This window comes from Oryzias latipes, chromosome 3, assembly GCF_053564925.1.
Source record: "Oryzias latipes strain Hd-rR chromosome 3, Olatipes_Hd-rR_3.1".
NCBI lineage: Eukaryota > Metazoa > Chordata > Actinopteri > Beloniformes > Adrianichthyidae > Oryzias > Oryzias latipes.
Genome location: NC_136239.1, coordinates 4,868,678 through 4,939,594, shown reverse-complemented (window position 1 = coordinate 4,939,594; position 70,917 = coordinate 4,868,678). Strand labels below are relative to the sequence as shown.

At 44.7% G+C, this 70,917-nt stretch overlaps 3 protein-coding genes and 1 long non-coding RNA gene across 11 annotated transcripts; 2 read left to right on the top strand and 2 right to left on the bottom strand.

Moving 5' to 3' along the window:
• The first annotated feature begins 6,277 nt into the window (after positions 1–6,277).
• On the top strand, positions 6,278–8,254 carry LOC101162806 (beta-1,3-galactosyltransferase 1-like). Its single transcript, XM_023950679.2, has 2 exons — positions 6,278–6,432; positions 6,844–8,254. The coding sequence occupies exon 2, from the start codon at positions 6,851–6,853 to the stop codon at positions 8,111–8,113; it is 1,263 nt and encodes a 420-aa protein (XP_023806447.2). The 5' UTR covers positions 6,278–6,432; positions 6,844–6,850; the 3' UTR covers positions 8,114–8,254.
• A 3,819-nt stretch (positions 8,255–12,073) lies between these two features.
• Positions 12,074–37,084, bottom strand: LOC101162571 (USP6 N-terminal-like protein). 4 transcript variants are annotated; one of them, XM_004084594.4, is made up of 14 exons: positions 36,800–37,084; positions 31,358–31,431; positions 28,258–28,343; positions 28,134–28,173; positions 27,978–28,058; positions 22,417–22,524; positions 20,327–20,436; positions 18,315–18,363; positions 16,383–16,503; positions 16,206–16,300; positions 16,050–16,115; positions 14,370–14,469; positions 14,095–14,247; positions 12,074–14,010 (listed from the first exon to the last, which is right to left on the bottom strand). In XM_004084594.4, exons 2-14 carry the CDS (start codon positions 31,421–31,423, stop codon positions 13,469–13,471), a joined length of 1,617 nt encoding a protein of 538 aa, XP_004084642.1. In that variant the 5' UTR covers positions 31,424–31,431; positions 36,800–37,084; the 3' UTR covers positions 12,074–13,468. The 4 variants fall into 4 exon arrangements, with proteins under 4 accessions (XP_004084642.1, XP_011491173.1, XP_011491174.1 ...); XM_011492871.4 differs by lacking the exon at positions 36,800–37,084 and adding an exon at positions 36,031–36,708; XM_011492872.4 differs by lacking the exon at positions 16,050–16,115 and having other exon boundaries at positions 16,170–16,300.
• An 823-nt stretch (positions 37,085–37,907) lies between these two features.
• Positions 37,908–62,796, bottom strand: si:ch211-71n6.4 (para-nitrobenzyl esterase). 5 transcript variants are annotated; one of them, XM_023950628.2, is made up of 11 exons: positions 62,661–62,753; positions 61,650–61,685; positions 59,614–59,884; positions 55,765–56,185; positions 52,367–52,474; positions 50,029–50,225; positions 47,273–47,472; positions 47,144–47,202; positions 42,862–43,029; positions 40,967–41,194; positions 37,908–39,594 (listed from the first exon to the last, which is right to left on the bottom strand). In XM_023950628.2, exons 2-11 carry the CDS (start codon positions 61,661–61,663, stop codon positions 39,452–39,454), a joined length of 1,809 nt encoding a protein of 602 aa, XP_023806396.1. In that variant the 5' UTR covers positions 61,664–61,685; positions 62,661–62,753; the 3' UTR covers positions 37,908–39,451. The 5 variants fall into 5 exon arrangements, with proteins under 5 accessions (XP_023806396.1, XP_078801085.1, XP_078801088.1 ...); XM_078944959.1 differs by lacking the exon at positions 62,661–62,753 and adding an exon at positions 61,837–62,011; XM_078944962.1 differs by lacking the exon at positions 62,661–62,753 and adding an exon at positions 61,765–61,840.
• A 5,418-nt stretch (positions 62,797–68,214) lies between these two features.
• LOC144991136 (uncharacterized) lies at positions 68,215–68,830 on the top strand. Its single transcript, XR_013655056.1, has 3 exons — positions 68,215–68,343; positions 68,473–68,559; positions 68,701–68,830. It is a non-coding gene; the product is annotated as an uncharacterized LOC144991136 (long non-coding RNA).
• Positions 68,831–70,917: the final 2,087 nt, after the last annotated feature.

The following is a 70,917-nucleotide window of genomic DNA, read 5'->3' as shown; positions in this document are numbered from 1 at the left end:
TGATGAATAATAATCAAGAATAGAGAAGAGACGGGTAGAAGTAGATGAGAAAAGAAGACAGAACCCCAGTGCACTATAGCTACCCCAGCTTCAAACTTCTAGCAGCCTACTAAAAACAAATAGTTATTGTTATTACATTTTATTTCAACACATTAACATTAAGTTAAATAATCTCTAAATACTAAATAGTCTTTTTTTTTTTTTTTTTAACTTGTCCTGTCCAACAGCTGGGCAGACAGATGAGAGCTGAGGGCCTCTTGTGTTGGACATATTTTACTTTAACAAGAGGGGTTATTAATCTTCAGACAAACCAAAGGTATGTCTGAATAAACCCCTTTTGTAGTTGAGGCCAAACTTTATTAATTTCAATCATGTCTGAAAATCTTTGGTGTTGGACCGGACGGAAAATGAAAGAAGGGAAGAAGAGAGAGGGACGTTAGAGAGAGGGGGGGGTAGGAGGGTGATAATAGGAGGGGAAGGGGGATAAGACCATGAAGCAGCATAAAGCAACAAGTTTACTGGTTGTTAATCATTATGGTAAGGTTCAAATGTAGAAAAAAAAAAAAAAAGGGGCGGAGCCTGTCCACACACACACTCAAATGTTATAAACACACCTGCTAGCTGCAAAAATGTCCACCTGTCGACATGTACACAAAACAGATAGTGTTCACACGCATACTTATGCCTTAAAACCAAAGGCATAAGTATGACTAGTAAAATACTAAATAGTCTGACAATAAGCCTGTCCACAGAGGAATGTTTTCAGTCTAACTTTGAATGTAGAAACTGAGTCGGCCTCTCTTACATGAGCTGGGAGTTTATTCCATAAAACAGGGGCTTGGTGGCTAAACGCTCTACCTCCAACCGTACTTTTACTAATTCTAGGAACCACAAGCAGTCCTGCATTTTGCGAGCGAAGTGTTCTCATTGGATGGTAAGGGACTATGAGGTCCTTAATATAGGACGGGGCCATTCCATGTAAGGCCTTATAGGTTAACAGGAGGATCTTGAACTTGATTCTAGAATCAAGAGAGGACTGTCCATTCACATTAACAAACTGGTACCTATCGGTTAAATAGGATTCAAACCACTGGAGAGCAGATCCTCAGATCCCTATGTCATGCTCTAATCTTTGGAGTAAACTACTGTGGTCAATGGTGTCAAAGGCTGCACTGAGGTCTAACAGGACCAGAATAGAAAGTAGTCCCTTTTCTGAGGCCAATAAGAAGTCATTAGAGACTCTAACTAGGGCAGTTTTCGTGCTGTGGTGAGGTCTAAACCCTGACTGAAAGTCTTCAAAGTGGCTGTTGTCCTGTAGGTGGCAGTAAAGCTGCTTAACTACAACTCTTTCTAGGATTTTAGAAATAAAGGGGAGGTTTGATATTGGTCTATAGATGGCCAAGTTAGTAGGATCTAAACTGGGCTTTTTCAGAAGAGGTTTAACAACTGAGTATTTAAAAGACTGTGGCACATAACCCGTTTCTAGAGAGGTATTTATTATAGTTAATACGGATTAATTAATTAGGGGGAAGGTTTCTTTAAAAAGTCTAGTGGGAATTGGGTCTAATAGACAATTTGAGGATTTGGAGGATGTAATAACTGATGCTATTTCCCCTTCCTAACAGGAAGAACAATCCTGGACCTCCAAGCGGGGTTGAGGAGGGAGAGACACTCCTTCCAATGTGTGGAGGTTACAGGTACCCGTTGGTACTACAACTCATCAAATGTTCTTTGTTTCTAAGTTTATAATGTTTTTTTCTTCGGTTTTGTTCTTTAGTGGGGTTCACAGATATTGTTGACAAAATAAATGAGTGGACTGGGTAACTATAGAATAGTTTCAATAAATGTGAACGGCCATGGCAACCCTGTAAAAAGAAGCAGAGTGCTAACAAAACTGAAAAAGGACAAAGCATAGGTGATCTTAATTTCATATACCTAACTACACATTTAGATAACCAACAAACAACAACATTGTGGAAAATGAATATTGGCATCCTTAATAATGAAAAAGTTGTGCAAGAAATAAAAAAAGAAATTAAGGAGTGTATTTTGATCAATAAGGATGACCAAATAGAATCAACAATAATATGGGATACCGTCAAAGCTGTGATGAGGGGGAACATTATATCTAGGATGTCCTTTTTGAATAGAAATTAAAAAGGTTAACACAAACTAAATTAGAACAAAAACTGAGCCTCAAGAATAAACAACATTCAGACAGAAGTGGAGAGCTGACAAAAAACAAAAAGCAACTATGAGACTTAATAGTAGAAGAGATTGAAAAGAAATTAAGGTTCACAAAGCAAACCTTTTATGAATCGGGCTCCAAGGCAACCAAAATTCTAGCAAAGTGCCTAAGATCACAGAAGATGAGGAATTTAATTCACAAAATCAGAGACCCATACACCAATGTCATACATTATAAACCAGATTACTATAAAACTCTGTAAAGCCAGTCTGAACCAGTAAATGAAAAAGAAATCACAGACTTTCTGGCCAACTTAGATCTACCATCTATTGGAACCATTCAATATAAAGCTATAACCTCACCTATTACCAGATTGTCAGAAGAGAACTATCGACCAAGAGGTAAGGGACCCTGCCTTACAGGAAGGGCACTTGGTCTTGGTCAGGACCCATGGTGCACTGGGACATCAAAGATTCAAGACCTGTGGTGTGCAGAAGTGCACAAGGTCCTGAGAGCAGCCAAGTTTGAGCGATCACTCTGCACCTACAGAGGGGAGTACTAAGGCCGAACAGGTCCATCGCTCCGTTCTAAAAATGGTGGTTTGAAGAGAACAAACTGGCCTCCATTCCTGCCCTTGTAACACCTGCTCAGAGGATGAATTTGCTGAAGGGGACTTGTTTGACTTCAACCTGGCCCCCTGACACCACCTTAAGGTTGAGCAATGTGCCTTGATCTGGCACACTGAAGTTAGTCCACACACTGAGTTGAGTGTCTCTGATTCTGCCCTTAGTGTGCCAGCCGTTAATGCTGAGTCCTTGGCTGCTGGTCAAAATGACCCCACCCTTACATCGACGTGTTATATTGACATGTTTAAATATTCAGTTGTTAAACCTCCTCTGAAAAAGCCCAGTTTAGATCTTAGCAACCTGGCCAACTATAGACCAATATCAAAGCTCCCCTTTAGTTAACCCTTGTGCTGTCTTAGAAGACCCCACCCTTACATTGACGTGTTCTCCCTACCATGACAAAGGTGGATAAAGGTGGAAAGATTTCATGTAATCCATGGACACCAGTGAAGATCACAAATCATTGAAGAAAAAAGGTTCAGCGCACTGTCTAGTGGGTCTAGATGACCCAACTCCCAATGTTAAAGTGCCTAGGATAGCACAAGGGTTAAAAAATCTTAGAAAGAGTTGTAGTCAAGCAGCTTTACTGCCACCTACAGGACAACAGCCACATTGAAGACTTTCAATCAGGGTTTAGACCTTTTTCATTGTATATGTTGACGTTGTTACAGTTACCAAGAAATAAAGGGACATAAAACAGAAATGTCTCAGCGTTTGAGCATAAAGCATATTCTTTGTTTTCTCGTGATAACGAGATAGTGGATCTCTTTCTGAAGAGAAAACGGTTAAAAAAAAAAAGTAGGGCAGGCCGTTTCCAGCCTCCGCACCAATCTGAACATGTTGAATGTTGTTTAGTCCAAACCAAAATTCAAATGAAAAAGCACAATTGAAATCTCCTAGAAATGTGAATGTCTACATTTCCTGATCACGTGATCATTTAATAGCTCACCCTCTAAAAACTTCTGTACGTGTTCAGCGTTTAAACTCTGTGTCCTTTCTTTTATCCCTTGTGCTATCCTAGGCACTTTAACCTTTGTGCTATCTTAGATGACCCCACCCTTACATTGACGTGTTCTCCCTACCATGACAAAGGTGGATAAAGGTGGAAAGATTTCATGTAATCCATGGACACCAGTGAAGATCACAAATCATTGAAGAAAAAAGGTTCAGAGCACTGTCTAGTGGGTCTAGATGGTCTAGATTTTAAAACGGCAGTCAAATCTTTTGTACAGCACGCTTTTATGGCTTTATGGTCGTTTTGTCAGCCCAAGGTTTACTTAACCCGCAGTCACTTTATGGTCAGGAGAAAGAAATGTCAGGCTCAAATCAAACACTCATTTACTACAAAAACAGCTATTGAGACACATTAAACACAGTAACATAATCTTTCTGTGTGGCTGTATAAACATAAAGTGTTATGTTATTTCCTTTATTATAACCTGTGATGAAGTGATACTGTGCTGCAAGATAATGAAAATACAAATAAATATAACAAATGAGCTCTATTCTTTGAAGACTTAGCAGATGTACTTTATGAAAAAAAGGACTTGATCTCAGAAAATATGACTTTATTGACTTTCTTTTATTACTATTGGGAAAAAATTCATGTTTACAAAGGTAATTCCGTGAGATGGTCTTAAAAGACTTATGAATAAGAAAAGGTTCATAGTGCTGAGGACCCACATTCCTTTCCAGATTTGTTTCCAGAGACACCTTAAACATGTAAAAAGATAGCTTTCTCCACTCATCCGAACTGAGAGAGGCCAGTTGAGATGGCTCAAGCATTCTCCTGGACGCCTCCTGGGGTTGGTGTTCTGGAAATGTCCCCACTGGAGAAGACCGTTGACGTGCTGGAGGAACTACGTGTCTCAGCTCGTCTGGGAGCACCTTCAGGTCCCACCAGAAGATGCTGATGGAGGTCAGCAGCTTAGGATGCTGCCCCTGAGACCCAGCCCCCAATAGGCAGAAGACGATGGACAGATGAATGTATGCATGAACAGATGGATAGATGAACGAATAAACAAACGACAAAGGCACGGATGGTTGAATAGATGAGCGAACTATTAAATGAATGAATGAACAAACAAACAAAGACATGGACAGATGGTCAGACGAATGAACTAATGGATTCATAAATGAAGCGATGGATGGATGAAAAAGTTTCAATTTTTTCTCCAGGAGAAACAACAGGCTTCCACATGGTGGAGAAAATGCTGAAAACGTTTTCTTGACAAACATGCAGACTTTTCTCCATCTGTTATGTTCCACAGCTGTTAGTGTTCTACAGACGGGTTTTCAGAGACTCCTGAGCCCGTCCTGAGCCCGTCCCGTTCCCGTCATGAGTGCGTCCGGAGCCCGTCCTGTGCCCGTCCTGAGCCCGTCCCGTTCCCGTCATGAGCGCGTCCGGAGCCCGTCCTGAGCCCGTCCCGTTCCCGTCATGAGTGCGTCCGGAGCCCGTTCTGTGCCTGTCCTGAGCCCGTCCTGTGCTTGTCCTGAGCCCGTCCTGTGCCCGTCCTGAGCCTGTCCTGAGCCCGTCCTGAGTCCGTTCTTTGCCTGTCCTGAGCCCGTCCTGAGCGCATCCGGAGCGCATGCAGAAGCCATGAACGAAAGCAGAGGGAGAGTGTTCAGGTTTTCTCTCTTACGCAAAGACTTTGTGGACTTTGAGATTTTCAGACGGGGAGCTGGACTTTGGCAGCTTTTGAGCCCCTGATAATCCTTTTTTCCACGTACCTGTAATTTTATATTATAATCTCTATCAGAACCTAAAAAATGTAACCTCCAAGTGAAATTCAGAAAGAACAAATGCAGCGTACATGAAAAAACTGGTTTTAAGGTAATGAACGTCCCTTTAAATTAGAAGCTGAGCATGTTTATTACGAATGCACATTAGTTTACGATAACTTAGAGTCAGGCGTCTAGTGAAGTGGGGAAAACAGCACGAACCGTTCCTTTCGAGGACACAAAATGTTTCTGTCCTTTTAACCCTTGTGCTATCTTAGATGACCCCCCCCTTAAATTGACTTGTTCTCCCTACCATGACAAAGGTGGATAAAGGTGGAAAGATTTCATGTAATCCATGGACACCAGTGAAGATCACAAATCATTGAAGAAAAAAGGTTCGGAGCACTGTCTAGTGGGTCTAGATGACCCAACTCCCAATGTTAAGGTGCCTAGGATAGCACAAGGGTCAAGAAGAAGCTTTGTGTCAAATTCAGCGTCACGCTGGGCTTTGACAATAGTGCTTCATCAAAAGGAGAGGTCTAGATGACCCAACTCCTAATGCCTAGGATAGCACAAGGGGTTACCATACATCCGGTTCCATCCCCATGACAACAGCCCCCCCCCCCCCCCCCCCCCCCCCTTAAGAATACTTTGAGGAGAAGTGAGCAAAGAAGGGAGTGGTTTTCCTGCCATCAGCCACCCACACCTGATCAGTGGGAGGGATCCACTTTGTTTGTTGCTGCGGACGGACAGGTGATTCCCCCCCCTGACTGCAGGCGAGCTGCTGGATCCTTCAATGGACTCGGACTTCTCATCTGCGACAAATGAAGAAAAGGAAAAGTTGACATTAGCAAATCAGAAGACGCTGAAGAGGACTTCTGTAAAGGCTGGACAAAGGTACGTCTCACAGGACAAGAAAAAAGCATTCCCTGACAGAGGTCAGAGTTCAGCAGAATTCCCTTTAGTTGGGATTAACACTTCTCTAAAATTCAATAGCTTAGTTTTGTAAAAGATTGAATTAAAATCCTTCATTTGTTTAACCCTTGTGCTATCTTAGATGACCCCACACTTTCATTGAGGTGTTCTCCCTACCATGACAAAGGTGGATAAAGGTGGAAAGATTTCATGTAATCCATGGACACCAGTGAAGATCACAAATCATTGAAGAAAAAAGGTTCAGAGCTCTGTCTAGTGGGTCTAGATGACCCAACTCCCAATGTTAAAGTGCCTAGGATAGCACAAGGGATAATGTGACTAAAGTGATAATTAGTTAAAAGAATTAATTTATTGTTAATTAATGTCTTCCAGTTAGGAAATGCTGAATGGTAACAGAGTTCCATACAGCAGAAGATGCCGGTGCTTCCTGTGGCGCCACTACTTCCTCGGCGTCCTTCTGACTGCAGCTGTGTTTTTCATCTGCAACACAAGCATGAAGACCGTGATGCCGGATATGATCACCAAACTGTGGGTGACAAACCTTTCAAAGAAGCTCATTACTTCGACTGGAAAACTGGATTTAGTCTCCGATGGAACAAGGCGGTCTTCAGCAGAGAGGACAGCTGTTTCTTTCCGTCAGTTCGATGGCTTGATGTCGTTGATGCCATCAGCGCCGCCGACAACAGGAAGGACACAGGAGCCTCAAACAAAACTCCACGCACAGCCTCATGGTCTGACCCATGTTCCCTACAAATCGCCTGGACCTTACTTGGTGGAGTATCCCTCTGAGTACCACTTTGTGATAAATGAGCCACAAAAGTGTGAAAAGGAAGAGCCGTTTGTGGTGCTGGTCGTTCCGGTGGCTCCTCACAACAGGGCTCATCGGGACGTCATCCGCAGCACCTGGGGCAGCCAGAGCCAGGTTCTCGGCAGGAAAGTGCTGCTCTTTTTCCTGGTGGGGCTGAAAGATGGAGAAGCTGCACCACAGCTCCAACAGCAGCTGCAGCGTGAGAGCCGACGGCACCAAGACCTGATCCAGAGCGACTTTGTGGACTGCTACAAGAACCTGACCATCAAGACCATGGTGATGCTTGAGTGGCTGGACTCATACTGCTCCAGTGCCTCTTATGCCATGAAGATTGACTCAGATATGTTCCTCAATGTGGGCAATCTCATCATTATGCTCCTGAAGGCTCCAAAAAGTAACTACATGACCGGTCTAGTGGCATATGGGGGCTCAGTTCTTAGAAATCCTTCATCCAAGTGGTACCTACCTGAGAAGCTGTACCCCCGACAGCAGTATCCCCCCTATGCTCTGGGTCTGGGTTACATCTTGTCTTTGGACCTCCCTAAGAAGCTCATCATGGCCTCCAGGCATGTCAAAGCCATTTACATTGAGGATGTGTATTTGGGGCTGTGCATGGAACACCTGCACCTCCACCCCACGCCGCCCCCCAACAGGGACCAATTCCAGCTCTACCCTTTGACGTACAGCCGCTGCGCTTACTCTCAGATTATTGCCACAGCAACTGCGCCAGAAAAGGACCGTCTAAAACTCTGGAGGGATTTTATAGCACCAGGTCCAGATTGTTTAAAAAAAGCATCCACGCAAAGAAGCCTCACAGGAGTCAAGAACAGCTGATGTCCAAAAACATAACTGCTACTCGAGGAAGAACTGAAGGAGGCTTGGAAGGTGAAGGTGACTGTGGTGCCGGTGGGGATTGACCACACTAGGATAAGTGTGAAATGTAACTAACTATCTTTTCCTCAAACAGACTCAGAATGGTAAGGACTAACTTATATTGTAGTCTGTAACCGGGGTGGGGGGTAAGGGTAACATCGATTTGCTTTCGAAAACAAGTTTTTAGAGTGCACGTATAAATGCAGGATGTAATATAAAAGGTGGGCTTTCATAGTCCTTGTATTTGGTGACCTTGAATGTTATTTATTTACAATAATAGTAGTCTAAAGGTCAAAATCAGAACTATCCACGTTTCTAAATTTGGAACAATCCCACCCACCCCCTCCTGAAATGAACTAATTTTTATTTGGCTCATTTCTGATGGACGAAATCTTTGACTGTGGTGACTGAAGCAGCCAGAGGGGGCAGTAGTACAGCAGCAGCAATGTGTGGTGTCTCAGCATTTTATGTGCTGCTTAACCCTTGTGCTATCCTAGGCACTTTAACGTTGGGAGTTGGGTCATCTAGACCCACTAGACAGTGCTCTGAACCTTTTTTCTTCAATGATTTGTGATCTTCACTGGTGTCCATGGATTACATGAAATCTTTCCACCTTTATCCACCTTTGTCATGGTAGGGAGAACACGTCAATGGAAGGGTGGGGTCAATTTGACCCTATAAGATAGCACAAGGGTTAACACATATGAAAAACAGATGAGCGGCGAAAGAAGAAAAGGCATGAAGTCCAGATTCAACTTCCTAACTTTATTTTTGCCTTTTCACAAAGTCATAGTTGGTTGGTTGTTCTTACTGAACTTCACAGCTTCTCAGAAAGCAGAACACTTCATGTTTTTGTCTTACACTCGACGTGAGTCCGTTGTGTTTTTGTTTACATGTCCTTGCAGAGACGACACGGCTGTAATGATTTCAGCTGATGCTGTTTAGTATTGCATAGGTGCAGTCTCACTGTCCCTGTCTGAGCCATCGTGTTCTGTGAAGCTAACTAACGACAGCCAGCTAAGGTCGGTACGTTATGGCTGCATTTGTCAGTAAACTTCCCTGAAGGAGGGAGAGACCAGGGATGTGCCCAGGATTTCAGAGGAGGAGGGGCTCAAAGTTGGAACAGGGAAGAAAAACTTTTTTTTACCTTTAAACTGTACAAAAATTCTGTTACATTTTGAAATAAAGTACTAATAGATAAATACTCAGCTACTATAGGCAAAGTGATACAATTGTCATATTTGTTATGTTCTTTAATTTAAACAAATTATAGTCAACATGAGTTTCACTTCATCACAGACTTGGAAGACAAGACAAACACTGGAGGCTGTTTATGTCGGCACAATGTGCTGCAGGCAGAATCAACATGAATCAAGTTTAATCCAGATGGTAAAAGTTTAAACACAGACATCGTACAACTTTTACCCCTAGAATGCCGACATTATTAACAATATTTCATGTTTTCATTCTGTTACTGTGAGGATTTTGGGGTTCAGTTCAGTTCTTCAGTGGTTTTTCTGGTCATGTTCTGTCCTCTATCAGCCACTCAGGTTCATGTTAATCATCCACCGCTGTCTTCTTTTCTGTTCATTGTCTTCATTCTTTATTTTGAGGCAAAAAGGGCTCAAACACCCCTAGGACCCCATCTGCCTGAGTGAGGCATCAACCAAAAGGTGTCATGCTGGAGAAAATGAGGAAGATGATAAGAATGAACGCTGCTGTCGCGATAAAGATGGATCGTCTTCCTTGAAACTGTTTAAAACTGTTTTATGTATATTTATAATAACAAGAAATGAATCATATAAGAACTGTAAAGTTTTTTTGAGGGAAAACAAAGAGTACAGAGGAAAATCAGACTTTTAAAACAATAAATTTTTCAGTGAAGTTCTTCAATGGGAGAACAAATACAAAGAAGTGCTTTTTTATTTGTCTTTTCGTGGCATTAGCTGCACACATTCACCTCCCCCAGTGGTCAGCTAAAACACTTTCCCTTGCAAACACACAGAACAAAGAAAAGCTCAAAGTTGGCACACAGTCTCCTTCAAACACCAGCACACCTAGAACGTACATCCGCACCTGTAAGCCACTTACGGACTCTCCTGTTGACTTTACAAATCTGCATGTCTTTGTCCCGTATCCTTTACATTTACATTTACGTTTGCGTCAGCCACAAGAACAATGATGCAGTGTTGGTCTCATAATTTAACCTCATTTTAGTTCACTGAGGGTCTGTTGTTTACTGATGCCACTGCAGGTTTTACTTCATCTTCAAGAAACATGAGAAATGTCATTTTGGAGATGCGCGTCCTGATAATGTCACGTCTGGCTTTATAGTTCTTGGAGAAAAAAACAGGTCATAACCTTCAGGAAACTTCATTTAAAAGACTCAGAGTCTGAAGCTTCTAAAAAGTTTACCTGCCATCTTTTTAACCTGGCTTTTAGCTCATTTTTACTACTTTTGTTATTTATTTATTTTTTATCTTGTTTGATGAATTTACACCAGATTACTAATAATTCCTTTTAATATTCCTTATTTCAATGTGTAATTGTTCATTGCTTTTATCAGTATGTTTACTTTTTCAGTCTCATTTTTATTTCTGGTGCTTCCTCATCTGGATCGTCTCCCTCTGGCTCGGCTGCTGTTCAGCCACTGCAGCTCCCAGTAACACTTTTTTACTGTGACGTGTTTTTCAGTGAGTTTATTCTTATATGACTTATATCTTTGTTCAGTTTCTCTTGTTCTCTGTTTTAAGAATTTTTCATAGAGGTTATTTTTCTTTTTACAGCATTTTGTAGACTGATGGTTAACCAAGGGCATTTGGCAAATTTGTTCTTGAATTTATAAATTGGACAGTTCTTATTGTAAAGTGAGCTAAATCTTTCTAAAAAACATTTAAAAGCGATGTCCACATCTTTCTCTCTGTACAAAGAGTTCCAACTTTGTCTGGATAAGTCGTTATTTAGGGAATTCATAGTTTTTTAATTTCTTAACCTATTGTAGACTGGTTCTTATGTAATTTTCTTTGTCTTCACATTGATGCAAAAACTGGTAAATGATCAGTTATGTCACATGTCATTAGTCCACTCATATGAGTGTATTCTATATTATTTGTAAATATGTTATCAATAAGAGTAGCACTTTGAGTAGTGATTCTGCTGGGTCTTGTTATGGTTGGATATAAACTCATAGCAAACATTCTGCTGATAAAGACGTCGCTTTATGTCGCTGAGGTTTATCAGATTGATATTGAAATCTCCACAGATGTGATATTTTGTTATTTAGAGAGGTAAACATCTTTTCTATCCAGTCACTGAACACCTGTAAGCTTGACCCTGATGACCTATAAACACAGCTTATAATGACATTTTTCCCTAAATCGTTACATGTTTTAATGGTAAGACATTGCAGCATTCCATCCACTGCAACAGGCAATTTATCAATTACTGTAAGCATAGCTTTTTTTCAGATACATTGCAACTCCTCCACCTTTTTTGTTTACTCTGTTCACATAGATAAACCTTGTGCTATTCTAGGCACTTTAACGTTGGGAGTTGGGTCATCTAGACCCACTAGACAGTGCTCTGAACCTTTTTTCTTCAATGATTTGTGATCTTCACTGGTGTTCATGGATTACATGAAATCTTTCCACCTTTATCCACCTTTGTCATGGTAGGGAGAACACGTCAATGTGAGGGTGGGGTCATCTAAGATAGGACAAGGGCTAAGCTCATAGTTTTCTATTTCAAAGTCAGTGTCCTTGAAACCGAGTTTCAGATATGGTTATGATATCAAAGGAATGCCCCATATTCTGCAGTGTGTGTGTGTGTGTGTGTGTAAAACACCATGTATGGATACATTATTGTTGGAGAATTGTGTCAGATTGGGATTGTTTCAACACATCATCAAACAAAAAAGTGGACTCCTTTTATCTGAAGGCTTTATTCAAACTCTTACACTATCCAAAGCACTTAAACATGTTTTTTTCACATCAGATAATTGAGAAAATGGCTTTAAATAGGAACACAAAGGCAGACTTCTCCTTGCTTAAAAAAGTTTTCTACTTAAATCTACTTTTAAAACGAACTTCCACATGTTGGTGTTCTACTACGTCCAAGGTCGGATCTGAAGAGATTGTACATTCAAACTCCACACACAGCGGGCCACGTGAACTGAACTCACACATTTACATCCCAGATGGAAAACGGTCCATCTTTGAAGGATCGAGCACCGGCTTGACGTTAAACCGAGCTGACGGGGGTTGAAAATGAACCTGCTTCCTCCCGCTCAGTGTGGCACAGAAAAACTTGCTTTGGAGTGCGGCGGAGAGAAACCTCTGAACGTCCATGAAGGAGGACGGACGGGTGGCCTGAAACACAAGCTGAAGAAGGATGTGGCAGTTCACATGTGCAGCTTGCAGAAACCCTCCTTTAGCTGCTGTTTGAGAGCAGACGTGTCATAGACGTGTGCACGGATCGGCACTGATTCCGCCACAGTCTAAGCTCAAACGGTCGTCTCTGCTCTGCTGCTCTGATCAGGAACGGTCTCTGAAGCCGCAGGCAGAGAACGGGAGGTTTGCTTTTCCTCATGATAATCCCTTCAAACCAAACCTTAACACCGCCCACTTGGCAGCCGAATTCAGCACGAAGTCTAAAGTGCTGCTACATCGGTGAAAAAGCAGAGGTTTCCGTCAAAGACAGCAGCAGCGAGTCGATGGAAAAAGTCCAGAGAGACTGAAGAAGCGTCAGGAAACCAAGCCAGTGGAACGAATGAGCATGGAGCGGATCCTGAGCACGACTTCAGGAAAAGGAGTGAGAGGAGCTGCTGAGAGGTGCAAGACACGAAAGGGAACAACCCAGCAGCAGAACCACAGACATGGCTCTGTACATTCAGCATTCAGAGGTTTTAGCGCAGCTTTTTCATGGAAAGGTGTGTGAGGGAAACCAGTGATTGTAAATGAGAACACAACCCCCCCCGGCATCTCAAACAGGGTATACCCATAGACTTCTTTAGAGGAACAAACAGCTGGCAGGACCCTCTAGTTCTAGTTTTCTGTAGCCTGCTTTCAAGTGGTAGGGGGTGTGGCCTTCCAACAAGATCACTTGTGATGGGTGAGAGTGGTTGCTATAGAAATGATGACTCTTAACAACTTGGACAGAGGGGATTGGGCGGAGCCAAAAGGGCAGAGGGGGCATTTGGAGAAACCAAAGGGCAGAGGGGGAGTGGGGGAACCAAAGGGCAGAGGTCGCCTAAATGACTAAAAACTTAAGAAAACTAATTTGTCCTGACATGGTCGCTGCTCTTTTTAGTCATGACCTTCAAATCCCGATGGGATGATCTGCAGTCCTGTTCTGCAGAACTTCAGAGACCAGCACCGAGGCCTGTTCTGCTGCTGCCGGGCCCGAATCCGAAATCACTGACTGTAGCTGGGCTGAGGGTGCAGAGGCGGAGCGTGGGACTGTGCAGGACGGAGCAGGGGGGGCTTCAGTTCTGTCTGGATCTTCCTGCTCCGGCAGTGATGATGGATGACCTGATGGGGGCGCTGCTGGACTTCCCGGGGGCTGGTAAGGCGGGGGTCCCATCATTGGGGACCCGTCAGGAGTCAGTGGGACTTGGCTGTGGATGATGACCAGGTCTGGAGAGGGCAGCGGCTCCTCCACGGCGTCCAGGGCTTTGGGGTCCTTGGAAGGACTCTGGTCTGAGGAAATTGAGTCTGTCGAGTGGGAAATGATGTGAAGGCTCAGGCCGACTCTGGGGGGGGCGCTGGCTGAGGACGGCGTCCCCCTGGAGGGTTGGACTGGACTCCGCAGCAGGAGGGGCTCCTGACCGAGCGGTTTTGGAGGTAGTTCCTCCAGCTTGCCTAAAAAAAAGGAGCAAGACAGAGGAGATGCAGGAGTCCTGAAAGCCCCCGTGAACATTTAGACTGCAGACCTCAGCTCTGCACCTGGGGGGGGGAGGTCCAGCTTCATCTTTCTCAACTCCGACATGGAAGCCTGCAGCTGCTCCACCATCACATCATCACTGAGGAGCAAAGTGCGAGAAATCCGCTCCTGCAGGAAGTCCCTCAGCTCCTCCAGGGACATTTTCAGGAGAAGCTCTGCAGACACAACATGTACGTGCACGCACACACACACACCCACACACACACACACGCACACACAGCGTTCAGCTGCCTCCGGTAAACTGTGGGCCCTGTGGGGACTGAGGGGAAAGTCTTACGCTTATGTGTCTTCAGGATGGTGTACGCCATGGCGGTGAGGAGCCGATCCCCCTCCAGGATGAAGATATCCCACAAGCGCAGCGTCAGAGGGAACGGCGTCTGCACAGCCACAAAACACCCGGAGTTCAGACGCAGCAGAGGTTCAAACATTTATTCCACAAGCAGAAGGTGTTTGTAGGAACGCCGTCCCAGATCTGGAAAGGCTTTTCAAAATGTTCGAATGGAAGCGGCCAACATTTGGTCGGAACATGCAGCAGCGCCAAGGCGTGAAGTTCTCTGTTCCCAGAGCTCAGCGGGCCTTCCCAAGAAGTGCTGACAGCAGTCTGACGCTGCCAGACCGCCACCACAAGCCTGTGGGTTCAGGAAGGGGGGCGGATAACCGCTTCCCAACACACAACTCCCGTTTCAGCACAAAATGAACTGTTTTTGTTTCACTGCCAGAGGTGCAGGCCAAGGAGAACAAAGTTCCTGTAGGTGGCGCTCTTCACATTTACACTGGTGCTCAGTTTGACTCATTTCTGGACTTAATGGACATGTTTCTCTGTTAAAACAGAATCCCAAAGGTATTAAAAGGCTTTTCCCTAAAGTTTTTTACTTTCAAAATCTAAAATAAGGAAGTCTTTTCTTAAAAATTATTTATAAAAATCTATTTCTAAATTCCTAGGAAGTCATGTTGCTTCATGCAGATCCTTCAGCTATCATTTAATATAGGAAAGAGAGAGGAAGTGGAATCAGAGAGCAGGCCGATGCTCAGGCAGGATCGCTTGACTTGGTACTTCTTTCCGTGTGGGGCCGTGACACAGCCGGCGCTGCCATGTGGCGCTTTGTAACCCAGCTGGAGGCGAGCTCGCTGCAAAAGCCCAGGCCTGTCAGCCAAGCATGCAGCCACATGTGTGAGAGCTGCAGCCCCAAAAGCCCATCTGACCCATCCACAGTGACTACATGTGAGAACTGGATCCCGGCGTTCCAAACAGGAAGTGCCCGCTGGCTCCAGGAAGCCAAAATCCCACAGACGTCTATAGAGACACAAACGGCGGTTACTCAGTCATTCTATTGGATCAGAATAACCGTTCTGGACCTGACACCTTTTTATTTTTAACATCTTCTGGATGATCAGAAGTTTTTTTTTAAATATTTTTTCTGTACTTATTCTAATTATAAACTGACCAATCGGATTCCTCATTAAAAGTATGTGGTCTCACGTCAAATGTGGCCGGCTTTCAAGTGGTAGTAGGGCTGTGGCCTCCTAAAAAGCTCACTCCTGATTGGTGAGAGTGGTTACCATAGAAACATTGACTCAGGCTGACTTGAACCCATAAACTGCTTACTGACGACTTCTGGCCTCAAGATGCGTTTCGCATAAAATATGGCGACTGATTTGGTTGGAGCCAGAAGTAAACCGTTTTCTATGGGTGACGTCACTCAGACTGTCCTCATAGACAGTCAATGGTTGCCTCGCACTACTCCTCCATGCATAAAAGATGCCTGTTGCTATAGTGACGAGTCAGGTGACGTCAAAACTGACAATAATCCCTTAAACCTTGAGCAGTTTGTTTCAGAGGATCCAGTCTAACGTCCAGCGTTACTTCTGTCAGGAAGCAGGAGGATGCAAGAAGATGGATGCATGTGTTGAGATTCAGCAAGACGGGGTCAACACCAACACCCTCCACCCTCCTCACCCTGTCAATGAAGCACTGCAGGAACCACTTGGTGCTGTAAATCCCTGCAGACATGTGCTCTCTGTCCTGCAGAGGAAGAGACCGGCATCAGCAAACGCACACACATGCACAAACGCTCACCAGCAGCAGCTCTCTCTCGTGCATCTCAGATCTCACCAGATGCTTCTTCAGCTTGGGCAGGAGTTTGGAAAGGATCTGATCGTGATGCGCCTGGAATCGATGGAGTTTGGGAAAACCGGGAACAAAAAAGCCTACAGAAAGGACGGAGAGGAAGTGTCCAATTATGGGAGAAGCCACTTCCTGCAGAGGTGGAGTTCCCTGAACTGCTCTCACCGTGCATGGCGTGTTTGTGGTCGCTCAGCAGCTGCGACAGCGCCCAGAAGGCGTCCTCCTCGTTCATGAACATGAGCAGCAGGGCGGCGATCTGACTCATGCCCTGGCAGTAACTCACCTCCTGCAGGAGACGCAAAAAGACGTTGAGTGTCCCTCCCTGAAGTGAAACTTTCAGGGAAGAACCGCAAAGACTTCCAGTGTGTGACACAAAGGATAACACAAAGGTAACACAAAGGAAAGTGTGAAACTTTCCCCAAAGCAGACGCCACAATACGTCTGTGGAGATCAGGACAGCTTCAGTGTCCTCCTAGTATCTCCAGCTACGTCCCCCCCCACACACCTCTCGGCTGCAGAACACAGAGCCCCCCCTGCATGAACGATGGGGGGTCCGATCGGTATGAACAGACTTTTCCCTCATTTTGGTGTTTAGGGACTCGTAGAACTGTTCTGTCCGTCAAATGTGGTTCTCCTGAACATCTGAGGGTTCCTCCTCTGGGAGAACTTCACCTTCTGACCTTCCTCTGACCTCTCTGTCTTCATCGTCTGGACAGATGAAGCTGCTGTACACCTTTGTTCATCAGCTCTGTTGCAGACGTGCACGTTCATGTGCACGGCTGTCAGGGTGTGAAGCCACAGGACTCTTCCTCAGTGCTGGACGGTCCTCTTCCTCACACCAGCTCAAAGTGTCCTCTTCTGATGCATTTACAGAGTTTCCGGTTGTTTTAGGCGCTTTTGTTTTCTTGCCTCTTCCTCTTCTGTTCTGGCTCCTTTTTTTTTGCAGTTCTCATCAGATCTTGGCGCTCCTGGACAGCTGCTGCCAACCCCCCACCCCCACCCCCCGACTCACCTCAACATGCACTATGCTAGGGGTGTGCATCAGCAAAAGTCTGGCGATACGATAATTATCGCGATATTGTACAACAACACTTCTTTTTTAAAAGAGTATGACTTACAAAAACTCTACCTGAATTTCAAAACGTCTTTCATTGTAATAAAATGGTAAAATTCTGTTTATTAATGATAATAATGTTAAGCACTGCAACTATATTTCACATAGAAGTTGTTTTTAGCCAAACAAATTCACAGTGCTTTTATTTTGGTAAGTTAAAATATAGAAAGGGAACAGTCAACATTGTCTGATTTCCACAACCAAAAATTTTTCAGTCTAAAAAAATAGAATGAATGAGCCTTAACCAATGATGTTCTAAAAGTATGATTGAGTAAATAAAGTGCAGTTTCTTTTCTGTATTGCTTAATGTAGCTTCTCCAGTATTTTTAAACAGTTCAGGAGTCTGAATGCTGTTTCAAAAATAAAGGAAAAAAACACTAATTCTTTCCAGAAACAATACAGTGATGATGATGAGGCAGCATGACAGGATGAAGGAGACGCTTTAATGCTTTGTTTCCATGACGGTCTGCTCTGCAGCTGCAGCTCCACTTTCTCCCACCTGGAAGTAAACACGGATTTCATCGCTCATCGCCACGGCGTTGGCCTTTTTTCAGAGCGTTGGACACGTCACTCTGATCCATCAGAACTAGAATCTATTGCTGGGAGGTTCTGGCAGCAACATGGCACAGAGTTTAGGTTTGGTTCCCATCCCAAGTAAAAACTAAGTAGTTCATGTCTCATAACAAAACAAGCTGCTTCTCCTGTTGTTGTTTCATGTGAGTAGAGCTGCTCAGAGGCTCTCTGTGCTCTGCTGCCAACTAGCGGTTGGAGGTTGAAGTGGAAAACAAGAGTCAGACACTGAAGGACGCTCAGAAATAAATAAATATCCTCCTGACAGCATTTTGAATCGATATAAGTATCTCCAAATGAACTATAGTTACATAATGCAGAAATGAATTTTTCCGCACCGCCCTACACGACGCGATCAAGGTGAAAGGTCATTCTGGACCCCTCCATGTGAGAAGGAGGAAGCAGCCACTTACCGTGTTGTAGACTGAATATGCAGAGAGGATGTGGAACAGAGACTGCTGCCTGAGGAGGAAGAGGAGAGGAAGAGGAGGAGATCATTAAACAAATTCTAGCAGACACTGAGAAGACCACTGCATGCTATCAGCTCCATCTTTTTATAAAACATGTCCTGAGTCGTCTAAACAGAAACGTTATTTAAAGTGAAAATAGGAAGTTCTGTTCTTCTAGTCGTTTAGCTGAGTTTTCTTCTTTGAATCCTTATGACTTTTCAGGTTGAGTACACGACTTACAGTAAGTTCAGGATATTTTTATTTCCATGAGTTTGGTCTGAATTATTGAAACGAATAAAAGTCGGGCTGCACCGTGGCTCAATGGTTAGCGGTCTTGCCTCACAGGAAAAAGGTCCCGGTTCAAGTTCACGAGGGGCCAGGTTAGTGGCAGCCCCCCCGAAAAGGGTCAAAATGGGTTTAGATGATGTATGGATACATTAAAGTTGCCTTTGATGTCACTAATGATGAATGAGAAAAAAACATTATTTTTATTACTGTGATATTTATTAACACAAAATTGAAGATAATAATAAAAAATAACAAACATTAACCATGTCAACAGCAGCGGGTAATTCCAGCATTTGCTGCAACGACAGCTTCTCAGCGATCTCTCGTGCTCCTCATCAGCCTCATGATGAGGTTCTGAGGCGTATACATGCAGTTCTGCCGGGTCACTTGGGGGTCCGATCATCCAGTCTCTGCTTCAGCTGGTCCCAGACTATAGGGTTCAGGTCAAGGGTCATTGCTGGCCAGACCACCAAGCCACTCCCACTACCTGAAGTCCAGCTGTGACAATTCTGGTACCGTGTGGTGGAGCACTATCATCCATGAAGAGAAAGTTTGGGGTGTTCTGGTGGACTTGGGGGATGATGATGGTTCTACTGTGTCTCTACTGTGAGACGTTGCAGTGACTGGACCATCAACTATAACCCCGATGAGGGTTTTGCTCCGACTGGAGATGCCTGTTCAGACTGTTGCTCCTCCTCCTCCGCCAAAGTGAACCCTGGGAACCATGTTGACCTCGGCGTGTTGCTCACCTTGCCTTCTTGACGACCATCATTTCTGTGAGAGGCGACCTGACACTCATCAGTGAACGGGACAGTAGACCCTTGCTGCATCGTCCAGGTCACATGGTCTGTACTGCAAACGTTCACGGCGGTGTCTTGGTGTCAGTAGAGTCACCTGAAACGGTCGTCAGTCATTCTAGTCGGTTGTGAATGGTTTGTCTGGACTCCCTAGTACCCCTCACATCTGGTAACAGGGCCTGCAGCTGTGTGGCGTTTGCTAAACCCTGTCTGAGGTCAGAGGTCGTTAGGTTCTGGTCATGGTTGTGGTCTGTCACTGGCGGGGCTCCACTCCTGGGTCTGTCACAAACTCTGCCAGTAGTTCTGAGTCTTGATGCAAATCTGCTGATGACACTTGTAGACAGGTTCACCGTCAACACCTGCCTGTCCACTAACAACCTGAAGGCGCTATGGTCGGGTGGTGCTGCTCGTCGAGTGTTCACGGCTGTATGAATGATGAACTTGGAATAACTTGGTGGTAAAATCTGCTTTTTACACCCACAGAATGATGACATTAATGCCACACTGAAAATGTTTTTTTGTGGTCCCTTTAAGTTTCCTGTAAATTGAAGCTTTTTCATGCTTTTAAAGTCACAAAACGCGTCATGAAACACAAATGAGTTCTTCCTTCACACGACAGACACATTAGTCTTCATCTTTTTATCTTGACATGAATGATGCACCATTAAAATGTAAAAACAAAAAACATCTGAAGAACATAAAAATCCTTCACACACACAACAAGAAGAGAAAGAAAGTCTCAGTTTGTTACTTTCAGCCTCGTTTGAACTTAGACAGAAGATGAAATGAATTAAACATTTTTATGTTTCCCAGAGAAACACTTTGAACTGAAGACAGAAAAGCCCATCATCCTCATTTCAGCACTGGTCAAGAAAAAGATCTGAAACTTACTTGACTCCAAACCGATCCATGAACATGATGTGGTTCCGAAAGGTTCTGTTGATGTCCAGGTCAATCTGTTTGATCTCCTGTGAGAACAGCCGAGCCTGTTCCTTCATTTTCTGCAGGGAAAAGATGGAAAGTCCCGGAGGAAGAAGAGCCTAAGCTTCAGCAGAATTCTCAAAGAGTTACATCAGCTTCCCGGCTGAAGGGCTGCTGCTGTTTCAAAAGACTCACTCACTTCAATGAGATTCAACAGATTCCTATTTCAGTCCAGTGGTCCCTAATCCCTGTGGGCCATTTGGTACCGGGCCGCAGACAGAAAAAAAAATGCATATACTAACTTCTATTATTTCTGTTTTGTTCATTTTGTGATACTAACGGAAGTTTTATTTTGAAAAACCACCAGATTCTGTCTGTGTTGACACGTCACGTGACTTTGAGCAGATGCTCGGGCCGCAAAGTTGGAACCTTAATGCTTCAAAGCTAACAGAAACAAACCATAAAACGTATTCGGAAAGTTTCTTTGGGGAGAACAGAGTCAGTGAGGAAACCGAAGAAGAAGTTTGACTTCAGAGAAAAATAAAGCTGCTATTTACAGACAGAACCAGGAGTTTTCCTCCAAATATGGATTTATTGAGACAGCTGTTCAACGTACCAGAAGCTTTTGAACGTTTCACAGATAATAAAGATGCAGACACAATGGATTCCTATTCATTATTATATTTAGAAAATACCAGTTTTACGACAGTTGTGTCATTTTATTTTACTTTATTTATCCATCACACCTTAAAAGTTGGACACGGCTAAAGTTAGCGTCTGGTTGTTAGCATCCATTTTGTTTTCATCTCCATCACAAAGTCTAAGTTTAAACCAGCTGCAAACATTTGACAGAGGATGAAGATTCAGTCAAATAACGTTGCCGACCTGCTGAAAATGTTTCTGATCTGAGGAAACTTGAAAAAGGAGATAATGGGTGGAATTAGGACGGCAGCTGTTAAGAAACTTAAGCACAGAAAATGTTCCTCTGTGTTAAAATAAATACACAATAAAATCAGGATTTATGTAAAAACAAAACATGAAAAATCTTTTTGCTTTGAAAGATGATCTGAGACTGGGTTGAATGTTATGATGGTATTCTATCGAAAAAAACTGTAATCTTGTATTTATTCAATTATTTATAAATCAAAAACAAATTCTACTAATCAATAATTTACCTTCAACAAATCCTCATCTGCAAAAAACCCAAAAAAACTACTAATGTTCTCAGCTTTTTTTGACCTAATTTCTCGTAGTAGGTTTTGAACATGAAAAGCAGGTTTTTCAGAAATCAAAAGCTAAAACTTATTATAAGCAAACGTAGGAAAATATTGCCTGACATGAAATGTTGGAGACGACTGATCTAGACGACATGTGAGAGAGTAAAAGCAAAAACAGCTGAAGGGTTGAAGACCAGAGAGGAGGAAACAGAAGAACGTGGGCAGAAGACGAGGGGGATCCTCCCTTCTCACAGAGGATCCTGTCTGGCTGGATCGAGGCTTTTGGGATCCAGTACAGCCCATGAGTACGTGCTGGGGGAGATCTACAATTTTACAATTTTCTTTTTCTTGGGGCGCCCTAAATTATTTTTTACTGGTATATCAGAGAAACAACTTTTTTTTTCTGATGTTTTTTTGCCTTATTAGGATGAATTTATAGACGATCAGTTTATTTTGGACTTTTGTTTTTTATGGTAGACTGGTTCTATGGGGGAGGGAGGATTATTTGTAAGTGTAAAAAAACGGATTAATTGGTTAAAATGGTTCCATATGATCAAAAGTTGGAAAAGCATTAAGTCATTCATAATTATTCATTCATCTTTTTGGACACTGAATGTACCCTGAAGTTTCTTGTTGTTGACAAAGAGTGTTTGTGAACTCGGCTAACCCTAACAATCATCTCCTGGTAACTTTGGAGGTGGGACAAACACCCGTGTCCATGGTTACGAGAAAGATTCAACTACATTTGTTAAAGTATGTATATAAATGTGAGAAAGTTCTGATCCAAAAAGCTTCCAAAGTAAACCAGAGACTGTGAGGATCTTCACGGTTCCACATCCCCACCTCATATTTGCCCTCGTTCTCCCTCTTGGTACGCTCCACATCCAGCATCAGGACCCAGGCGCGGCCGCGGAGCTGCAGTGGGATGCCTTTATAGACCCGGGACACCATCTGACCGCAGAGCAGACAAACACAGAAGAAGCAGCATCCATGACCGCACAGCCTCAGAGGAGAACTACCTTCAGCGAGGGAACTTTGAGGCGTAACGCCGAGCACACCAGAGTTTACTTTAAGACGCCACGACAGTCTGGAGGAGAAAACACAAGACCTACATAGAAAAGTATTCTGATGGACAGTCAGTACCTTCAGTGCTCTGTGTGTATGTGTGTTAATATGTGTGTATGCTTAAGTGTGTCTGTGTGTGTCTATGTTTTCCGGCTCAGGGTCAACAACAACAGACGCACACCGGTCATGCTTGGAAGTCTTAAAATGTCCTCAAATTTAACTTAACCTTAAAATTACTGCAAAAAAGGAGAACCGACCACAACCCTGAAAAACACCGGGGGACAAGTGACCACAGAAACATCTAAAGAGGGCTCAAAGACTTGATGCTTATGGAGTTTTTAACGACCTGGATCAGGGGGGTATTCCAGAAAGCAGGTTATGCTAGTTACCACGGTAAGTTTGAGGCTAAGGAAGTGGATAACCTCAGCTTTCGGTTCCAGAAATGGAGGTATGTTTCAGGGTATGTCAAGTTGCCGTAGCAACTCATGCTCTGAACATAACCTGGTCTGCAGCAGGTTTAGTTGAAGGTTACTTTGTTTACAGAGAGGTGAACCAGCATGACGTGTCCATTTGAAGATGATTTAGTGGATGAAGAAGCTCAGATAATACTTTTTCCACAGTGAGATGGTGATAGACCACATATGGATGTTTGAAAGATAAACTTTTTTACTTTGATCTAACTTAATTATTTGCTTCAGTTAAGATAAATCATTTTTTTGTTAAGTCAATCTAAAAATAACACGTAGTTTTCCGACAGTTATTTTCCTTTCATTCAAATTGATTTAATTAAGTAGGTGTAACTTTGGTGCTGCTGTTAGATCGGCACCACAAGGGATTGTGGGATACCATTCCCTTTGCCTGTCTGGACGGATTTGGGTTTAAGTGTGGGTTTTTGACCAAATGTGTTTAGTTGTTTAGCTGTTTTACTGTGTTTTGCTGAGTTATTTTGTCCTACTATGCTTATGTCTCTGCACCATGAGTGAGAGTAAAGGAAAGGATGATGAGTTTATATAGCACCCCTACCACCAATGACTGTAATGACAATGACGGAAAATTCTTTAATGAATTTATGCACGACGTGCATATTTTTTCCGTCCTTTTTATTGTAATAAAAATGAGCATATCTGCCGGCTCAAACTTAGACATATGAGAGATCAAGAAGTATAATTAATTAAGATGGAAAAAATATTAATTGAATTGGAGTAATATGACATTTATTTAGATAAATACATAAATTTGAGTTGTATAAACAATTATTGAGTTTTATAGACGTAAGGAATTAGGTTGATTAAATTTAACTCAATTGTTTGTTACCAATAGAAGTAATTCATTTAAGTTGGCAAAATTGGATAAGTTGTATATATATATATATATATATATATATATATATATATATATATATATATATGCATCACAAGAAAATGGAAATAAGATCAGAAACTCGTGCGTTTACTTAATGACGGCGTATGAAGATTATACGTCCATCAATATTACTCCAATTCAATTAAAGTTTTCCATCTTAATTTATTGTAATTCTTGAACTCTCATATGTCTAAATTTGAGCTTGCAGTTATTCACATTTTTATAACAATAAAATGAATGAAACAAAACAGATTTGAATCATGTAACAATATACCATGTCTATGAATCTCTCTTTACACCACTAAACAGAAGGGGGGCTATATATACTCATCATCCTCTTCCTCTCACTCATGGTGCAGATAGAATTAATTATAACAGTACAAATAACTCGGCAAAACACAGTAAAACAGTTAAACAACTAAACACATTTGATCAAAAACTCACACTTAAACCCAGATCCGTCCAGACAGGCAAAGGGAATGGTCTCCCAGAATCCCTTGCTGTGCCGATCTAACAGCAGCACCAACGTTACAACTACTTCATTGAATGAATTTTAATGAAAGTAAAATAACTGTCTGATAAGTACTTGTTATTTTTAAGCTGACTTAACTAACAAGAATTGATTTATCTTAACTGAAGCAAATAATTAAGTTAGATCAAAGTAAAAAAGTTTATCTTTCCAACATCCATATGTGGTCTTATCCTCCTCTCATGGTGGAAAAAGTATTATCTGAGCTTTTTCATCCACTAAATCATCTTCAAATGGACACGCCATGCTGCTTCACCTCTCTGAAAACAAACTAACCTTCAACTAAACCTGCTCCAGACCAGGTTATGTTCAGAGCATGAGTTACTATGGTAACTTGACATACCCTGAAACATACCTCCATTTTTGCAACTGAAAGCTGAGGTTATCAACTTCCTTAGCCTCAAACTTACCGTGGTAACTAGCATAACCTGCTTTCTGGAATACCCCCCAGCTGTGAAGGTCTGTTAGATGCTGCAGCTTCACAGAGCGCTCTCTCTGAAACAAGATCAATATGAAGATGGATTTACCCACTGGGGAGCGTTCCAACACTCACTGAACAAGTCCACAGAGCAACCAGCAGGCTGCACCTGCAGCGTTAGTAGGGCAGACAGATTACATTTATAGAGCAGTGTGTGGCTACTCTAGAGCCAAAGATATAAACGCTATTCACGCGTTGTCAGGGGCGTCCAGTTTCACTGGTGAGTCAATGTTCAGATGCCATCTGAGGTCCTGCAGCGTCATTTGTTTTTATTTTTTTTAACTTGATCTGTCCAACAGCTGAGCAAACAGATTAAAGCTGAAGGCCTTTTGTGTTGGACAGGTTTTATTATCACAAAAAGAGGTTATAGAACTTCAAGAAACCAGAGTGTATATTTGAATAAACCCCTTGTTGTTTTTTATTATTTTTTATTTATTTGTTACATTTAGTGTGTGTGGGGAGGGAGAGGGGAAGAATGTAAGATGGGGAGGGGTGGAAGAGAGTGAAAGAAAGAGAGGTGAGAAAGTGGGGTATACACCCTAATATGCAATGAATAAGTTATTCTTTTAAGCTATTAGACCAGATCTGCTGGAAACACAAATATTACATCAAAGGTGAAATTCTGACACGGAGATGAGCGGAAAATACCGCCCACCCACCCAGCCAGGCGCAGAGAAGGCCCCCCTACAGGGGCCCCCTGCCGAGAGACATAGGCGAACTCGGCGTCCCGGCCCTCAGACCACAGGACAGAAGTGCTTAACCGTACCAGGCGGCAGCCATGGGGGCCACCAGGCGCCGGCCACCGAGAAAAGGGCCAAGGACGAGGACAGGGCCCAGAGAACCCATGAGCCGGCTACCACCCGACCAGCGCTCCGTCTCCGCAAGCCAGCCCCGGCACCCCACTCTGTGATGGCGATGGAGAGCCCCAGAGGATCCCAGCGAGCCAGCCCCCAGGTCCGTCCCACCCATGCACTCTCGCACACATATTCGCAATCTTTCGTTTGCCCCCCACCCCCCGTCGCGACGCAGTAACCCCCTCCAGCCGACCGACCCCCCAGCGCTGCACGCCCGACCACCACTGCAGCCGACAGGATACCCACAAGCCCAGCTGCCCTGAGAGAGCCAGGCGGGTGAAGACCGGCCGCCCCTCCCCGACCCCACCTATGTATGGTGGTGTGGGTGAACTGTGTGTGTGCTGCAGGTAAAATAGGAGGTCTCCAGTGTGGGGGGCCCCACCACTGCCAAGCAGTAGAGCCCCCCCGCTCCGTGTCCCTCTGTGTGCGGTGTGTATTTGCTGTGTGTGTGCTGCTAACATGCAGTGTGTCTGTCCAAAGTGGAAGTTAAAATTGTGGGGCGGACCAGTGAAAGATGAGCACGGATGTTTCACCGTGCCCCCTCCACCAGACCATCCCCACAAGGCCATAGATGAATCATGGTGTCTAATATGCTAGTAAAAGTGGGATGGAGGGTGGGTGCCAACCCAACCCCAGAGAGAGATGCCCCCAGTGAGCCCCGCCAGCATAACCCACCTATCCAGTTCCCGGAGCCCTACGTGTCTGTGAGCAACATTTATTTGGGTGGCAGCGTGGAGGAGCAGGCGGATGGGCACAACCGGGGGAAGAAGGCTCCCCGGAGCGACCGGCCCCCCAGACAGCCGTGGTAGGCGCCCCCCCTCCCAGGGCGGCCAGGCAGTCAGGAGGCGGAAAGCCAGCCGCAGATAGAGGCCAGAGCATCGCCAGCACTGAGAGACAGTCAGCAAGGAAGGGGCCTGGTGCCAAAACGGAGGGGCAGGAGGTCCAGCCCCACCATTCATGCCTTGGAGAACCTGCGGCGTCATTTGAGCGTCAGGCACGGTGCGTCGGTCCAGCAGCTATTGTGATTTGGTGAAAACCAAATGCACGGCGCCAACCAATCAGGGACTCAGCTCTGGACATGTGACGTGTTCAATGACACAACCAGCAGGTGGAGTCCAACCAACATGGGGAGAATCTGATTGCTCTCCTCCTGACATTTCTTTCTATTTTCATCGAGACAATAATAAAAAGATCTTCTAACGCTGGACAGCAGGTCATTAAACTGGGTCACAGACAGACAGAAGTACCGCTGAACAGCTCCTGCAGGAGATGGTGACCCTCATCGTACCGGGAGAGTCTCTGAATGATCTCATGAACCCAGACACGGAGACGTCATGACTGATGCTTTTGTGGAGCTCTTCAAAATAAACCTGATATCTCAGCATCATCACGTCTTCCATTCGTTGTGAATGAGATAAACGCAGAAGCTGCTCCATGTAGCCATCCGGCTCAAAATGTTTGGCGGTGGCATCTAGGGCATCAAGTTTGTGACCACATTTTTGGACAGGCGCGAGCAGCAGTTTTGTGATGCTCACCTTCTTCTCTGAGGTGAAATGGGTCATGTGACCCCGCTGATGGGTCATGTGACTCCACTGATGGGTCATGTGACCCCGCTGATGGGTCATGTGACACCGCTGATGGGTCATGTGACCCCGCTGATGGGTCATGTGACCCCGCTGATGGGTCATGTGACCCCGCTGATGGGTCATGTGACCCCGCTGATGGGTCATGTGACTCCGCTGATGGGTCATGTGACTCCACTGATGGGTCATGTGACCCCGCTGATGGGTCATGTGACACCGCTGATGGGTCATGTGACCCCGCTGATGGGTCATGTGACCCCGCTGATGGGTTATGTGACCCCGCTGATGGGTCATGTGACCCCGCTGATGGGTTATGTGACCCCGCTGATGGGTCATGTGACTCCGCTGATGGGTCATGTGACCCCGCTGATGGGTCATGTGACACCGCTGATGGGTCATGTGACCCCGCTGATGGGTTATGTGACCCCGCTGATGGGTTATGTGACCCCGCTGATGGGTCATGTGACCCCGCTGTGGCTCTTTACCTTCTCTAGAAAGCATGAACAACTCCACACATCTGAGCTGCTCCTCACCTTTTTGCTGTTCTTGTATTTGTCCCATTTCCTCACCATCTTCAGCCACTTCTCAGCTCTCTCCACCTCCAGCTGCTTCACCTGTGGAGGGGAATACGGCTGATCGTGAAAAAAGGCGGAGCTTGACAGCTTCACCTGTCGGATCTCCCTGCTGACCTTCTCCTCGTGTGCAGCTGGAGCCGGCAGCTCTTTGGCACTGGAAAAGACAAACAGACCACGACTCGATCAGCAAGTGCTGCGGTCCACAAGCAGGCCTCTGCAGAGACGCACGGTCACTCACTGCATGAAACCGAAGCGGTCGATGGCTTTGTACAGGCTGAAGTCAGCATCCTCCCAGGGGTTGATCTCCACGCCGCCCTGCCGGCCCTGCATGGCCACAAAACATGGCAATTCCTGCAACTTCTGTAGGCAGTAGCAACTTCAGCTGCTGCACATGCATCTGGATGCTGCAGAGAAGCATCCTTCCGCTTGTTTCTCTGCAGCTCACATGACTATGGAGGAAACCACGATTCAGCACAGAAGAAGAACACGCAGTGACGGAGGTCTTAGCTCGCCGCCTCACTCTCCTCAGTGGAATCGTAACCGAGCTGAAGGAACCTCAACAGGAGGTGCAGAGCTCTGAAGCTCAAAAATGCTGTGGGGTCATCTACAGCCAAACCAGCAGCAGGAGGGAGGAGCTAACACCATGCCTCAAACAGGGTTCTATTTTTGTCCTTTTTCCAGCAGCACGTTCTGCATCCAGATTGGCTGGAGGCCCTATCAATCAACCTCCTGTGTGCCGTGTCTCCTCTACAGAATGCGTTCCGTTTGCCAAATCCACGTCAATCACGATCAGATCTTTGTTTTCATTCTAAAATTCTGCCACTCTTTTTCTGTGACGGTTTGAACTTTGAGAGTTTAAACGAGAGAGAAAAGTGTGAAAATGTTCCTGTCTGTCTGAGAAAAGGGTAGAGTAAGGAGTTGTTGCCGTAAAACACCTTTCCTCCTATTTTGCGGGTTCCTAGAACGTTTTCCCTGCGATACACGACGGAACACTGTCATATGCACAGCCTGAAGGCCTGAATGAGCGATGTCACAGCGAGAGTTTTGTCTCTCCTAATTTAAGATGAGATGAGAAAACAACCTTGCTCTTCTGTTTTCTCCCTGCCTCTATCTCTCTACTGTACCCGATTCCTAAATAGGCTGTTAGAGGAGGTCCAGCAGAAACTAAAACTCCAACCTAAAAGGAAACTGTCAGTTTGGAGGGTCACATGTTCTTCCCTGACCATCAGAGAACCTCTGTTCCATACTTGACCCACCATAAAACTCAGTGTTTCTGGACTTTTCCAAGACCAAAACCCTTAATGCGACTAGTGTTCAGAGAATTTCAGGAGTAGAGAATTAAAAAAAAAAAAAAAATACAGCAAATAAGATGACGTTCCCAGTGGTCGTTTTCTAGGACATAGTTTCTGTAGAGTTACAGGACAGGACTGGCGCGGAAGTTAGCCTAGCCAATTTCCCAGCATGCCTTTGTTTACACTCTCTCCCACTAGCGACAAGCGCCTCACAAGCTCGTAGGGTAGCAGAAAATGGCGATCAATCTTGGAGCTGTCTGTCCGCACAGCTTAGAGCCAGATTCCAGCTCAGACGAGGAAATGAAAATGTTATTGCATCTGTTCGTCTGCAATTGGACGCTTCAGGAATGGAGGGGAGAACGCGAGATTTGGTACCGCCCACAGCAGTACCTGCATGAGAAGTCTGAACTTTATCTAAGCTACGCTCACACCCCAGGCTGAAACGACCCAATTCTGATTTTTTTGCCCCTATGCGACCTGTATCTGATCTTTTCATGACAGTCTGAAAGACACAGATCCGATCTTTTCAAATGTGACCCAGGCCACTTGGGTATGTGGTCCTGAATCCACTACACATCTGATCTTTTCAAATGCGACCGCCGTCTGACCGGTGAGGCCACATGAATCTGACCCGTACGTCATCGATACGCTACAAACGTCATCATTCTGCGTTGAAGTAGGCGGGAACAAGAACATAAACATCAACCATGGCGGACGATGCTGCTGAGACCAGTCAGTGGAAGGGAAGCAAGATCACTGATTGGATTCATATCTGGGGTGACAGCTCTATTCAGGACAAACTCAAGCGCTCTTATTGCAACCTAGCAATCTTTGAAAACATTTCCAGAGAAATGGCAAAGCGTGGTGTTGAACCTTTCCAGGGATGACATTTTTCCCTTTCCGACCGTGGTCAGAAGCGCGGGGGACCCAAGGCGGATCGTCCTCCCTGTTCTGACCCTTAGCCTCTCCAGGATGCTCCAGCACATACACATCCCCATTCCACTACAGTGGGTACAGCCGATCCCACCTCTAATGCCTTCTTAAAATGAGAAGATTGTAATTGTGCTGGCTCCTTCGTGAAAATGAATTGCAAAAGAGCCCCGCTGTTGACAACACTGATGTTGACATCCATTGCTAACGTTAGCTACTTCAGCAAACAACGAGTGACGTCGTTCACCGTTGAGTACTCTTCTGCGCATGCGGGTCAATTCTGGGTCGTTTCACAGTCACACTGGAGATCAAAAAAGTTCAGATTTACTTGGAAATGTGAACGGCCTTGCAAAAAAATTAGATTTTTTCAAAAAAAATCGGAATTGAGCATTAAGCCCTGCAGTGTGAACGTAGCCAAATAACCTCCTTTCATCTGATCCAACGACATTTGAATAAGGACATACTCAGAAAAACAGTTTTAACCTTCAATGTTTTTATACACGTCCTCCATCATGAGAAAAACACCATTTTCATTTTTCATTGGAGTGGGTCTTTAAGTATTCAACCACAACTGAAGTTCCATTGACCAGTGACCTCAGGAAGAGGCCATTCAGAATTCTTCTAGGGATTTCAATCTATCAGCATCCCTGGAAAGCTACTTGGGAAAAAATGTTAGAATTAGACGTTCCTTGGTCCTTTCATTTGTTAAACCTGAGGTGATGAACCAGCTTCCCAGATTTAACTTTCCATCAGTTTAAACCTCACATTTGACAAACAAAACCCTCAAAACTCAGATTCAGCAGTTTATTTTCAAAGCTCTGGCAGTCCCACACACACAGCCTCCTACACACAGGTTCAGGCAACCACACAAACACAGAAAACACACAAACAAATTTGAACACACATGGAGAACATACACACACACACACACACACACACACAAACACACACATAAATACATGCCCAGACAGATGCTCACAAACAAAAACCTGTGTTTGAGTGAAACTGAACACAAAAGAAACCCCTAATGAACCCAAACATTAACATTGAAGTGGTGTGTGTGTGTGTGTGTGTGGGTGTGTGTGTGTCCGTGTGTGTGCGTGCGCTCGGACTCACCGTCGAATACTTCAGGAGGATTCCGGCCCGTTCCTCTGCGATGAGCGTCTCGATGTCTTTCTTCATGTCAGAATCTGCAGAAGGAGAGAAGTGTTTTTGCTTGGAGAGAAGTGAGGATGACTCAGGGAAAACAGGCTGAGCTGAAGCACGTGGGCGACGAAGAGCAGGCTGTAACGGCCTCATCACCAACAGCAACAGTCAGAAGCTACATCACACTGTAGCAGAGCGTTCCTCGGTTCCTGCAGGAACCAGCTTCAGTATTTCTGCTCTCTGATCCTGCAGAGCATCATGGTGTTTCCCATGATGCTTTGCAGTTTATTAAGGATTCCAAGCGTTGACAAAGTAATTCTTTAGCGAGACAATCGGAATGATGCTTATTGGAACGTTGTAACACCGGAAATATGCAGTCTGGACACATCGTCAGAGAAGAGTCCCTGATCTTCACCTCACCTGGAAGGTGGCAGGACCCCCACTTGAGTCAAAAGTGTCCTCACTCTGGATCCACAGCCACCTGGAAGTTCTTTTGGCAATCTCACTGACATTTTTGTGGCCCGTCTTTTCAACAACTGGCATGCTGTCCTGGGCAGGCCAGATGGGCCTTTACGTCCTGCCTCTGGTCCCTCTCTGATCAAGCCAAGTAGTCCTGAGGCAGAAACCTGTTCTGCCGCGTTCAGCTCCTGGTCCCAGTGCCAGGAGATCTTTGCATATCTGTGGCACTAAGGTGAGCTCTACAACCAAACCAGAGGTTGGTCAGAGACCTGAAGCTCCAGGTAGACCAATCAACATGTGTGTCCTCTGAAAACCTGGAGGGAGAAGATGTCTCTGACATGAACTCAGTCTCACTGTAACTTCATCCCAACGCAAACACAACAATAATCCCTCCTGTTTGCAGCAACCATCAAGAACCAGATTGGTAATCTGGAGATACCAAAGAACATACAGTGTTAGGAATATTTCCATGCAGGACAAACTGAACAAAGCAGAAGGTCAGATCCGAGGTCCCCCGGTCTCACGGCGAGGCCTCGTTCCACCTTTCCAGTCCTCGCCTGTGGAACAGCCTGCCGGAGGGCCTCAGGGCCGCAGAGACCGTGGAGGTTTTCAAGAAGAGGCTCAAGACCCACTTTTTAATCTGGTTTAATCATGAGGTTTGTTAATGTTGAAATTGACCTTTTCTTTTCATTTAAATTCATTCTTCTGATTTATATTTCCTTCATTAAAAACATTTAACTGTTAATTTATATGATTCTTTCAATATACTAAACATTTAAGCATTATTATTAAATGTACATTATTTAAGTTGATGTTTAATGCTTTCTTTTTCTGACTCCAGTGCGTCCTCACGGGGATCCACTGTTCCGGGTCACTATCAGCCCCGCCTGAAGGGGGGGCTGTTGCGGTGGTGCTCGTTCACATTGCGGCTCTGTGGTCTAATAGCTGTAGAGTGGACCCTGTGTTGAGTGGACGACCCCGTGGTCGGGCTGGGATCCCCATAAAACCGCCTCGGCACAGCAGCACCGAGCCAGACCGTCCGTTTAAGACGCATGTTTTAGTTCAGTTCTGTAATAAAGGTTCTACCAGGGAAGTGGGTGGGGGGAGGGAGGAACCAGGGGAGGGAGGGGTGTTCATTTTGTGTAAATGTCTTGTTTTCTTTGTGTACTTCTTTCTAAAGACTCGCCTCGTCTTTCACATGAATACAAAGCGCTATACTCTACTATAGTACTACTATACTAATAAAGGTTTTTGCTTGTGCCGTCTGCATCAACTAATGGAATTATATATTTTTCTAAAATCCATCTTCTAAGCATCACAGTCATGGGGCTGCTGGGGCCTATCCCAGCGATGGGCGGGTGAAGGCGGCGTTCTCCAGACCATCGCAGAGACGACCAAAAACCAGCGCACACATTCACAGCTAAGGGAATATTCAGTGAACCCGTGAAGAGTGATGTTGGACTGGAGAAAAGCCACACATCCTCAGGGACAACAGGCAATCTCCAGCCAGGAATTGAACCAGGGCCTTCTCACTGTGAGGGGACAGTGCTGACCACTACACCATTGTGCAGCCCTTTCTCTATGATAATTTAGTCCCATGCATTTTCCTGTTGAGCTGTTTTCATCCCTTCTTGGAGTTCTGACTTCTCCCCCCACCGGATTGCTGACATGACGGAAACGGTTTGACCTCGGTCACCCGGACCCCTCACTTCAGGGAAAACCCAGCTTTCATGGATCCTCGGAAGCCCGGTGGAGGCCCCCACCACGTTCAGGAGCTTTGAGTGCGAGCTGTCAGGAGAGGCAGGAGGCAGCGGCTGCTTGTGGTCGGTCCTGGCGGCGCTCCCAGGATGAAGCGCTGAGGCCCAAAGGGGGAAAAGAGAACCGCCGCTGCTCGTTCCCGCCAGACGGACCCGAGGAAGTTCCGCCGATGAACAAACAGTTTCATCCACACAAACTGTGTGAGCAGCAGTTCAAAAGCGGTTCATGGGAACCTGGACTGTTGAAAATGGAGGATCAAAGAAAACTTTCCACAAATTTCTTTGGATTTATGCATCTTCTGGAGAAACGGGTTCCAAAGAGTTTTCCAGAACATTTCTGTTGGGCTTGCAGAATGTCGTTTCATCAACGTGTGGTTCTGGACACCAGTCCTCCTCGTGCGCAGATGAAAAACACACCAGGTTTGGGCCGGCGCTGTCTGCGTTCCACGCCGTCCATGAGGCTCCGTGACGATGCGCTCCATGAAGAGCATCCGCTGCCAAAATCCACGGAAACACTAAAGTTCCCAGAGCAGCAAAGAATCAGGAATACGTTCCTGCTGCTGAGCATCCCACGCAAACGATGGACCACACAAGCTTGAAGGTCGTCGTCTATTTCAGGAAAACGTTGGTTGAGCTCCTGATTCCGTGTAGAAGATTCCGGATGTCACCTCACGTTAACCCCCTTTCCTTTTTAGATGACATATTCCCAAAAAACGGAAAAGAAACAGACGGAATATTGTGGAATAAGATCATATTCACACACACAACTGCAGCAACACGATGGTTCACGCTTCTACAATCATCAGAGGTAGAGCGGTCGACCTCTGATCAGAAGATCGCAGGTTCGGTTCTCACCCTGCCCCCCACCATGTATTGAAGTGTCCTTGGACAAGACACCGAGCCCCACGTCACGGCGGAGCCGCCATCCGTGTGAGAATCGGTGAATGGGACCGTGACTCTAAAGTGCTAAAGTGCGTTATTTAAGTAGACGCTATTTATCTGAGTTTCTTGTCCACTTAAATAGAAAAACTATTTAAATTCTGAAAGAAAATGACAAATGTTCTGACTCTGGACTGAAACGTGTCCACAGTCGTCATTCTTTAAAAGATTTAATGAGTAATGCTCAAAGTCAAGCAAATGAACTTTTACAGTTTTTTAACTCCAGAGTCCTGAAGTTTTCATGCAGATCTTTGAGAAAACAAATTTAGAAAACTTAGTTTTTTTCTGTTCCGCACGGCATTATTCTCCAGTAAAAGTGCGACATCAGCGCGGACGCACGAACCGCCAGCCAAACCGCGGCGGCTGCACACTGAGCAGGCGCGCGGCGTGGCACCCATCAGCCGAGGAGGTCCCGGTTCTTAAAGGTGTAGAAGCTCCGTCCTGACAAAACAAACTGCACACACATTTAATGACTATTAAATGTGTGTAAATGTAATTGGTAGGTGGCTAAATCCATTAGGGGATGAAGTACAATACCACCCAAAGACATAACCGCACAAACACACAAACACACACATACACCAACACACACACTCACATCTCAGTTGCAACCAAAATAGCAGCTAAAGATAGCGTTTAGCAGCTAGCCCTGCCAGATCCGATGTCAGACCGTGTAGAAGGTTCACAAAACTATAAAGATCAGAGACACGAGTCTGTCTGTTATTTTTTCACTTCACTTCACTACAAACATTCAGCTCATAGTTAAATTTCTGAGTATTGTTGTGAATCAGGAGCAGTATTAAAAGGAAGAAGTTCTAGTCATCCGTGTACGTCTTTGTTTTCCTCGTGTTAGCTGGATTCTGGATCTAAACGGGACGGCTGGGTGGCTCCAATTTCTCTGCCATTTTTGTTGCACCAATAATGTTAGGTTGGGGGTGTGAGGGCTTTAAACTAGTGGGAGAGAGTGTAAACAGGTGGATGATGGGAATTCAGGGCAGGCTTACTCTGCGCCAACAGTCCCGCCCACAACTCAAAGGTACATTTCTTATGAACTCCTGCCGCTCTCCAGAAACGCTGTCCTGGAAAACGACACGTGTTTAGATTTGGACTAAACACGAGATCATCTTAATAATGATCTGAAAACAGATCAAAGATGATCGGAGCAGGACTTTAAGGTTAAGCGGTCAACAGACACATTCAACTCAAACAAAAGTGAAATCATTGGTTTTTCCCCCAAATACATTTCTGTTAAAGTTACATTTTGGATTAAGACAAAAGTAAAAAAAAAAAAAAACTATTAAAACTATAACATGTAGGTGAGATCCAGGAGGGGCTGGTACATCAACACAGTTCTTTTCTTCTTACATTTTCTGTTGCTGGGGTCACTCGTGAGTTTTTTCCATGAAGAAAGTGGATCTTGGCTAAAAAAAACACGTCTGAAAGTCGCGTTCACACAGAACATCCCTCACTTCAGAGGGTACCACCTACCTTAGCGGTTCAGAGATGGACTCCACCGTCAGGAATCAGGCAGCAGATTACAATCCTGAGGCTGTAATCTGGTCGAGTATTGGATTACTTTAAATACCAGCAACGTGTGATAAAGACGGGTCACTCAGCGGCGGCTGAGATAACATCAATATGACGAAGAAGCTTCACCTCAGTGAGCAGACTGAAGACATTTAAGGGCGAAATGTGATTGTTCTGCCTCCATCCCAGCATCCCTCTGTGCCTCCATCTATTAATCCCTCCATCTCTTTATGCCTGCATCTATTCATCCCTCCATCTCTTCATCCCTCCATCTCTTCATGCCTCCATCACTTCATCCCTCCATCTATTTATCCCTCCATCTCTTCATCCCTCCATCTCTTCATGCCTCCATCACTTCATCCCTCCATCTATTTATCCCTCCATCTCTTCATGCCTCCATCACTTCATCCCTCCATCTATTTATCCCTCCATCTCTTCATGCCTCCATCACTTCATTCCTGCATCTATTTATCCCTCCATCTCTTCATGCCTCCATCTATTTATCCCTCCATCTATTTAACCCTCCATCTCTTCATCCCTGAATCTCTTCATGCCTCCATCTCTTCATCCCTCCATCCCTCAGGGATGAAGGTCCATCTGTGGTTTCTGGGATGCAGGACCCTAAACAGCCTGCGAGGACTGAAACAGTTTTCCAAGATCACGCGAGACCGTTTAACTCCAACAAAAAACAACAAAGAGACACAGAGAGAGCGCGCGCGTGCGTTTTTACCTTGTTTTTTCTGTGCTTTTCTGCGCAGCCGCAGCTCCGCACGGCATTATTCTCCAGTAAAAGTGCAGACCAGCAGTCCCACGGAGCGACATCAGCGCGGACGCACGAACCGTCAGAACCGGGACCCGAACCGCGGCGGCTGCACACTGAGCAGGCGCGCGGCGTGGCCTCCCGTCAGCCGAGGAGTTCCCGGTTCTTAAAGGTGTAGAAGCTCCGTCCTTAGCGGCGGTCCCGACTCCACGGGAGGATGGAGATTCCTGCGCTCTGCCGCCACCTGCTGGACAGACACGGCGCTGCAGTGAGGCTGTTAATAAAACGCAATGGCAAGCCAGCAGGGACAAAAAGGGCGAGGAGCGATTCACTTCGGCATCTACATTTCCTTCTACGCAAAAACATATCAAAGATCACAATGACTTGAGAAAATAAATCGATGAGGTCAAAGAGACCCCCCCCCCCCCCCCCATCAGGCTTTGCTTGCTTTAGACACGTAGGGATCTTTGGTGGAGGCAACCACCAATTTTAATTGCAACTCTTTTAATACACACACACATAAACACACAACAGGGGGATGGTCACGTTGTTCTCTGTCACTTGCCTCCACGCTGGGTGGGACGGGTCGGCGTCTGCTGCCGGGGTGTTGGTGGTGTCCTGGGGGTGCCTGCGTCCCTGACCTTGAGGCTCTTTTCCAGGCAGGGAGGGAGTCTACAACACCTGAGTGGGGTGGACCGTATCCCCCGGGAAGCGGGTGCGCGGGGGGGTGGTTGTTCCCGAGTCTTTGTCTAATGGGGGGGGGGCTCTTGGATGCCTGGATCAGGGGTGTGGGTGCCGGGCCTCCTGCCTTTGCCGGAGCATACAGAGTGATGAAGATACACCATATTCACATTCACACAGATTTTAAGTTTCTTGCCGCCCCCACTGCAAAGGTTTGGTGGTTGATCAATCACCTCACAGTTCAGGTAAAACATCCTTCCAAGCAGCTGCTGTGACACAACTGTGAAGCCTCACGAGTGTCAGAGAACTGAATTCTGAGGCTGTTCAACTATGAGAACAGACCTGCAGGGACCGAACATACGCAGGTCATTGAAAACAAAAAAAGAAGAATCCAACATTATTACGTTTACAAAACTGTTTATTTCAACGTGAAACTTTTAAACAAAAAGAGAAACGAGCAAAGCTTCTCTGAGTGGTTTAAAGACGTGGGGCACATCTCTGATGGCGAGTTCAGCTGCAGGGACGCTGGTGGAACAGCAACTGTGCAGACGTGCAGCACCCACGTTTGGCACAAGAAACCAGTGCAGGGGACATCCCATAATAATACCAAGAGACGGTCATTCATTTGGTCCCGACACCTGAACTTCTTCTTTTTGTCTTCAGTTTGTTTCAAATCCTCATGAAAATACAAAAGGAGCCAAAGTGGCTTTTTGCCCAGAAGACTCTTCAGAGGTCAGACTCATGACTGTATAGGAGAACTAGACTGACTGACCCCGCCCCCTTGGTGTTCCAAACAGGAAGTGGCATTAATCCTGAAGACTTCCCTGGGGAAAGAAACAGTCATTCTCCAGGTCAGAATAACCTTTCTGGATCAGATGCCTTTTATGAGCATCTTCTTGATCATCAGAATGTTTTCATGATATGTTTTCTTTTCAGTGTTCTTCCGCTGACTCGCATTTCAATGTTCGCGGTTTCGTGTATTCGCAGATTTGTTTTCAGTCATGTGACTCCTCTGGTTCATCACAAAAGCTCAGACAACTCAAGATGCTTGTTTGAGACTTTTGCGCCCGAGGGAGGGGGAGCGGAGTTGAAGAGCACGCCGGTCCGTCGGCTTCCCCGCCGCGCCGCATGCTTAGGAATTTTTTAACGCGAGCGACAGCTGGTTCCAGCGGTTCCTGAATCGGGATGACCCTGCATGGAGGAAGGGCATCAGCTGACTCAGAAGCGGCCGGAGGATATCCTGAAACGCTGAGGAAGATCATGGTGGAGAATAATCATCATCAGCATGAATGAATGATGGATGCAGGAACATGCTGCTGTGGGACTGAGGCGCCGTGCCCGACGCTCACATCGCATTACTCCTGGTTTTAAGGCACAGAGAGACAGAGCGCCACTCCTAATGCGTGTTGGAAACTACGCTAGTCTATTACTGGGAATTTGACCCGAACAAGAGAAATGTTGTCGTTCAAGTTATTTAAGTCACAAACTAACCAATCAGATAAAGGTAGCTGGTCTCACATCGAATCTTTGATGCGTTTGATTGAAAGATTCTCCCATACCCGCTCTCAGCGGAAGGGGTGTGGCCTTCTAACATGCTTTCTACTGATTGGGGAGAGTGGTTTCCATAGAAATGTAGGTCTAAGACCAACACAGGCCAGTCGAGTCTCACTGAGGACATCTGGTTCAAACACGGCGGCGTCCGGATTGCAGCAAAATGGCGACGGACTCATTTGGTTGGAACCGGAAGTAAACAGTTTACTATGAGCGACATCAAACTCACACAGTCCAGTTCTATTATACAGTCAATGATCAGAGATAAAGGCAGTGGAAAGGCTGAACTTCCTGTCAGCTCAGACAGAAGCTCTCGCCTTTAACCTGGACGGTCTTCTGATTTGGTTCCTCTTGGCCTGAACCCGCGCAGACGGGCAGTGCTGGGCGGGTTCAGTTCATCCAGGCGTAGTCGAACAGGCCGCTGCTCCTCCACAGGTCACAGCGGGCCTGCGAGTAGTTCTGGACCAGCTCCAGGCTGTCAGACAGCAGGGCGGTGGATTCTGGGTAAACCGACCAGTCCGACGCCATCCGACCTGGAAGAGCGAGAAACACGTTGAGTCAGGAGACTGACATCCGGCTCCAGACCTTCTCCTTCTGTCCTGGATTTCATGATCGGGTCTCCAAGCTCCACTCCCGTGTTTAAAACTGATGCGTGCAAATGCCGCTAAGCGAAGTTTAGGGGCTCTAAGTACAAAACGCACAGCATTTGACTGCAAACTCAACGTTACACCAGTTCAACTTTAAGCAGGACTTGGATTTGGCAGTGACGTATGGGTGGCGTCCTGGACCCCATGTGGTAAAGCGCGTTCAGCAAAAGTAACATTTTGGATTTCCTTGGCAAATGAGTTGGGTTTTTTTTGGAACTCCACTCCTAATATGTTCATATCGTATGTGATATTGTTTTGTTCAGTTTGAGCCAACAATTCATGTATTCATTTTTATAATACTACGGTAATGTGAAAAACAGGGAAACGCCACTTTTGTGAGCTCGCCACGCTGCTGCTCAAATCCACAAACCTTAAAACCAGCTTTTTTTCCAAAGAGATGCTCGGGGAGTTAGGAGGCGATAGATCCAGATCCACGGGGGGAGTTTAAACCTGTACACGGTCCTAAAGGTAATTCAAGATGTCGGACCCTTCCCGAGGGCAAAGGTCAATGAAACTTCAGTAGTGGTTGTAGACTTCACCTGGTGGCGTGTGTAATTTTTTTGTAAAAATGGCTCAAACAAGTGTTTTTACCGCATGGTGTGAAAATGTGAAAATCACCCAATTTCCTATCACCTAGAAGCGGTAGATCGTGTGGTCATCCCATAATAATTCCCTTTGATTATCCCCAACACGCATGTTTTGGTTTTGTTGGTGGATTTAGACATTTTGTTTGAGCCCCATAAGAGATTTTGGCCTCATTCTTTTCTTGGTGGTTTCTGCTGCTGTGATGTCATCATTATTCTGTGTGTGTGTGTGTGTGGGGGGGGGGGACACTAACTATGCCAAAAAAAATATTTTTTTCTGAATACTAGGTGCGAGAAAATTTCAAACTTTCTTGCAAACTAACAGTAAGGAGGAGGAATCATGAATCTTGTCTTTACAGACCGGAGCGGCTACAGGAAACAAATATTGATGGTTTGACCATAAATGAAAAAACTCCATTGGTGTCTAGTTCAAGGTTCAAACTCCTGGAGGTCCGGCGTCCTGCTGGTTTTCCAGAGACCCTGTTTCACATGCTGCTGATTACCTGGATCAGGTGCGTTTAGCCAATAAGAGGTTTCAATGGCGATGGGTTGGATAACATGTAGGACACCGGCGCCTGAGGCCTGGATTCTGACACCCCTGGGCTACTTCCAGTTCCAGCGATATTCAACGTGACTGAATAGTTTTTTCTAGATGGTAAACTAGTGTTCTTTACCCGTTTTGATGAAGCTGACAAGGTGACGCCTGAGCAGATCCTGGAAGCTCCTGTCCCTATCAGACAGAGGCTTCCCCTGGAGGTCCTCCAGGCCCCCAAAGAACGCCACCACGTCCAGGCAGTGGAAGGCGAAGCGACTGGGGAACGGCACCAGGCTCCTGGACCCGTTCATGGGTCCGGACGGCGTGTAGGTCACCACATATCGGTACACAGGACTGCTGAGGGCAGCTGGGATAGAAAAAAAAAAACAGATTACGTCCAGACTTCTGTTTTACAGAAACCCAAGACACAAGAACGTCCACAATTCAATGTAAACGTATGAAGGGAATTCAGACCAGCAGCATCATCAGGTTCTCAAGTTGGTTCAAATCTCCATACATACTTTAAACCAGTCATTGTTAACCATGGGGCCGTGGCGCATCTTGGTCCGTGAGCGTCAAATAGTGGGCCGCAAAAAAAAATCTGTTGTAAATGTGTGGACCTCGACGGCCGTGGGACCTGAATGCAGCCTCCCACCACTAGGTGGCAGTGATGCGTCAGTCAGGTGTTGTAGCATGAACCAATATGCAGTGCAGCCGATCCATCTGTGTCTGAATTCCCACCTCAACCCATACCTGCGGCACCATGTATTGCCCTGGATTTTATGAATCTACTGTCTTCTGAAGATAAAAATGTTGGTTTGCTAAAAAATAGATTTAAATACATTTTCTTTGCAAAAATTGTTCAAACGCAATGCATTGTGGTCTAAATTCGCCGATCAAGTGAGCGTCGATGAACACTGGTTTTTCGCTGAGACTTCTGGGAGACTCAGGGCACTCACTCGATTTTGGAATTGTAGATTCGGACGGAACTACAAAATGCATCTAAGTGAACAGTCTCAAAACCTTCCCCACTTGTTCTGTAGAAGGCTTTTTTAATGCCCTGTAATAAGTTTGACTTCTTAGTCCCTAGCCGTGTAGCGGGGAGGGGGGGCGGCGCGCCACGTCTTTCTGCTGCAGTTTCCCGGGCAAACGCTAGGAGATGGGATTAACGGTAAGACGTACTAAAATGTCTTTCTGTTAATAACGTTAAGAGTGAGCCTTTCCTCCAGTCCACCCAGACTGGATCTGATCTGGTCTAACAGGCCCACGAGTCTCATTAAGAGCTGAACATGAAACGGGATTTGTAGTATGTTTAAAAAAGCCGATGGTTGTTGTTCATTTGTGACAGATATGGAGAGTTAACAAAAATTAAGATGACTAGTTTGTTTAGTTCATCAGCTGGTTACACGATATAATTTTAATTAGCACTTCATTTAAATGTCTTTACAGTTTATTTAATTTGAAACGTGCTTGTTTTATCACGTTTTTATTTATCAAAATGCCTAATGAATAGTTTTGAAATTGTAATTTGTCGACGACCCTGCTTTAGGCCTCGGTGAGTTTTCTGTCTTTTCTCATCCATGCAACTGTTTTTTGTCCACCTGTTTGCAGCGTCCCTGTGGCGTGGGTCACATAAAGCTGCAGGATCGTGCACAAACTTTCAGAGAGAGTCTGTGAACCAAAACCTCCAAAATCCAAACACGAGTGAAGGACCAGCTTAGCCAAAAAAAACACGCGGTTCTTTAGTTTCTGAGGTTTGTGGAACATCTACACGACGCACAGAGGATTCTGTGCTTTTGTTTCAAAGGATCGACACACAAATGTGCAGATCAACCGGATCACATTAAAAAACTCGGAGAGAACGCTCAAAAACAGCAGCATTCTTACAGAAGCTGCAGTCTAACAAAACGTCTCTGCATGTTTAACAGCAACAAAAACGTTGTGATGTGCCGCGTTTGTGTTGCGCCCGTCTCCCCGCAGGGCCCCCCCACGTTCAGCTGCCGGGACCGGTTTCGGTTCAGGCTTGCCGTTTACCTACTGCTCTCCAGGCCAGGTCGTTGTTGGGACAGGTGACCCTGATGTCAGACACCATGGTGGTGTACGCCCTCTCGGGGCAGCGGTCCTGGGTGGGGCAGGGGGCCGAGGACGGGTACAGTTCCAGAGCCTTTTTGGGAAGATCCGGACCAAAGGACTGAAGTTTCTCTGAGGGCAGCAGAGACAAAACTGAGACAGCAGCTTTAGCCCTCATCAGCAGACGGAAACAGGATAGGAACTCTCAGTTTCCATGGAAACGGACAAGAACTGGAAACTGTCTGATCAATACCTTGGACCTACCTTTGGGCTGCAAAACTGTGACACTGTCTGGGAACACTGCCCCAGAGCTCCCCTTTAATGGAGGGATATTTCTGCCACTACGTTGCACACAAAACTTTCTAATTTGCAAATGAAAATATTAAATATTTGTTTTTAAATCATTTATTTTGCTTTAAAACCTTTTTTTTCCTTCAAAAACTCTTTTTGTGTTTGCATGACATGTTTTCGCATGCGTTGTGTTCCATCTCATTTTTCTCCTATCTTTGATTTTGTTAGGATAAGTTTCAGTTTGACGTGACAAAGCTGCCATCAAACAGCTGCTGATTGGTCCAGATTCTAACCAATCAGGTGTCTCTGTCTCATAGGCTGCATTTACACTGCAGGTCTTGATGCCCAAATCCGATTTTCTGACTATATCCGATTTTTTTGATGACCCGCTTACATCATCTTTTTAAAGTGACCCGCATCTGATTTTTCCATTTACACAATGCAAAACTGAAACTATCAAACGTAGACGTTCTGAGGACTACGTAACGTAGCAGCATTTCCGCCTTCCGCGGACCTGAGCACTGACCGCACGGATTTAAAAAATTATGAGCGAGCAGGCCCTCAATAATAATCACAACAGTAATAAAAGCACATTTAGAAGATGTGTGTTGGTCCAAACGCCAAACGTTTAGCATGGCAACCCCCCCCCCCCTTTTTGTTGTGTTTCTTTTGTGTGACTGCGGTTGTCATGGAGGCAACGCTGCGACGGAAGGAGGCGTGGCCTTGGGCGCTCCTGGATGAGGCAGGAGAGGGGATGCGCGGGAGAGGAAAAAGGAGGGCTGCTCGGCCGGCTTATGTGCTCTCTCTGAGTTTTGAACGAGGAAGTGTTTGCAGACGTTGTGCTGTACTAACAGTTTGATCCAAAGAAATAAACGGCTTCTAGCCTGTTCCAGAGGAACGGTGTCCTTGATTAGTTACCGTTTGCTGGGACCGGACCGGACATAACAGCGGTTTCCAACTACGGTCTGAAGCCTGAGGCTGAAAGGTAACACGCTGATGGGGCTCCAGCTGTCCTCCAACAGCAAATCAGCGCACAAAAGCACCTTAATAAGTCATGTGATCTCAGTTGGGGGTGTCCTGAGTTGACATCACTGATGTACGACTCGCGTTTACTGGGGAATATCCGATTTGTCTGCTTACATGACACACGCTAATGCACGTATCCGAATAGGATCCGATTTATTTCCACATATGAATGAGGCCTGAGTCCGATCTGAGAAAAACGGAATCTATGCGTTTTTGTCCTGCTTACACGTTCACCGGTCATATCCGATCTGTGCCATATGAGAGGAAAAAAAATTGTAATTGGGTCACTTGAACCATGCAGTGGAAATGCGGCCTTATTGACGGAGCTTGAAGGCAGACATGGACATGGCGTCGGTTCTGTTCCAACGGGGTTCTACCGTTTTCAACCATCTGGCCCGTTTCTCTCAGAGTTAAACCCAGAAGGAGCAGCAAAGCAGCTGAAATAAAAGAGAGTTTTGTATTTATTTATGTCAGTGTAGAGACCAACGTGTTTAAAATGTCTGCAGCAGATAAAAAATTGTCCGAGCTCCGACTCCATCCAGCCGGAAGATTTGTATCTGAACTATTGTTTTATTTTCATCAATAAATGTTGAAATATTAAGAGAAAATAGCATTTTTTCACGAGTTCTAAAACATGAGACACTGTGAACATGAACATAAAATTTTAAAATGCTTCTTCTGTTATACATTGAGTCTCCTTTGGTGAGCCTTCATTCTTTTGCTTATTATTGCTGTTCATCTGATCCCAAACACGTGTGCAGCAGAAAATAATATGTGCTTTAAATCTTTTATTGTTTTAACAAACAGATCTTAAAGAAACACAGACCTGTTGATTTAATGTCAGCAGATAAACTTTACAGTTTCAGGAGATCCTCAGCCATAAATTCACAAATCTGACTGAATCAAAATGAATCAATCCTAAAAAGGAAAGACGGAATGAATTATTGTTAAAATTATTTAAAAAAATGGAAAAGCCTTCATCCAAAGAGACAAAATCGAGGGTAAAAAGAACTGGTTTGGTTTCTGAGCCTCAATATCAGACACCATGTTAGATACATTTGATTGGTTAGAATCTGGACCAATCAGCAGATCTTTGATGGCAGTTTTGTCACGTCAAACTGAAACTTAACTCAGCAACATCAAAGATAGGTTACAAGTGAGATGACACACAATGAATGCCAAAACCTTTTTGGCGCTGGCAGTTTTATCACGCTCAGAGTGGTCATCAAAATCAAATATAGGAAAAACCAAATTTGACACAACGCAACGTGTTCTGCAAACGCAAAAAATTTTTGAAAGCAAAAAAAAATTGAAAGGTAAATAAAAATAATTAAAAGGAAATATTTAATATTTTCATTTGCAAGTTTTGTGTGCAACGTTGTGGCAGAAATGTCCCTCCATAGCCTTTAGATGTGAACTGCTTCCCAGCCTCAGCTCAGAGACATTTTATGTCCTTTTATGCCCATAGCAGCCAATGATGCATCAGTGTTCCTCATAGCACGACATGCATGTCTGGGCCCAATGCAGCCGTTTCTGGAGGGGGTAGAAGGTCTCCGTAGAACTGCAAGCCTCTGGAGGATCCTACACCTTGATGGACTCCAGACACACCAGCAGCTTCAAATATCTGCTTGCTGCTTTGTAATGGTATTTCAGCTGCTGCTCTCTTAATCCCATTTATTTGTCTGACAGAAACCTTCCTCATTCTGCCTTTATCTGCACCAACCTGTGTTTGCTCTGAATCAGCCACAAATATTTTAATAGTATGATGATCACACTTACGTTTTCCTGAAATATTCAAGGTTTTCATACTTTGTCCAAGGCATTTAAGTCAAATCGCACCGACCTTCACGCCGCGCCCGTCGCTCAGATTGTGTCGCAGGACCTCGGATCTGTAACATCGACTTTACATTGAAACTGGCGGCCTTTGCTGCGTGAATCACGTTTGCTGTGAACGCATCTTAAACCTAACCTTAACCCTTCCTCTGGATCCGTGTGGCCAAGAAAAAGGTTCAGCACTGGCCGCACGCATTTGGAAAATTACGTGCTTTACGTCACTCTCTTTCTGTTATTTCATTTTATTTGCTGTGAAGGTGAATTCAACATGTGGATGAAACCAGTTCTGAGCCACAGCCGGTGCTGCTCGCCGGTGCAATGTAGTCGAAATTCTAATGTCATTCAAAGCATTTTTCATGAACTTTAAGTTCTTTTTGGTGTGCAATGTTTTGTCATTTCACACATTGTTCAAAAAGTGTCGATTTGGAACCAAAAATGTCACTTTTCACCGTTTTGCTGAAGATAAACTTGTGAGAACAGAGACTGTCAGTCAGTCTTGTTTGCCCCCCCCCCCTCTTCCCTCATGCAAGACAGCTATCATCATCAGAAAGGGGAGGATCGAGGGCGGGACTACTCAGCTCAGCACCTATGGCTAAAAACTTAAAACTAAAAACTTTGGTTGAAAACTTCCTAATCCTCATTTAAACACCACTGGGAACATTTTTATTTGAAATAAATTGTCATGGGGGGGGGGATTTAAACCATTTCAAGGTTTCCAGCAGCAGAGATCCTTTTTCTTTCCCATATAATGTTGGTCTGCTTAATAATGTGGAACGTCCTCCTGGTAGACCATCACAGGTGTCTGAGTTTGATGTCAGTGATCCAAAGCTCATTCAGGAGTCTAACTAAAACACAAAACTTTATCTTTATGATGCAATTTGCATAAAAGTTTGGAACACCGTGTAGATTTAAGGATTTCCCACAAATTTCAGAGATTATAAATGAAAGCAGTGACAATCCTGATTACTGCTTCACACCCAACAACATTCCTGAAACTGTTGCAGAACAAATGGCCTTAAAAACCTTTAGCCCCGCCCCCTTATGATCAACCGATTTTAAAGAGTCCCATCCCAGACTCGGCAGAACCAGGCCTCACCTGTCACGAACCAGCGGTAATCCCCCCAGGTCCACATGGAGATGTTTTCTGCTGGGGGGCTGTGGGGGACACACAGATCAGGGGGGGAGGATCCAGGGGCCGACAAATTCCAAGAGGGAGAGTCCTCACCTGAAGTCCGCCTCCTGCTCTGTCGTCCCCACCACAAACGGGACGTCATTGTAGCCACTCCTCCTATCCCACAGCTCAAAGGGCGGAGCTTCCAGCACGTATCCGTCCACCACTGCCACGGGGCCAAACAGCTGCCCCCTGGTGGGGAGATCTGTGGCCTCCTGTGCAGCCCAGGACGGGTACTCCTGCCAGGGGACGGCCTGGAACAAAGGAGCTACAATTACCCAAGCAGATCAATCCATGATACCCCGGCAGGTAATGCTGTCCTGGATCTACAGCGCCTCCTGCTGGGGTTGCTCAGTGTGACGCGTCAGGAGCTGCAGGAGAAAGGCATCTGTCACACAAAGGCTCAGAGAAAGGAAGTCACTCCATTAGTTCCTTCACCTGAGAAAAGTCATTGAATGAGTCAAAAAGGGACAGATGGGCCCAGACAGTTTCACAGAAGTAAAAAGACAGCAGATCGATAACCAAACAATGCTGAATTACCAGAAGTTAGTTAAGAGAAGCCTCAAGAGCCTGCAGCTCAGCTTCAGTCTGATTAACGCTAACCTACAAAAAAAAAGGCTTTGGTGCTGGAGAGAGAATTTACCTGCAGCTCAGAGACGCATACCTGTTTTGTCCCACCTTAGTTTTCACCTGTAAGATTTCTAATAATAAAAAAACAAAATCTGACATTAAAATACCATAAATGATCATTTTCTTCTCTGACACTCAAAGCTTTGAGGAGCAGAAGCCAAGCGACCCCTGGCGTTCCAAACAGGAAGTGGCTCCAAGAAGCCAGAATCCCACAGACGTCTACAGAGAAACAAACAGCTGTTGCTCAGTCGTTCTATTGGCCAGAAGAACCATTCGTGACCTGATTACTTTTAACAATTTCTTAACATGTTAAGCACTTTTCGCTGCTGATTACCTGGAATCAGGTGTGTTCAGTCTATCAAAATGAAGAGACACCGGAGTCAGCTGATCAGAATAAGGCAGAGCAGAGAGAACTGGCCTCCAGGACCAGGATTGAGAAGCAGATCCAACAAACTTATCTGTGAGACGGTCAGGGTCATCCATTATGGGGCCGGGTCACCAGTTAAAGGAGAAGAAGGAGAATCCAAGGCACCGGGGGGTGGTTCTACCAGAAATTAGTCCACAGTGGGTTCCAGGAATGCTGATACAGGCTCTGGGTTTTACCCCTCTGCTGCCCCGTCGTCTGATTTTACTGAACTGGAAAGATCCCCGTCCCCCTTTGACTCCCCCTTACTGGCTGAGCGGCTGCTACACGCCCCTTACTACCCCCATCTGCGCCTGCCACCCCGGTCAAAGCTGCACAGGACAAATTCATGAAAACGTACTTTCTACAAAATGACAGCTTTTCTGTTGGTTTTATCTCCATAGCAACCCCTTTATATTTTGGTCGCCTGGGGATGACGGACAGGTCTTTGGGATTATTAGAAGACAGCAAAAGCAAACTTTTGGATTTTCCTGGCAACTTTTGTTAACCACGCCCACATTCCTAATATGTCCTTAAGTCATATTGTTTTGTTCAGCTTGAACCAACAACTCGTGTTACACACTTTCACAAAATTCTAGCAAAAATGTGCTAGCAACAAGGAAATGCCAGTTCTGTGAGCTCGCTATGCTATGCTGAGGCCATTTAAAGCCTACCAACCTGATTAAACATTTCACCCAAGTATCTTCCCACTGAAGATTTAGAAGGCAATAAATCAAAATCCCGAAGGAAGAGTTTCACATTTGTAGAAGATTTCCACAGGGCGGCTTCATCCCGAGGTCAAAGGTCAACAAAAGTTCAGTTGTGGTTGTAGACTTAACCTTGTGTGTGAATTTTTGTGAAGATCACTCAAACAAAAGTTTTTTCCCTCGTATTTACACTTTGCCACAAAATGGCCACCAAGCCGTAGGTCCTGTGGCCATCCCATAATAATCTTAAAACTTCCCTGACATAAGTGTTTTGGTTACGTTAGTGCACTTTTTTTTAGCCCGCTATGATTTGGTTTCTCACGCTGTGATGTCATCATGGGGGGGGTCATTCTTTATGTTCAAAATTCCTTTTCGCCGAGTTAGTTACGTGCAAATGTTGGTGAGTTTCTGAGTGGGGTGGTTGGGGGTGCAGTAAGACAGAAGAACGGGGAAAACAGTCTGGTCCTTCATTCAGTTCAGGACTGCAGCTGGACAGAGTGAAAAAAGCTCCAAAGGTTTTTCTCGTTTGCTTAAATGTTGGATCCGAAACTGAGAGATGTCTAAAAATACCGAGCTGGGACGCTGTCTTCCTTCAAACCCTCTGGAGTGGCAGCCTGAAAGATTTCCTCTGACATTTTCATAAGTGTAACATGCAGCAGGAGGATGAATAATTGATGCTGTGAAACGATGAGGCTGCTCAGCCTCCATAACTCATCCTGGACTCAAACGTGGGGATCGGGCTCTGCGGAAGTTTTGGCTTCATCTTGGAGGATTTCTTCCATTTCAGGAGTTACCGTGAGGTTTCCCGAGGAAGTAATGAAAGTCCTTAACTGCGGCTGTAAATTAGTCATTCTGGGAGCAGTTCAATTCTGGGGGAAGTTCGGGACCTCGCATGTCAAAGTCCAACATGAGCTCCTCATAAAAGTGAAATTCCATCTCATACTTTGACAAAAAAAAGGATCTGAAATGATGTTTCATAAAATCTTCAAATATAAAAAGGAAATTAAAGAGATCAAACATTTAAATTGATTTTTTTATTACACCCTAAAGAACTAAGACGTTCATCATACCTGCAGGACCTGTTTGATGCTGAGGGCACGGAGGCAGGCCGCGTCCGCACAGCCCGTCTTCTTCAGGAACACCAGGTTGTCGGCCTCCGCCTGTTCCAGGCTGGCGTTGTAGACGTACGAGCCGCTCAAGTCCACGGCGCCGCGGAAGAGTCCTTTGGCCAGCGGGGACATCATCAGGGTCCAGACGGACGTCCCACCTGCAGACGGCGAGCGCACAGGAGACGGCGGCGTTTGATCCAGACGCAAACGGTGAAGACAATACAAGACAGAAAGTCTTTTTCACCTTAAACCAAAGGCAGCAGAAAACTGCAGCTCCTGACTGCAGAACTCCAGACTTAAGGGTTAATGGCCGACGAAGTGTGCATTATCACTTTTTAAAAGCGCACGCCATGGAAGCCTGAACCGTCCGACGCGAAGTGTTTAACGAAGTGCGTTAAAAAGTTATAATGCATACATCAAAGGCCATTAACCTGCTTATACCACGGTCACTTACAAAAGAAATAAATAGTAACCAGTTTTTAGTCCGTAATTCTTGTTTTTCCCCCCGATTTGGATCACTTTTTTCACAAAAAGTGGACTATTTGTTACGTAATGCGGCGCCACACCACCGCTGCAGTCCAGATCCGGCGATATAAAGCAATATATCTATGCTGATCTTTCCGATGGGTTAAATAAAGCATCAGTTCAGAGAGAAAGTTCTCCTGTTACCACTTGTATTTGTCTAAATGATGAAGCTAAAGGTTGTTTTAGAGAAGCCAGCGCAGTGATATAGAACATTTAAGCTACGTGACCAGAACTACTTTTTTCACCGTGCGGTTATCCTGTGTTATATCACTTTTTAATGCACACCCAGCAGCCAATCAGAATCGAGTATTCACCCAGACCATGGTATAAAACAGAATGTATTCTCGTTTATGTACGTTTGTTGGAAAAGGCGACTTCCCTCAGCGACACTTTTCTTTGGTGTCAGACGAAGTTGGCTTGGGAATAGAAGTGGGTGGAGCTAATGCGCTTCTCATGGAGAATTAACATACACATGCTCCACCCATCACAACCTTCACACTTTGTATTTTTTCCCCGACATTCACAGTTGGAGCCTTTCCCATCAGTTAAGAAGAACGTGCTACACCATGAGACCTACAATCAAAGATTTCACAACGTCGCACGCATTGGTGTCACTGGGCCCCACCTGGAGCCAGGCCTGGGGTTGGGGCTCACAGGCAGGCGCCTGAAGGGTGGGGCTCCTCCCACCTGCCACTGTCAGGTACAGTCTATATATTAAGCCTGCTCGTGTCCTGACTAGAAGCAGGAAGTACCGTCACATCAGTCATGTGCTCAGGTGTTGGCTTCCTGCAGCTCAAAAACTAGACTTCAAAGCAGCTCTGCCTGTTTACAGGTCTCTCCATGGCCTTGCACCAAAGTACATCTCTGACATCTTAGCGCCATATGAACCATCTAGGACTCTGAGGACCTCAGAGACCCTGACCCCTGCAGGGGCCCAGAGTCAGGACTTAACAAGGGGAATCAGCGTTTCAGTCTTATGCAGCTAAAAGCTGGAACTGTCTCCCTGAGGTTGTGAGACCGGCCTCTACTGTGCTGAGGTTCAAATCCAGACTCAAAAGACTCCTGTTTAGCCGTGTGAAGGGTCCTTATCCACACCTCTGTTCATGTTCTTTTCTCTTTCCTTTCTTTTAAAGTAAATTTTATAATGATTGTTTTTAATCTTTGCACTGTTATGTATTGTGGTGGAGTTTGCATGTTCTCCCTATGCATGCGTGGGTCTTCTCCGGGGTCTCCAGCTTCCTCCCACCATCCAAAAACATGCTTCATAGGTTAATTGGCAACTCTAAATTGTCCATAGGTGTGAGTGTGGGACTGAATGGGTGTGTGAGTGAGGACATTCTACCCTGCAACAAACTGGCAACTTGTTCAGGGTGTCCCCCCTGCCTTCACCCACAAGTGGCCGGGATAGGCTCCGGCAGCAGCCCCGTGACCCCGAAAGGGATAAAACAGTATAGAAACTGAATGAATGACTTTGAATTACTTTCTGTACAAATTATGCGATACAAATAAACGTGCCTTGCCCATGTCAACTTCTTGATTTTCTATCTCATTGGTCAAATGAACAGACCATCAGGATGACAGACTGTTCATTACTTTTTAAGTGGCCAAACCTAAAAAATCAGGGAGGGGTGGAATATTTTTTCCTCCACTGTGTTTAAATCAGAACAGTAGTTCCAAACCATGTCAGCTGTATTCCTGCTTTGAGCGTTCTTCCCGTCTGGCTCTGCGTGTCACACTCTGGCCTAGAGATGCGTTTCAGATGCTGTTTTTGTACCAGAGCTCTGTCCAAATATGGTGACTTTTGCAGGGTCCCCTCCAAAGGCACGGATGTTCCTCTGGACCCACTTCAGAGCAGCAATCTGATCCAGAAAGCCGTAATTCCCTGTGGACGAGAAGGCAGGAAAAATTCAATTAGCCACAGAAGATGCTTCGATAGCGCTTCGTTTCATGTGTCCCGTTTCCTCTGATAGAAACAGAAGTGTCTCACGCCCTGAGCGAGGGTTCTTCAGACGCTGAGGGAAGGAGTGAGGAGAGGGCAGGAGAAGATGGAAATGAGGCGCTCATCATCGCTTAGCAGGTCATTTCACATCAAGGACACGGGCTGCTTCAGGACTGTGCAGCAGCAATTACCAACATTAGGCAGGAAATGAGCTCCATGCATCCATTTCACATTAACAGTCATTAAGTATTTACATCTAAATGGAGAACGCAGACATTTCTGCATTCATTTGGAACCAGAGCACATTGTAAACAACATAAATATAAATGGGGGCTCTGTCATAGGTAAACAGCTCGTTACTCAAAGGCCTCCATCAACAGCGAGCCGAGCCGCTGAGAGGAGAAACTCCTTAAAACGTCTTCACTGTAGTTCACATTTTTAAATGGACACACATCCTGTTTATTTCACACCTGCTGCCTTTTGACCCGTTTCTCCATAGGGGGGGCTCCATCAAACCGATGCGGTAAAGCGGCCGCCGTGTCAGAGAAAAAACTAAGATTTTCAAACGAAGAAGCACATCAGAAGCACAGATGTGTTCTGGGACGCCAGGAGGGCAGGGCTGAAGGTTGAGTAATACGCCTTAACCTCGACGAACCTGAAAGCAGACTGCAAACTACACCAAACACAAGCAGAAATTCCATTATCATGGAATTGCTTTCAGGATCAACTTTCCCATCTGGATTCAGACTAAACGATGGAAGTGATGGTTTGGTCAAACGTGGAGAACGGCGACATTTGGAACTATTTTTCTAAAACCTATGACTGTGTGACTTATTTGCTGTGAACTAAAACCCAGAAAGTTCACTGCAGCTTGTTCAAATGTAGCCTGAATCTTCTAAAACTAAGTTCCTGCAGAGCAGCAGGAATTCCTCTTAAAAATTCACCCCTGAGTTGTGGGTGGGACTGTTGGCGCAGAAGTTGGCCTCCACCGATATCCCATCATCCCTTTTTTTAAACTCTTTCCCGCCAGCTTACAGCCCGTCACAACCCCAAGCTAACATTAGCTACCCAGCCGTACAGAGGCCAGCGCAGTGATATAGAACATTTAAACTGTGTGACAGGAACTTCCTTTTTAGGCGTGCGCTTATCACTGTGCGTTTTCACTTTTTAATGCACACCCAGCAGCCAATCAGAATCGAGTATTCAGCCGGACTGTGGTATCATTTCTGATAATGCATGTCGTCGGCCAAAGTCCCTCATCTAATCCATCTTTTACTGCCTTTTCATGGTTTCATTCATACACAGGCTTTTCTAAGGATGCCCTTAGCAAAATGAAGCACACTGGGAATTCATTATAAGAAGTATACTTGAGTATTAATTTAACAAGTCTACTATAGATCATGTACTTGTAGTGTAGGAAGTATACTGACTGAATACTTCTTCAGACTAAATTAAGTTTACAATATATAGTTTGTATAGAAAAAGTGTTCACTAAGTATATTTGTGGTATACTTAAATAGACTACTGCTGTTGCTAAGGGGATCTTTAACTTGTTCTTTATGTTCTATCTAACTTAACTTAGTATGTTTTTTCATATATAAATATATATGAGTTTTTTTTTGCTGTTTTCCATCTTTTCTTCCAATGTTACATCATATATAGTTACTTGTGGATGGACTTGTTCCTTTGCAAAGCATTGTGGGTACGTTCATGCAGATGGTTTTTGTTCAGTCTAACACAGCTCATTATCAGCCATCATTGATTACGGTGACAGAAGGCCTCCGTTACCTGAAGCCTTCATCATAGTTGACCTTTGTTATTATATGGAGATGTCCTTCTCTGCCCTTCTGGACTGAAACCAGCTGAAAAACATCTCAGATGGTCAGACAGAGACATCTGAAAAGCAAAAATGCATCCATGCTAGTTTAATGTTGGGTTTTAGGGACTGGGTTTTAAACAACTGAGGAGAACATTTAAAGGCCACGAGGACAAACTCTGTTGACAGTTTTACATATCGTGTGTAAAAGATTTCCTCTGTCTCATTTTAGAGCAGATTCACTTCGACAGAAACTAGAGACTCAAAAACTGAAAAGTCTGAGTTAATAAAATCTAGAGCAGAGTCCAGACAGAAGAACCAGTGAGAATAGTGGGGAAACAAACCACAACAAGACGAACCTTCTGAAGTAAAAGTAGGTAAAATAGTTCTAGATAGAAAAGTACAACACGGTTATATATTAAAGGTTGTAAATTCTTAAAAGCTATATCTTATAAAGCAATGGCCACAGAAACAAAGTTTCTTTTTCTAAACGGTGAAGTGGAACCTTGAGGCTCTCGCTGGGTTTTGGTCAGTAAAAAGCTGGTGAGTTAACATGATGGCTGTCCCAAGCCCGGCATTGGACAGGTGACCCATCCAGGGTAAACCCCGCCTTCAGCCAGCAGTAGCTGCTCCTGCAGCCCCTGACAGGACTAGTGGCTTTAGAAGATGGCTATCCTGACCAAATGTCATGAATTTCAGCATGTCTGCACGCTCATTACTAACTAGACTAAGTTAAGGGCAAAAGGGCAGACATCAGCCCCATTTTATCTTTCTTGCACTAGCTCCCGATCACGTGGCGTATTGATGTTCAAATATTAGTTTTAACCTACAGAGCTTTAAATGGACAGACCCCACAATACCTACCAGACTTGCTCTGTCCCTGTACTTCTGGTCGTGCCCTCCGGCCCTCCGATCAAAATCTTTTAAAGATTTCTAAGACCAAATTTAAAACAAAAGGGGATCAGTGGTTCCAGGCAGCAGCCCCCAGACTCCGGAATGCCCTCCCTCTGTCCCGCCGTGTAGCCGACGCTAAAAGTCAACTAAAGACACTTTTATTCAGAAATGCTTTTAGCTGACTGGTTTCATTGTTATTTCTATTTTATGTTTATTTTCTTCTATTTAGTTTGGTTTACATCATATTTAATTGATTGTTTCTGTGTTTTTAATAATATTGTCCTGTGTTTTCTTGTTCAGCGATTTGTGATTTTATCTGGGAAAGGCGCTGTATAAATAAAACGTACTTACTTAAATTAACTTATCAATGATGGCTGCAGAAATGAAAAGCTGCCTTTCTCTACGACAGAATCAGTCGATTCATGTTGGAAACGCTGAAAGGGTTACGGTATGTCGTAGGGGGGGGTGGGGGGGGGTGTTGCTGTCTGCGGCATCTCCGGCGCTTCGGGAGTGTTTCCCTGACCTGAGGTGTTCCTTGGAGAACCTTCTCTCAGCAGCTCCAGAGCCATGAAGCCGAAGGCGTTCAGCCTGTAGTTGAAGCTGACGTAGACGACTCCCGTGGCGGCAGCCAGCTCCTCCGTGGGCGAGTATCCCTGCTCCCCCCCGCTCAGCGCCTGCAGGTACCCTCCGTGGATCCAGACCATGACGGGCAGCAGGGCGTCGGGCCGCAGCGTGGGGGTCCACACGTTGATGAAGAGGCAGTCCTCCTGGCCCGTCACCTTCCCCTCACCGGACATGGGCATCACCTGAGGGCAAACGCTGCGGAAGCGGCCGGCTTCTGCCACCCCACTGCGACACGCCGGCTCGGCTGGAGGGGCCCAGCGCAGGGCGCCCACGGGTGGAGCGGCGTATGGGATTCCCTTGAAGGAGTAGGCCCCGTTTTTCTGCAGACGGAATAAAACCAAGAATGGATAATGAGGAAGTTTGGTTCTGAACTCCAGCAAATGGGTTCAGGTCACAGAACCGTAAATGTCGGGTTTATTCCAGACAAATGGAACTTTCTTCATGGAGAGACGTTCACACTAAGTTAATTTTGAAAGACCTCACTAAAAATATTCTAAATGGATCATTCAAATCTGCTGATTGTGTTTGGACCTCACAGACAACACTTGGCTAAAAAAACCTTCAACAGCTCCTTCTGGAGCTGCGGAAAGGAGGTCCCACACGCCCTCTGGGGTCACGGCCCTGCAGGATCCCCTCCTCTCTGGGATCATGGCTGCTTCCTGGGGATGAACGGACTCAGGCCTTGGAGGAGGAAGAACATCCTAACATGTCTGTGATGTCCTAGAGAAGGAAAACTCCGGGAATAATGAAAATCTCCTGCCTTTTAGACTAAAATAAAAAAGCTTTTATTTTGTTTGCAGGATAACCACAGAGGAGGAAATAAGTATTTGATCCCTTTGCTGTAGGCCTGGGCGAAAAATGGATTGAATGAATTAATTCAAATTTTTTGTTACAGGCGATTTAAAAAATAACTAAATTGAGTTTTTGTGTAAAGGCGCATTTTTGGCTCCCCAGAGCTTCCACAGCGTTAGTTTCACACGGCAGTATGGCAAGCGACAAACAACAACATCATAGCACACACGACACAGCAAGGGTCGGCATGGCTACCGGTGAGAGAGGGAAGTTTGTTCTCAAGAAAGGAATAAAATCATCTGTTGTTTGGAACTGGTCTGGGTTTACTGCCACAGACGTGAAGGAAGAAACCCCTCCCACCCTACAACATTTGCGCGCGCACCCCCAACACTTGTGCACGCACACTCACTCACCCTTGCACGGCACGCGCTTCTTCCTCTTACACACGCAGCGTGCTGACACACACACACATACTCCTACAACACCTACATAGTTAGTTCATTAGTTAGTAGTTAGTTATTAATGTTAATGGTTAATAAAGAATACTGCGTTGTATTTATAAATAGAATTCAGTTGTGACGCGAGGCAGGGGGCTTGACCGCCTCCTGCTGCTTCATCAGTGCGGTGATCAAAAATCCCACACCGTCACAGCTCTGGTTTATATCTTGTGGGACTTCTCCAGTACTGATAGCAGAACCATTGATAGCAGAACATGCCATTCAGAATACTCTGCCCTGATCAGAGACTCGTTCGGATCAAAATTTCTTTCTGATGGAGATTGGTGGGTTTTGCCGATTGTGATCAGATTGTGGTGCACATAAGCAGTTTAACCGATTGTGGGTCACTGCTGCTCTGGCTTTGCGTCATGCACAGACGGTGTGGCGCTCCAGAACACTCTTTAGAGTACCAACAGGACCAGTCGCCCGCTCCACCCGTGTGAAGCCGGACTCCTGGCTTCGTGTTTGTGGGCAGGAGAGGGTGCTTTGTTTTGGTGTGCGCTCCAAAGGAGGCTTCGGACCATAGCGAGCTGCCGGAGTCAGGAGAACTGAGACTCCCGGGGGAACCGGGTCTCCAAGCAGAGGAGCAGAAATGTCGCTCCGCACCGTCCTGGGAAACCATGTCAACAATCGCATGAATTTGTGTTTCCAGTCGTGTCCAGACAAAATAAAGGCTGATGTTTTTCCCACATATTGACGTGCAGCCAAGATGCAGATTGCAGCATTGACCGCATGGATATAAAGTTCATCAGAAGCTAAATGCTGTTGGCACGTATTAGCCTAACCCTTCTTCTGGCTCTGTTCGGCCAAGACTAAAACACTGGCTGCAGGGATTTATAAAATTATGAGTGAATAGGCATCTAAAAATAATCATAACAATAATAAAAACACATTTAGAAGATCATCTGGCTCCATTCCACAGCTCTGTTTGCTTAGAACGGAACTCGCAATTTATTTTTCTACAGCTGTTCAGAGAGTTCTGCATGTCAAAATGATTTATTCCCATGGAAAGTGTGGCGTATGCAAACGTTTCTTATAATCAGATAAAGTTTTCTGGGCCCATGTACACAGTTCAATTCTAATCTGATCTTTGATCCAATCAAAGACATTTTGCACGTGTAACTGCAGCTACTGAGGGATAGAAAATCACTAAGAAAATCAAGAAATTGACTTTAAAGACTTTATATACAGTTATTTGTATTTCATTGAGAGAAATAAGTATTTGATCCTCTAGTAACCATTAAGAGTTCTTGTTCATACAGATCAGTTATCAACCTGTACACTGGAACTGAAGACACCTATTTGAACTGATCACCTGTAGAAAAGACACCTGTCCACAAACAGTCCATCAGTCAGACTCCAAACACTCCAACACAGAAAGGCTAAAGAGCTTTTAGTGGATTGTAGACCTGCACCAGACCGGAGGTGAAGGGGACGACTGCTGGTCCAACTGGGACAAAATACAAGAACATGACCATCAATTCACCTTTAGGCCTGAGGTTCAAACCAGATCTGACCTGGTGGACATGGGCCAAACCATGTACTCTCAAATCCTGAGTTACAACCACCATCCCCCCTTAAGAAACCGAAAATGGGTGGTGGATGGGTCTTCCAACAGGACAATGACCCAAAATATTCAACCAAGACAACCAAGGAACAGCTGCAGAAGAAGCAGATCACGGTCATGGAGTATTCCAGCCAGTCTTTGGACCTCAAATCTATAGAAAACCTATGGAGAGAGCTGAAGCTCAGAGTTGTTAAGCAACAGCCACCAAATCTGAATGATTTAGAGCAGGGGTGGGCAATACTCGTGACTGATTACCAGGTTCAGGTGTATCCAGCCAATCAGAACATGCCAGAGCAGGGTATTTTGGAAAACATGCAGGAATGCGGCCGTCAGTACCCAACTCTGATTTAGAGTCATTTGTAAAGAAGAAAGGAGCAAAATTCCTCCTGATCTGTGCAGAAACCTGCTCATCAAGTCTGGCAAAAGGGATCAAATATCTGTTTTCTTCAATGAAATACAAAGAAATTTGTATCAACTCTTTAAAGTGGAGTTCTAAATTGTCTTTGTTATTTTCTATCTCACTGTTCAAATGAGACTTCCATTAGGATAACAGACTGTCAATCTCTTTTTAGGTGGGAAAACCTTCAGCAAGGGATCAAATATTCCACTGTACCATCTTTTATTTCTTATTTACATAACCCAAAACGTAAATAAAGCAGATCTGTATCTGTCTGAATAGACCCTTCCCACTACTACCTACTGTATTTAGCCATAATTGTTCTCGGCACAGGGGGGTGAGCGTGTGTCAGGAGCAGCTTCACAGCAGCTTGAGGACTTTGATTCTTCTCATTTCCTGCTCAAACTGTGGAGGTTCTCCAGCAGTAAAAGTCTCCACATGCAGCAGAAACGCAGCAGCTTCTGCTCTGGCGTCCCTCTGTAAGCTCACACTCACGTGTCTTCCACGGAACTCCCCACACTGGGTCAGAACCTGGGCCAGTCCCGGCGGCAGAGTTTGGGCCATGTAGCCCAGGTAGACGGCGAGAGCCAGCAGAGCGAGCACGCCCAGGCAGATGAGGAAGATGCAGCGTTTGGACAGCACCAGGAAGGGGCTGATGTAGTGTCGGCGCCGGGCGTACTGCACCTCCTCCTCCTCCTCGTCCTGCACCAGGTAGCGGTACTCCGTCCTCCGCGGTACCTCGAAGCCGTCCTCATCCATCTTCACTCTGAAACATCACATTCACAGGATGACCGTCTGAAAAACGCAGCAGGACCTTCATGTCCTCAGAGGATCCGAGGGAATCCTTTGCTTCTGTTACTGCAGTTTGACTCGAGACAGGCAGGAATTCAACAGTCGCTTCGCTTCACATTCAGTCTTAAAACCGATTGGGAACCCCTCCCACCACATCCGAACCATTGACTGTATCAGAGGACTGGACTGAGCGAGTGTGACGTCACCCAAAGAAATGGCTGACTAACGGCTCCAACCAAATAAGCCAATTCAGTCACCATGTTTTCATTAAATGGAGGCCCCCATGTTGGAACCTGACGATGTCAGTACTTAGTGGTTGGTCCAAATCAGCTTTGTGCACGCCGGCCTTGGGAACGCACGTTCAAGCGCACGTAAACAAGCGTTTCAGGATCCGCCCTCACAACTCGTGAGTTCATGTGTTGCCGTTTTCGGGCTCAGCGTGAACCAGTTGGTGTGCCGCGGCTGGGATTCTATGACGCCAAGTCTTTCATATTTATTTATTTATTATTTGAAATTCTGGCAGCACGATATGAAGAATACTAGCGATATGCGAAATTAGTGATCAATATTGCCATGACAATATAACTTGCGATAAATTCATCTAACATAAAGACTTCCATCCGATTAGTCAACGACGTCAAGGGCTCCATCTGTTTGGTCAAATGCATTTGTTTGATTTGTTAAATACTTCAAACTTCCATCAGATTGTTTTAGCACATTTATTGTAACCATCTATTGCAATTCTCACTGTCTTTTGCGATATGCATTTTGCACCGCTTGATTTTGCGATAACAATAAATTTGGAATTTATGGTGCAGGCCTATTTGAAATGGTTTATTGCAAGAAATCGAAGCAAAGATAATGTACAAAACAATAAAATCAGCAGTTTTACATTCATACAAAAACGTATCAAATTTAGGATAGTCTGACCATAAATCTAAAATTGCTTGAAAGGGAGTGGAAGGAAGCGAAGTTATATAATCCCACCCATGTTCTACCGTAAACATTTTTATTACATGACTTATCATTACCGGTTCCTAACTTTTTATCAGATCTCTATCCCTCACCAACAGTTTCAGGCCATTTATGTCAGAAAAGAGGTGTGAAAGAAAAAGGCTGGAGCAAGATTCACAGGATTGGCGCCGCTTTGACATTTAACGCCTAGCCTCTTCCAACTGCAGGTCCATGTGCTTGTATCGGCTAGCGACTGTCCAGTGTGAACCTTATACCAAACGCATGTCCAAGAACCCACTAATATGAACGCAGCATGATTCAATGTTTCTATGGCAACCAGGAGTGAGCTTGTTGGAAGCGGACTACAAGAACTACGTCTAACAGTTTGAATGTTGGATGTGATGCCCAGCAGACTCCACCTACATTTTGAGACATCTGATTGGTCATTTTATAACTTGAATGACTTGCCATAAAGAAAAAATATGATAAAAAAAAACGAGGCTCATCAAGAACCCGTTAATAAAAAAAGTATCAGAGCGTGAATGGCTCTTCTGACCAATAGAATGACGGAGTCATTGCTGTTTATTTCTCTATTGAAGTATACAGGATTTTGGCTTCTTGGAGCCAGCAGCTGCTTCCTGTTAGGAATGCCGGGGGGGGGGGGTCACCCAGTCCAGTTCCCATTTACAGTCAATGATCCAAACCGATCAGAATGAATTATTTCACCACAGACTAAATTGATGACATTTTGATTCACAGAATGATTTAAAATATGTGTGTATTACCTGCGATAATGCATGTGTGAGTGCTGAAGCTGCTCACTGAAAGACACCAGACAGTTTACCAAAAGCTGAAAAAAAAAAAAAAAAAACCTGGAAGGAAGCGACAAACCCAAGCAACCTCAGAGAAGAGGAAGAAGCAGCAGATCCCAGAGAGGGACAGAGATTTAGAGGAAGCTGCCATGATCCTCACAGCTGAGATGACAGACTGGAGGCCAAGCATGTTCCAGCTGCTGCAGAACACGGATCCGCTTTCATGAAGATCCTCATTGAACCCCGAAAAAAAACTTCAATCCTCACAACCTGCAGCAACAGCTGGATGCAGGTGGAAGAGCCTGGAGCTGGAGCGCTGCCGGAAGTTCTTCTCTACATCTGGGAAGCTCTTCCCAACGTTTTCAACGAGCATAAAAAACCGTTCAAAGAACGAGCAGGAACCTCCTGCTGCACTGCACACCTGCCAGACCGTGGTCACCAGTCACGTGACACTTTCGTGTGTGTTCAGCTCCACCTGAGGAGGATTCCCTGCGTCCAGATGGTCTTCACTTGTTGATTAATGAAAACATCTGTGACCTTTGACGCATTTTATTTCCGCGTGGGACCTGAGCGCGCGCCTGCTCCTCGCGGTAAAAGCCCGTCAGTAACGGGAGATTTCCGGGGAGCGACCGAAAAAAATCTGCGCTCCTTCATTTACTCGAGTACTCAGGTTGGAGTACTCGAGTAAATGTTCCGCCAATTGACTGTCGACGCAGGCAAACAATGAACGGATGCTGGAGGAACAGCAAACAACCGCCTCTTTTACCCTGATCCAGAACATCTAACACTCACGAAAACATGAAAACAGACGATGCAGCGGCGGGAAAACAGCATTTACCGTTACTTTTCTCACATTTCTTTTTCTTTTCTCAAAGGCTCGTCTATGAGTAGTTTTTATTTTCGCCTCATTCGTTGCGTTTTTAACATAAAACATCTTAAATACCAGACAAAAGAACACAAAAAAGTCTTAATTTGTCCACTCACCATATTCTGAACCACCCAAAACACAACAAATTAAACTTCTCCAAAACAACGCACTTCTCGATGAGGCGGACTGCACATGCGCACAGCTGTGACAGCTGAAGATATTTAAAGAGACAGTACACTCAATAAAGACTTCTCATCGACTGGATAATTATGAAGGTAATAATGTTCCAAAATGGACGAACTTGTAGATTTGATGTGAGAACTTTTAAAATCGAATGTGAGAACGTGCGCATCAAAAATCTGCATCTGTGTGTAAAAACCTTCTGCTGAAAAGAACTAATATACACAGGTAAAAAAAGTCAAACAATTTCTACAAATGTGTATATAAATGTTTCAACAAATAAAATCACAACTGACAAATGACCATTTGCATGTGTTCATTTAGAGTTACAACCTGTGGTGTGAAAGAAAAAGGCTGGATCTGGTCTCCAGCTCGTCTCGCACCCCCAGCCGTCCCCCCAACTCCATCTGAATGAAGCTCATCTGTTGGACACGAGTTCTGGCATTGCCTGTCCGTCCCGGGGGAGGATCCCTTCTTCATGTGGACACCCCTGAGGTTACTTCATTTTTTCTGGAATCCGTTTTTTTTTAGGAGTTTTCCTTACTGTGAAGGAGGGTCTAAGAGCAGGGATGTCTAGTTTAGTTTAGTCTGTTTAGTTCAGAATCTTTCTATTGAACTGTGTGTGTTCATGATCCTTTAAATTTTATGCTTAACCCTACATTTATCCGCACAAAGCCCATTGTGACGACTGTTGATGTGATTTTGGGCTATTCAAAAAAAATTAAATTGAAGACAAATTTATAAAAAAACTAACGAAACAGGCTAGACTATATGAAATGTTCCCCCTTTAAAAGAGCACAAGGACCTGTTGAGCAGCTCTGTCCTCTGGTCAGCACCACAGGTGTTTCAAATCTGAAACCTGTCCGTCTGCCCCTTTAAAGAGGACTACAGGTTCTGGGCTGTATGGTGTGTTCATTTCTGAATATGGAGAGCACTGCAGAAGGACGATGTGACACAGAAATTCACACAATAGCATGTTAAAGGCAATAAAAGGAGGTGACATTTCCAATCAACCAGTACATTCTGGAGCAGAATGTGCTGCCTGGTGTCAGAAAGCTTGGTTTTAGTCACAGTCCTTGGATCTTTCAACAGGATAACAAACCAAAAGATGCAAAAAATGCATACGTTCAAGCGGCCTGTACCAGGTCCTGAGCTGAAGCTGTCAAACGTCTGCGGAAGCAGCTGAAAAACAGTTTCAGTGTCTACATCAGGACAAAAACAAACGATTGGAAATATTACATTTGCACCTTTAGCTGTGTTTAAACTGATTGTACATCCATTGACTGTATCTGAGAACTGGAGTGAGTGAGTGTGATTTCACCCATCCAAACTGAAGGAAGTGGATTCAGTCACTATGTTTTTGTGATATGGACGCCGCCATGTTGGATCCAGATGTGCAAATTCAAGGGATGCATCTTTCCCGGGCCACATTTGTCGGTCCGTTACGTCACAGAGTCACGTATAAGCCCTTCTTTTTCCCGATTTCAAGGTTTGGTCAGGTGTATCTTTCTAAGCAGTCTGTATCCCAAGATGCAAGTCAACCAATCAGAGTTCAGAAGATCAACGCGCTCATAAACCTTTTGATGTTGGACCGGTCCGCTGCATTACCATGGCGCAACAAGCTGGGGTAAGTTGCCTTAGTCTGCCTGACTAATCATTGTATTATTGTTGAGTTTCAGACACAAATCACCTTGTTCATTTATTAACTCTTTGTAGGAAAAAAACAACAGCAGTACAACTGACACTGACACCTAATGGTGAAATTACAGTATTACAACACTCCCACTTAATTTCACATTATTTAGAACAGGGGTGGGCAATTCCAGGCCTCGAGGGCCGGTGTGTCTGCATGATTTCCAGATAGTCTTGCCCTACTCATGGCTGATTACCTGGTTCAGGTGTGTCCATCCAATTAGAACATGCCAGAGCAGGGTATGCTGGAAAACATGCAGGAATGCGGCCCTCAGTGCCCACCTCTGATTTAGAACCTCGAAGACAAACCTTTTTTTTTCTTCACAAAAACTACTTTATAACAGTTTGTTTTTAAGAAAAACTTAAATTCCAGATATCTTTCTTCAAACTCAATTGCAGTATCCCGTAACCTTAATAAACGTAATTATCTCCTTTCCTTTACATCTTATCTTCATATTCATTTTCTTACATTTTCTTCGGTCATCTTGCTCACCAGCCCAATCCGCATCTTAAAATCCAATGAAAGATCCAGAGTCTGACTGTTCACATTTAAGGGTAAGATTCACTGTCCCTTTCAAATATCCAAGAATCCTCTTCACGGCAGTCAGATGAGCAGTATTGGGATCTGCATTGAACTTTGACACAGCATTCACAGCTTGAGCTATGTCTGGTCGTGTGGCTATTGAAGCATACAGCAAACTTCCCACCATTGACTGATAGTTTTGTTGGTGTACTGGTTTACTAACACCATCACTTTTTTCAGTTTCACGTTGGTATCAGCAGGAGTTGCTACAGGATTAGCATTTTCCATCCCATATTTCTTAAGTATGGCTTCAATATAATTCTTCTGATGTAGAAAAACACAGTTCTTCTCTTTGTCTTGAACCACAGAGATGCCCAGGATGTAGGACAGCTCACCCATGTCCTTCATCTTGTAGCGCTTCTTGAGAGCTGCCTTCAACTTGTTCATGGTCTCAGTTGACTCTGTTATCAGAATGGGATCATCCACATAAACTGCAAGGATCTCAAGCTCCTGTCTTGATCTCACAAACACACAGGGATCTGATGTGCTCTGTTTAAAAACAAGTTCCATCATAAACTCTATGAAGGCTTTGCTCCAGCAACGAGGAGATTGCTTCAGTCCATAGATTGATTTTTTTAGTTTGCACACCAGGTGTTCCTGTCCTGGTTTGATGTATCCTTCTGGTTGCTCCATATAGATTTCGTCTTCCAAGTGTCCATTTAGAAATGCAGTTACAACGTCCATCTGATGAACAGGCAGATTGTTTTGATTTGCAAAAGACAGCAATGTACGAATAGAGCTGAAACGTACCACTGGTGAAAATGTCTCATCGTAGTCATCACCATACAACTGTGAGTAGCCTTTGGCGACAAGTCTGCACTTGTATCTCTCTACTCTTCCATCACTATGATGCTTGACTTTGAACACCCATCTTGAACCTACAGCTTTTCTGTCTTTTGGTAAGTCCACTAGATCCCATGTCTCATTTTCGAGCAGCGACTCATATTTCAAATCAGCTTCATCCTGCCATTCTTTTGCATTTGGACTCAGAGCTTCTTTCATTGTGAGTGGCTCTGTCACACAACACATATTTGCGTGATGATCTACAACAACTGCATCAGCAAACTCGTCGTATCCATATCTCTTTGGAGCCTTTTTGATTCTGTCACTTTTTCTGACATCATCATCAGCAGTGGCTTCATTCTCTGTTTCAATGTCATTTGTGTCCACAGTTACTTCATTCTCTGGGTGGGGCTCTTCTGGTCCCTGTTTCCAGTCAAAGTTTGTTTCATTGAAAATGATGTCCCGGCGGATTAAAATCCTTCTTTTCTCTTCATCATATAGGCGAAAACCCTTAGCGTTGTTTGCATAGCCTACAAAGCGAAGCTTCATAGCTTTTTTGTCCAGTTTTTGTCTTTTTTCATCTGGAATATGTGCATAAGCAATGCATCCAAACACCCTCATGTGACTCATGTCAGGTTTTTTTCCACACCATCTCTCATAGGGTGTCTTCAGTAGAGATGTAGGCAGCCTGTTTTGAATGTATGCTGCTGTGGCTACAGCTTCTGCCCAGTACAATTTTGGCAACTTAGCATGTGAAAGCATACTTCTAGCTGCTTCAACTAAAGTCCTGTTTTTCCTCTCTGCAACACCATTTTGCTGTGGTGAGTGAGGTACAGTCACTTCATGTTGGATGCCTTGAGCTTTCAAATATTCTTGAAACTCTCTTGATGTGTACTCACCCCCATTGTCTGTTCTGAGTCTTTTAACAGCTTGTCCACATTCATTTGTGAATGTTCTTTCAAATTCTTTGAATTTGGTTAACACCTCATTCTTGTGTTTCAGGAAGTACACTTTGCAGCATCTGGAGTAATCGTCAATAAATGTTACAAAATATTTTGCTCCACCAATGGATTCAGTCTGCATGGGACCACAGACATCACTATGAATCAGCTGCATTCTGTGTTTGGAACGAATTCCTCCAATCGACTTGTATGGCTGCTTAGACAGTTTTCCTTCAACACATCCCTCACAGAAAGAAACCTCTGTTTCTGTGAAGTCCACTCCGTTCACCAGATCTTTTAGTTCTTTTAGCTTGGTAGTGTGGCCCAGCCGCTGGTGCCATAAGCTGGCTGCTACTGATGCATTATGACAAACTTGTAAGTCCTTTTTACCATCCAGCTGATAAAGTCCATCAGCTCTTCGTGTTCCCATTCCTTGAAGAGTTCCATTTTTTCCACGTATGTAACAGTGAGACTTCCGGAACTGCACTGTGTTGCCTTTCTTGGTGGCTGCTCCCACTGAAAATAAATTCCCCAACAGCTTTGGAACATACAGCACATCATACATTGTGATGTCTTTTACATCACTTATTTTGAAAGTCATTTTCCGATTGACGTTTCCCATTCCCAGGGCATCAACCACCCTGCCGTCACCGAGCTTCACAGACTGTGCTTCCGTGAACTGCTGGTAATCTTGAAGAATGTTGTTATCACATGTCATGTGCTTTGATGCACCAGAATCTATCAACCATTCAAACTGTTGTGGTGTGTCATTTGGATTTGCCTCTTTGGTGACAAAAGCGCTTTCACCTTCTGCATCGTCATATGTCATGCTTTTAGCCTTATGAGTCTTCTTTTTGGCCTTGTACTTCCAACTTGGACAGTCACGTTTAATGTGGCCTTCCTTTCCACATTTATAACATCGGCATGTGGTTGGTCCTTCTGCTCCTACTGTCCTGAAGTTTTCCTGTACACTTCCCCGACACTGAGATGACATGGCCTTGGATAAAAGTATTTTTAATTAACCCCCGGCTGCACGGTGGCGCAGTGGTTAGCGCTATTGCCTCACAGCAAGAAGGCCTCCGGTTCAAGTCCCAGTTGGGGGATGTGAAAAACTACATCAACGGGGGACCTTTCTGTGTGGAGTTTGCATGTTCTCCCCGTGCATGCGTGGGTTCTCTCCGGGATCTCCGGCTTCCTCCCACCGTCTAAAAACATGCTTCATAGGTTAATTGGCAACTCTAAATTGTCCCTAAGTGTGAGAGTGAATGGGTGTATGTTTGTGGACATTCTACCCTGTGACAGACTGGCGACCTGTCACCTGCCTTCACCCACAAGTGGCCGGGATAGGCTCTGGCAGCCCTGTGACCCTGAAAGGGAAAAATGGTTAAGAAAATGAATGAATGAATAATTAAACCCCTTTCCAGCTTGGAAAAGAGCTGAAGATCCAGAGTGAGCCTCAGTGCTATATAGGAGCTTTTTACTGGAGCAGAACGAAGATGAGCCAACTCTCAAAGTGAAACTGGATTTGAGAGAGTGTTGAGGAACAGGAGGAGAGACTAATCAGTTTTTACAACGTCCATAAAGTTGATTGGGCCAGACCCCTCCATTATAGATTGGAAGGTAATCCACATTTTTCCATAATTGTCTTTTTTTTTTTCAAATGCCAATTTGTAATTTAAAATATAGAATACAATACAATAGCTGCCCTGATTGAGTACTACTTGATCTATTATGTTTTTTGTCTGTCAGGTGACGTAGCGCCGGGTGAGGGTGTAAAACTGCATTTCTTTAGCCTAGTGATGCAAAAGCTGCAAACTGGATTTTCACTGGATTTTGGTAAGTCTCAGATGTACATCATGTAACAGCCTCACCCCCCCACACACAACCCATCTTTCTATTTTTCATAGTCTCATAAGTCCTTGTGATTTTAATGGCTTAGCCCAGTCATCATGGACCTGTGCTTCTTTGTTCATGCAGGAAATAGAACTGGGACTCTATTATTTGAGGGTCAAGCTGACCATCTCAGTCCTTCAACCTCAAAGGTGCTTTTACAGAGTGACTTGTTCAAGATGGATGGCAGGATGATAGGTCATTCTTTTCTTCAAGGTGGTCCTCCCCTAATGGGTATAAGTCCTGCAATCCTGTATGTTTTGCTGGGGGGCTCCCAAGAAACAGCAGCTTTTGTGCTTGAAGATGTGGCAGACATTGACATCCAAGAGACAATAGAGCTGGTAGGTTTAAACTCTAACACAATGCATACTTCATAAAGACAGAAGTCCTTTTCCTAAACTCAGGTCTTCTTCCACTTTCGGCTTCTCCCATCAGGGGTCGCCACAGCGAACGAGTCGCATGGTAGATTTGGCAATGTTTTACGCCGGATGCCCTTCCTGACGCAACCTTCTCAAACCAGGCTTGGAACCGGCAGAGGTAGAGAAGGGAACAGGGAGCAGCCCGGAGTCGAACCCTGGTTTCACGGACGGAAGGCGCCGCAAACCAGCACGAGCTAAACCGGCTCCTTTTCCTAAACTCAGGTATGTTATTTTAAATTTCTCCATTATGCTCACAACAAGTGGAAAGGCAGATGTCTCACAGGAGATCAAAGAGAATCTGTCGATCACTTGACTTTATCTTGGCATCTTCCTGTGCTGACAGCAACAAACCGGGCGTGGCTTTTACAAAGTCTGCTTCAATACGCGGTGTGGTCAAATGAACAATAGCTGGATATTAGAGATGAGTCATAGCAGCAATTACTTTTTTCTTCTTTGGGGGCCTAAACAAAAGTGGAAACAACCGAATGAACGTACTGTTAGGACTTAAAAATGCAACCAAGTATGTGGTATAGTGGGGCAAAAACGTCTTTAGTCAGACACCAATTGTAGAAGTTGTCTGACTTAAAATGATGAAAGAGGTCTTGAATTTTCCTCATTCATCCACTTCGACTGTGAGAGACATAATCTTGAGAATAAAAATCTAGTAAATCACATTCATCACTTCTAAATTTGGTTAGGAGGACTCAGAAACGAAATGTTAATTTCACAATAATATATGGATATTGATAGAGACTCAATGAATGTCAAACATACAGTGTTTGTTTCACTCCAGAGATTTTGGGGATAGGGAAGCAACCGTAAGGGGTGATAGACACACCTCCATTAGTGCTTTCCATGAAATGTTGTTCAAAGAAAATATGAAAAGTACTCATGTAAAGAACAATCTAAGTTATTTAGAACCTAAATCTAAGCCACTACTGCAATGTAGCATAATGTCTGTTTTTTCTTCAATAATTTATCCTTTTTATTTCATATTTAGTCTGTGACATTTCATAACAACCCAGTCATTACTCCTTAATTTTTTTAAATGAGTTTAAATAGTAAGCATTTCATCTTATTTGTATAAAGATGGTCCTGCAAAATATAATTTGGTCTGAAGATGAGGATCAAAATGAAGATGGATGCTCTGTTGCTGTCAAATCTGTAGTTGCTGGGTATCTACGCAAGTTTGTGGAGACAGGTATATTGTACTTTTTGTAATATGCGCCTTAAGAATGTACAGGTTTATTTTCAACAATTTTAGTTGTCATAAAATTACTTATGTAAGTGGTGGTAAGAATCAGTGAATGACTTCAAGATCCACTCAAAATGGTTTCAATAGACCTGGTACTGAGCAGGAATTACATTTGTCTTAGAAAACCTTTTTGCACTAATCTACTTATTTAAAACTTTGTTTTAGGCATCATTATTTTTATTTTTTATATATATATATATATTCTCTGTGTCATTTATTGCCATTTAGTCACTGAACACAAACGAAAGCAACTGGTGATGTTTTGGGTTGGCTGGGAGAAGCCCATGCAGGACATGCAAGTGGAGGTGAAACGGGCAGACCATCCAACATCGTCCACCAGTTTCCACATTCTACGTTTGCCGAGTTACGATCAATTCAAGGACAGTTAAGAATGCTGCATTGCAAGTAATGACTATGGTTTCTGACTAATATGAAATCTGAAACAATAGTTAGGCTACCTTCTGTTATGAAGCCACATTACACAGATTTTCTACAGCACTGACGTTAAGTTTGTTTAAAAAATACCTTTTTTGTTTAATGGTTATTTAAGACATTTGTAATGGTGACCGTAATAAACCCTAAACATCTGGTTGTTTCCATGGTATAAATCACTAACTCAGAACCTTTAGA

Bases quoted from the DNA above. Each gene is read 5' to 3' on its own strand.
- LOC101162806 (XM_023950679.2), top strand. From the start codon at position 6,851: ATGCTGAATGGTAACAGAGTTCCATACAGCAGAAGATGCCGGTGCTTC.
- LOC101162571 (XM_004084594.4), bottom strand. From the start codon at position 31,423: ATGAAGAAAGACATCGAGACGCTCATCGCAGAGGAACGGGCCGGAATC. The intron at 28,059-28,133 runs GTCAGCAGGGAG...TCCCCTCCACAG, and splicing joins CAGCTGCACACGAGGAGAAG to GTGAAGCAGCTGGAGGTGGA. The intron at 20,437-22,416 runs GTGGGGATGTGG...TTTTCCCTGCAG, and splicing joins AGAACGAGGGCAAATATGAG to AAAATGAAGGAACAGGCTCG.
- si:ch211-71n6.4 (XM_078944959.1), bottom strand. From the start codon at position 61,913: ATGAGGATCTTCATGAAAGCGGATCCGTGTTCTGCAGCAGCTGGAACA. The intron at 52,475-55,764 runs GTCAGGGAAACA...TCTCGTCCACAG, and splicing joins TTCTCCAAGGAACACCTCAG to GGAATTACGGCTTTCTGGAT. The intron at 39,595-40,966 runs GTAAAGAACACT...TCGCTCTTCCAG, and splicing joins TGTCAGCTTCATCAAAACGG to GTCGGATGGCGTCGGACTGG.